The following is a 72089-nucleotide window of genomic DNA, read 5'->3' as shown; positions in this document are numbered from 1 at the left end:
AACTATATTGAATAAGTAGGGAGAGAGTGGGCAGCCTTGTCTAGTCCCTGATTTTAGTGGGATTGCTTCAAGTTTCTCTCCATTTAGTTTAATGTTAGCAACTGGTTTGCTGTATATGGCTTTTACTATGTTCAGGTATGGGCCTTGAATTCCTATTCTTTCCAGGACTTTTATCATGAAGGGGTGTTGAATTTTGTCAAATGCTTTCTCAGCGTCTAGTGAAATGATCATGTGGTTTTGTTCTTTCAGTTTGTTTATATAATGGATCACGTTGATGGTTTTCTGTATATTAAACCATCCCTGCATGCCTGGGATGAAGCCTACCTGGTCATGGTGGATGATTGTTTTGATGTGCTCTTGGATTCGGTTTGCCAGAATTTTGTTGAGTATTTTTGCGTTGATATTCATAAGGGAAATTGGTCTGAAGTTCTCTTTCTTTGTTGTGTCTTTGTGTGGTTTAGGTATAAGAGTAATTGTGGCTTCGTAGAAGGTATTCGGTAGTGATCCATCTGTTTCAATTTTGTGGAATAGTTTGGATAATATTGGTATGAGGTCTTCTATGAAGGTTTGATAGAATTCTGCACTAAACCCGTCTGGACCTGGGCTCTTTTTGGTCGGGAGACCTTTAATGACTGCTTCTATTTCCTTAGGAGTTATGGGGTTGTTTAACTGGTTTATCTGTTCCTGATTTAACTTCGGTACCTGGTATCTGTCTAGGAAATTGTCCATTTCCTTAAGGTTTTCAAGTTTTGTTGAATATAGGTTTTTATAGTAAGATCTGATGATTTTTTGAATTTCCTCTGAATCTGTTGTTATGTCTCCCTTTTCATTTCTGATTTTGTTAATTTGGACGCACTTTCTGTGTCCTCTCGTTAGTCTGGCTAAGGGTTTATCTATCTTGTTGATTTTCTCAAAGAACCAACTTTTGGTTCTGTTGATTCTTTCTATGGTCCTTTTTGTTTCTACTTGGTTGATTTCAGCTCTGAGTTTGATTATTTCCTGCCTTCTACTCCTCCTGGGTGTATTTGCTTCTTTTTGTTCTAGAGCTTTTAGGTGTGCTGACATATGCTCTTTCCTGTTTCTTTCTGCAGGCACTCAGCGCTATGAGTTTTCCTCTTAGCACAGCTTTCATTGTGTCCCATAAGTTTGGGTATGTTGTACCTTCATTTTCATTAAATTCTAAAAAGTTTTTAATTTCTTTCTTTATTTCTTCCTTGACCAGGTTATCATTGAGTAGAGCATTGTTCAATTTCCAAGTATATGTGGGCATTCTTCCTTGATTGTTATTGAAGACCAGTTTTAGGCCGTGGTGGTCTGATAGCACGCATGGGATTATTTCTATCTTTCTGTACCTGTTGAGGCCCGATTTTTGACCAATTATATGGTCAATTTTGGAGAAAGTACCATGAGGAGCTGAGAAGAAGGTATATCCTTTTGCTTTAGGATAGAATGTTCTATAAATATCCGTTAAGTCCATTTGGCTCATAACTTCTCTTAGTCTGTCGACATCACTGTTTAATTTCTGTTTCCATGATCTGTCCATTGATGAGAGTGGGGTGTTGAAATCTCCCACTATTATTGTGTGAGGTGCAATGTGTGTTTTGAGCTTTAGTAAGGTTTCTTTTACATATGTAGGTGCCCTTGTATTTGGGGCATAGATTATTTAGGATTGAGAGTTTATCTTGGTGGATTTCTCCTTTGATGAATATGAAGTGTCCTTCCTTATCTTTTTTGATGACTTTTAGTTGAAAATTGATTTTATTTGATATTAGAATGGCTACTCCAGCTTGCTTCTTCTGACCATTTGCTTGGAAAATTGTTTTCCAGCCTTTCACTCTGAGGTAATGTCTGTCTTTGTCTCTGAGGTGTGTTTCCTGTAGGCAGCAGAATGCAGGGTCCTCATTGCGTATCCAGTTTGTTAATCTATGTCTTTTTATTGGGGAGTTGAGGCCATTGATGGTGAGAGATATTAAGGAATAGTGTTTATTGCTTCCCGTTATATTCATATTTGGATGTGAGGTTATGTTTGTGTGCTTTCATTCTCTTTGTTTTCTTGCCAAGACGATTAGTTTCTTGCTTCTTCTAGGGTATAGCTTGCCTCCTTATGTTGGGCTTTACCATTTATTATCCTTTGTAGTGCTGGATTTGTAGAAAGATATTGTGTAAATTTGGTTTTGTCATGGAATATCTTGGTTTCTCCATCTATGTTAATTGAGAGTTTTGCAGGATACAGTAACCTGGGCTGGCATTTGTGTTCTCTTAGGGTCTGTATGACATCAGTCCAGGATCTTCTGGCCTTCATAGTTTCTGGCGAGAAGTCTGGTGTGATTCTGATAGGTCTCCCTTTATATGTTACTTGACCTTTTTCCCTTACTGCTTTTAATATTCTTTCTTTATTTTGTGCGTTTGGTGTTTTGACTATTATGTGACGGGAGGTGTTTCTTTTCTGGTCCAATCTATTTGGAGTTCTGTAGGCTTCTTGTATGCCTATGGGTATCTCTTTTTTTAGGTTAGGGAAGTTTTCTTCTATGATTTTGTTGAAGATATTTACTGGTCCTTTGAGCTGGGAGTCTTCACTCTCTTCTATACCTATTATCCTTAGGTTTGATCTTCTCATTGAGTCCTGGATTTCCTGTATGTTTTGGACCAGTAGCTTTTTCCGCTTTACATTATCTTTGACAGTTGAGTCAATGATTTCTATGGAATCTTCTGCTCCTGAGATTCTCTCTTCCATCTCTTGTATTCTGTTGGTGAAGCTTGTATCTACAGCTCCTTGTCTCTTCTTTTGGTTTTCTATATCCAGGGTTGTTTCCATGTGTTCTTTCTTGATTGCTTCTATTTCCATTTTTAGTTCCTTCAACTGTTTGATTGTGTTTTCCTGGAATTCTTTCAGGGATTTTTGCGATTCTTTCAGGGATTTTTGCGATTCCTCTCTGTAGGCTTCTACTTGTTTATTAATGTTTTCCTGTGTTTCCCTAAGGGAGTTCTTCATGTCTTTCTTGAAGTCCTCCAGCATCATGATCAAATATGATTTTGAAACTAGATCTTGCTTTTCTGGTGTGTTTGGATATTCCGTGTTTGTTTTTGTGGGAGAATTGGGCTCTGATGGTGCCATGTAGTCTTGGTTTCTGTTGCTTGGGTTCCTGCGCTTGCCTCTCGCCATCAGATTATCTCTAGTGTTACTTTCTTCTGCTATTTCTGACAGTGGCTAGACTGTCCTATAAGCCTGTGTGTCAGGAGTGCTGTAGACCTGTTTTCCTGTTTTCTTTCAGCCAGTTATGGGGACAGAGTGTTCTGCTTTCGGGCGTGTAGTTTTTCCTCTCTACAGGTCTTCAGCTGTTCCTGTGGGCCTGTGTCTTGAGTTCACCAGGCAGCTTTCTTGCCGCAGAAAGGTTGGTCTTACCTGTGGTCCCGAGGCTCAAGTTTGCTCGCGGGGTGCTGCCCACGGGCTCTCTGCGGCGGCAGCAACCAGGAAGACCTGTGCCGCCCCTTCCGGGAGCTTCAGTGCACCAGGGTTCCAGATGGCCTTTGGTGTTTTCCTCTGGCGTCCGAGATGTGTATGCAGAGTGCAGTCTCTTCTGGTTTCCCAGGCGTGTCTGCCTCTCTGAGGGTTTAGCTCTCCCTCCCACGGGATTTGGGTGCAGAGAACTGTTTATCCGGTCTGTTTCCTTCAGGTTCCGGCGGTGTCTCAGGCAGGTGTCCTGGCGCTCCTGGGCCCTCCCCGACGGGAGCCCAGAGGCATTATACAGTTTCCTCTTGGGCCAGGGATGTGGGCAGGGGTGGGCAGTGTTGGTGGTCTCTTCCGCTCTGCAGCCTCAGGAGTGCCCACCTGACCAGGCGGTGAGGTCTCTTTCCCACAGGGTCTGGGAGCAGAGAGCTGCTGCGGGCCGGGATCTGCGGGTGTGGGACTTCCGGTAAACACTGGACGTGCCCGGTCCTAGAGGAATTCTGCCTCTGTGTCCCGATTTCACCAGGCAGCTTTCTTGCCGCAGACAAGTTGGTCTTACCTGTGGTCCCGAGGCTCAAGTTTGCTCGCGGGGTGCTGCCCACGGGCTCTCTGCGGCGGCAGCAACCAGGAAGCCATAAACACATTCTTAATGAAGTCAGCATTTCAACGTTCCCAAACCTAACCCTCCAATCCCCGTACTTGGGAGGTATTATTATATTTTCTGTTTCTGTGTATAGAGCACAATCGAGGACACTTGAAACTTGCTGAGAATTGCAGACCCATGACAGATCCAAGTGCCATTTGAACTCAGCTCTGTGTGACTTATGTGGCCTTTTGGCCCTGTGCCCTGTCATCTACCCTCTATGAGGAGGCCACCAGACCCCAAGTGGCTAATTTGGATAAAGGGAAATGCACACGAGACTGATTGGAATATTAGAAATCAAGCCCACTGATTTGCAGTGAGAGAGAGCTTTGCAGAACAGACCTCTGTTCCTTGCCGGATCGGAAAGTTCGTCAAAGTCAATGAGGTCTTTAGTCAATCTCAGGGAAAAAGCTCTAAGCAGTTTTTCTCCAGAGCCTCCTGTCTCAAGAGGCAGCCATGAGGCTCTGTATGTTAGCTATGGCTACCCAGTCAAGGCCAGTTCTGCCCCTTCTTTACTTTTGGGGGATAGTTCTGGTGTAGGTAGTCCACAAGCTTAACATAATATTCTCCATATAAACTTTGTTTGGGTATGTGACTAGTTGTTTCCTATGTGGAGGCTCCTGACTGTTTAGGAAAGGTGGCTTTGCCCAGTAAAAGTGGGTTTCAAAGCTCAGGTCTCAGGGGGATCCTATTTATTTTATTTAAATTCTTGGGAGAAACTGTTTCTGTAGTCTTCCAGTACTAATGAGCTGAGTGAGTAAAGTGTGTAATATATATACATATACATATACATATACATATACATATACATATACATATACATATGTGTGTGTGTATATATATATGTGTGTGTATATATATGTGTGTGTGTGTATATATATATATATATATATATATATATATGTGTGTGTGTGTGTGTGTGTGTGTGTGTGTGTGAGTGTGTATAAAAAGTTCATGTAGGTTGGCACAGTGGGTAAAGATACAGGCTGCAAACCCTGATGAGGCGAGTTGGATCTCTGGAATCCGCAGTGTGGAAGGAGAGAACTGACTTCCCCTTGTTGTCCTCTGACCTCCACACACATGCCATGGAACTGTGGGTGCACACACACACACACACACACACACACACACACACACACACAGGGAAAATTGCTTATGTACTACATAATAACGCTACCTAAGTGTTTATTCAGCTTCGAAAGACTAGTCAATAACTACAGTTTGAGCAAATTCTATGCCAACCACTGTCTTTCATTAAAAGAGAAGGAGGGGGAGGGGAGCTGGAGAGGGAGAGGGAGAGGGAGCTGGAGAGGGAGAGAGAGAGAGAGAGAGAGAGAGAGAGAGAGAGAGAGAGAGAGAGAATATCATGTAGCCCAGGCTAGCCTCAAACTCATAATGTAGCCAAGGCTGACCTTGAATTTCTGATCCTCCTTCCTCTGCCTCCTGAATGCTGGAATTACAGGCCCAAGTCACCATGCTGGTTTATGTGGTGCCAGAGATCACAGGGCTTCTATGTACATGCCAGGCGAGCACTATGCCAACTAACCTAGTCCCCAGCTCCCATATCTGTTTTTTAAAAAAAAACTTTCAGGCATCTATTGAGCTTTTATTAGCAAGAATAATCTGGCCATTATGCTCTGGAATGATCCTGTTAAATATTTATAGCTGGTGGTTTTGTTTTGTTTTTTCCCTCTGACTGGTTAGTGACCGTGCAACACTGGTAAAATTTTAATACTATCCCTGATTTCTGCCTGGTCGTGGGTGCCGGACTGAATGATTCCAGGTAAGCTGTCAGCTGCTTCTTAAGACATTAGATTACATTTTATACTGCAGTCCCGGTGGGTAAAAGCCTGGCACACTTGAAAGTTTATTTTCTACTCAAACTCTATTGTATTTTAAATATTAGAAGTCCTGCAAGATGGCTGTTCTTGCAAGCTAACTTGGTTGTGTTCAGTGCCCAATCAGCTCGTAAGGCTTTGTGTCTATTTCTGTGTCCCTATAAGTGGCAGCATCAGATCCACGCACCGGGTAATGCAGAGCCCAATACCTAGTGTGGTTAGACTTCAAGGAGCTTGTTACAAATTCTAATAGAGCAAGGAGTCAGAGGTAGAGTCCATAGTGATTAGCTTTGTGTGTGAGCCGAGATATCTGTATTCTTTTGTGCTTAGACAATATCATTCCTGGGTCATGGGCTCTGGGTTCAGATGAGGATGTGTGTGACCAGCTTCCAGTTTATAGACTTTCAAACTTGGTCCAGGTTGTGTTGTGAAGCTTGCTGGCTTACATAACTGTGAGTGGATTTAAATTAAATCTCCTCTTGTAGATACCCCTGTTTCTGTGTAGAGCATTGGGGTGGCACAGCGATAGGCATGAATACATGTATGTATCTCATGAACATGTGTAATGTATTTATGGGCATACAGAATTCATGATAGATTTAAACGAACCCTGAAACTTAAGGGGATCTCCAGAGAGATTCATGCCACACCTCTGAGCAGAGCAAGAAAAAAAAAAACTTGGCATATTTTATTTTATATGATGGCCTACCTTGGTTCAAAATATTTGAGAGGCTGACACTCCCCCCTAGGAGACCCATTAAGAATCATTTCTTGGCATCTAAATATATTTTATTCAAAGCAAATTCAAAATACATTGTAGAATTTACATCTTGAACTCTCAGCGCTGGAAACGAGATTGACATCTGGTTGCACGAGAATTTCCCCCCATCAATTTACAATGCAAAACCTGCCATCTAACTTAAATACAGTATTCAAAACAAGAAATCAGCCTCTCCCCGTGGTGGGTATGGGCTGTGCTGTGTGCGGGAATTGTTTGACAGCCTTCCAATTTCCTCTGGAGACAAAACAACCTTCCTACCAGCAGGGAAAGTTCCGGTGGGGATGGTAATAGCATATCTATATTTCAAATCAGAGTGGGTAGGGCTATTTTCCCTCAAACCAAAAGCAAGGGTATACATTTGCTGATTTAGGTGGACCTCCTCCCCGTATTATTTGAATTACTTGATTAGGTTTTCAGAACAGGAAAGACCAGTGCAGTCTGGGAAACTGAAGTGAGAAACCACACTATGGAGAAAACAATGCGAGACAGGCACTGTCTCCTCTGCATAATTTTTTGGGTTGAAGAGGGGGCTAGAGGAAACCATTCTGGATGTTTTCTTTATCATCTTTTAATTATTTTTTATAATAATTTATAAAAATACATAAACAGTGATATTTGCTTCAGGGAAACCAGTAATGGTTCAAGGTACGCCACTCAAGTTCGTTTCTACAGACTTCGGTACAGGTTTTTATTTATTAGCATGTGATTTACACATGCTTTCTTATTTGTCTACAGTAGAGTCATCCTATAAAACATGTTTGTGATGGCCTCACTTAAATTCAGCGTTCCAAAGTCACTGAATCTCAAACAACAAAGGACAGAGATCCTAGAGAACAGGCCCGCATCAAAGGAGTGCTGGTTGCTACAAACTTCCTGCCTTTGGTTCCAGCTCAGATCTCTGACTCACTTGGGATGTCCGGGGATGTGCATTCAAGATAAGGCCATTCCCTAGCAGAGAGTGTAGGAGAAGTATTCCTCCGCCAAGTGGAAAAGGACTTTCTTAGCTGTTCGGGAAAGCAGAAACATTAAAGGTGTGCCCAAAGTCTTCATAGAATACATGTTTTCATGAAAAAACTTAAAGGAAAAAAAAAAAGACAGTGAGGAAGACTCGGGAAAATCTGTGAGAAATGTTGGAACACTTTTATACATCTGCCTCAGAACAAGTAAAGAGAAGGGAGATACAAAGGATTGGTATGATCAGTAATCAATTTCCATACAACAGGTGATATTTGTACCTAACGCGCACATTAAGGGTAAACATTCTTCTCAAGCACTCCTGAGGTTTTGCTGGGACCATGACTAGGGATGGCAGTGCCAGGCATTGTAAACGGGGAGCATTTGTTGAGCGCTGTCCGTGGCTCAGACATTGGATTCAGGCGGAGCTGTCTGTTTAGTAAGTATTTACCTTAGGAAACAGACCGACTAACTTCCAGAGGCCACACAGCATCACATTTAAAGCATTCAGAGGACATGCTCTGTTTTCATTCTCTTCCACAGAAGTTTGATTCCCATCTGGTGTCGAATGTCTCCCACGTTCTTCAGCAAGGGATCATTTCCTCATCGTCTGCTTTATAGTAAGCTCTTCTGTGTTCAGCTTCCTCATGACTCTTCGGACGGAAGTGATTTTTACCTCCTCTGTGTTGGCGCTCATACTTTTTAGCTAATTCAGCAAACAATCACTGGGGGACAGCAGACCTACTCTGTGCAGCTTCTTTTACCTTGTCTCTGGTGAAATGCCTATGGTTCAGCTCTAAACGCTTTACGGGCCATCTGCTTTTCTTAGTCCCGTGGCTTTAACATCTTACACATGCTGATCATGCCACAGCGCATGTCCCGTACACACATAGGCACAGTGTCTGCGCAGAACTCACTGTAGACAGCAGGACATCCATCAGACGTATCAGTCCTAACATCCCAATGAGATGCTCAGTACCTACTCTCACTGCCTCTAAATCTTTCCTTCTCTGTCCTGATCCATCTAGGGTAAACCAACCACACCCATGCAGATTCTCTGCCGGACACCTAGTGGTCATCTTATTCTCTTTACACATCCCACGGGCAGTGACTGAGTCAGCAAAGCCCACTGCTCAGAGAGCAAATGCGGGACCCGGCTGCTCAGAGTGGATGGCTGCAATTCTCTCTGACATTTGCAGCTGGGTTTAGAGAGAAAGAAAATGAAGAAAGCAAAGAGCTTCGTGTGTCAAGTCAGAAAGTCCATTCCGTATATCTTGAAGATTGCTTGTGAGCAATATTTATGACATTGTCATCCAAACACCGAATCATCCAAACACTTCAGCAAAGGAGCCAGTTGGCTCCACCAGGCACTCCTGCCGTGCTGGCTGCCTCACCGCAGGCCCTAAGCCAATGGCACCAAGCAAACAGAAATGGGGACCTCAGAATCTGAGAGACAAAATATAATTTTCCTCCTTTAGTTGACATTCTCAGGTGTTTTGTCTTGCCATAGAAAGCTGACTGCAGGATATATTGTGACTGTAGAAGCAGAAGATTTATTTGGTCCATCCTGCAGGCTTCTCACCCACCCCCACCCCGATCTGATTGTGCTGCTGGTCAGCTGTGGTCCTAGAACTGACTTTCTTATTGTTCTGGAAAAATAATCTTTTCCATGCCAGGATTCTTATTTCTCAAACTCTGTCACCATTTTGTTCTTCGTTTTGGTGATGCACATAGTTTCTTATCCTCTTAAATTTAGTGTAGGAAAGGCTATCTATTTCTCATCTATCTATCTATCTATCTATCTATCTATCTATCTATCTATCTATCTATCTATCTATCTCATCTGCTTATCTGTCCATTTATCTGTCTATATTATCTATTGATCTATCATTTATCTACTAAATCTGTATTAGTCAGGGCTCACTTGAGAAACTGAACTGTCTGTCTGTCTATCTATCTATCTATCTATCTATCTATCTATCTATCTCATTAGAGTGGCTTACAGGCTATGACATGGAAGCTAACACACCACCATGCTGTTTATGTGTTTATGTCAGCACTGGGGCTCCACACTCAGGCCCTCATGCTTGTACAGCGAGCATGATGCCCACTGAGTCCTCTATCCAGTCTTGTGTCACTATTAACCCACAGATACATTACCAGTTCATAATACATGCTGTCATTGAGACCTGGAAGACTAAAGAAGATGGTTCCCTTAGGGATGGCATTTGGTGGCAGCTGGTTTTGTGTGCGCGTGCACGCATGTACACGTGTATGAATGTGTGATTGAACATTTGTATGAGTATGAGGGAGTGGAGGCCAGAGGTCAACTCAGATATTATCTTCAGATGCTTCCTACCTTACTGTTTGAGACAGGGTCTCTCCCTGGGACTTGGGTTTACTGATTGAGTTAGGTGAACTGGCCCCGGGGATCCCCATTGCTGGGATTAAAATCACACATTGCCACACCTGGGTTTTTATATGGGTGCTAGGGATGGAATTCAAGTGCTTATGTTTGTGTGGCACACATTTCATCAACTGAGCCATCTCCCAGCTCCTTCTGTAGCTGACAGAGTCTATCTAGAAGAGGCTAAGACAAGGCAGTGAGTTTTCTGGAGATGGCTGTGGTGGGTAAGCTCTGAGGTGCAAAGTGGCCAGAGAGTTCATCATGGGATTGCTTCTTGCTTCTGATATGCCTCTTTCTGTCACTATGACATATTCTTATGATTCCTAGGCATCAGCCCACTCTATTGGGCAGATTTCCTGCAGACAACACGAAGATGGACTTTTCATGTAGTAATATTGTATAGATGAATTGATGGCTTCACAATTTCTGATAATGATTTTTTTTATTAACTTGAGTATTTCTTATTTACATTTCGAGTGTTATTCCCTTTCCCGGTTTATGGGCCAACATCCCCCTAGCCCCTCCCCCTCCCCTTCTCTATGGGCGTTCCCCTCCCCCATCCACCCCCCATTGCCGCCCTCCCCCCAACAATCACGTTCACACGGGGGGTTCAGTCTTAGCAGGACCCAGGGCTTCCCCTTACACTGCTGATCTTACTAGGATATTCATTGCTACCTATAAGGTCAGAGTCCAGGGTCAGTCCATGTTTAGTCTTTAGGTAGTGGCTTAGTCCCTGGAAGCTCTGGTTGCTTGGCATTGTTGTTCATATGGGGTCTCGAGCCCATTCAAGCTTTCCAGTTCTTTCTCTGATTCCTTCAACGGGGGTCCTGTTCTCAGTTCAGTGGTTTGCTGCTGGCATTCGCCTCTGTATTTGCTGTATTCTGGCTGTGTCTCTCAGGAGAGATCTACATCCGGCTCCTGTCTGCCTGCACTTCTTTGCTTCATCCATCTTGTCTAATTGGGTGGCTGTATATGTTTGGGCCACATGTAGGGCAGGCTCTGAATGGGTGTTCCTTCTGTGTCTGTTTTAATCTTTGCCTCTCTATTCCCTGCCAAGGGTATTCTTGTTCCCCTTTTAAAGAAGGAGTGAAGCATTCACATTTTGATCATCCGTCTTGAGTTTCATGTGTTCTAGGCATCTAGGGTAATTCAAGCATTTGGGCTAATAGCCACTTATCAATGAGTGCATACCATGTGTGTTTTTCTGTGATTGGGTTACCTCACTCAGGATGATATTTTCCAGTTCCAACCATTTGCCTACGAATTTCATAAAGTCATTGTTTTTGATAGCTGAGTAATATTCCATTGTGTAGATGTACCACATTTTCTGTATCCATTCCTCTGTTGAAGGGCATCTGGGTTCTTTCCAGCTTCTGGCTATTATAAATAAGGCTGCTATGAACATAGTGGAGCACGTGTCTTTTTTATATGTTGGGGCATCTTTTGGGTATATGCCCAAGAGAGGTATAGCTGGATCCTCGGGCAGTTCAATGTCCAATTTTCTGAGGAACCTCCAGACTGATTTCCAGAATGGTTGTACCAGTTTGCAATCCCACCAACAATGGAGGAGTGTTCCTCTTTCTCCCCATCCTTGCCAGCATCTGCTGTCCCCTGAGTTTTTGATCTTAGCCATTCTCACTGGTGTGAGGTGAAATCTCAGGGTTGTTTTGATTTGCATTTCCCTTATGACTAAAGATGTTGAACATTTCTTTAGGTGTTTCTCAGCCATTCGGCATTCCTCAGCTGTGAATTCTTTGTTTAGCTCTGAGACCCATTTTTTAATAGGGTTATTTGTTTCCCTGCGGTCTAACTTCTTGAGTTCTTTGTATATTTTGGATATAAGGCCTCTATCTGTTGTAGGATTGGTAAAGATCTTTTCCCAATCTGTTGGTTGCCGTTTTGTCCTAACCACAGTGTCCTTTGCCTTACAGAAGCTTTGCAGTTTTATGAGATCCCATTTGTCGATTCTTGATCTTAGAGCGTAAGCCATTGGTGTTTTGTTCAGGAAATTTTTTCCAGTGCCCATGTGTTCCAGATGCTTCCCTAGTTTTTCTTCTATTAGTTTGAGTGTGTCTGGTTTGATGTGGAGGTCCTTGATCCACTTGGACTTAAGCTTTGTACAGGGTGATAAGCATGGATCGATCTGCATTCTTCTACATGTTGACCTCCAGTTGAACCAGCACCATTTGCTGAAAATGCTATCTTTTTTCCATTGGATGGTTTTGGCTCCTTTGTCAAAAATCAAGTGACCATAGGTATGTGGGTTCATTTCTGGGTCTTCAATTCTATTCCATTGGCCTATCTGTCTGTCTCTGTACCAATACCATGCAGTTTTTATCACTATTGCTCTGTAATACTGCTTGAGTTCAGGGATAGTGATTCCCCCTGAAGTCCTTTTATTGTTGAGGATAGCTTTAGCTATCCTGGGTTTTTTGTTATTCCAGATGAATTTGCAAATTGTTCTGTCTAACTCTTTGAAGAATTGGATTGGTATTTTGATGGGGATTTCATTGAATCTGTAGATCGCTTTTGGTAAAATGGCCATTTTTACTATATTAATCCTGCCAATCCATGAGCATGGGAGATCTTTCCATCTTCTGAGGTCTTCTTCAATTTCCTTCTTCAGTGTCTTGAAGTTCTTATTGTACAGATCTTTTACTTGCTTGGTTAAAGTCACACCAAGGTACTTTATATTATTTGGGTCTATTATGAAGGGTGTCGTTTCCCTAATTTCTTTCTCGGCTTGTTTCTCTTTTGTGTAGAGGAAGGCTACTGATTTATTTGAGTTAATTTTATACCCAGCCACTTTGCTGAAGTTGTTTATCAGCTTTAGTAGTTCTCTGGTGGAACTTTTGGGGTCACTTAAATATACTATCATATCATCTGCAAATAGTGATATTTTGACTTCTTCTTTTCCGATCTGTATCCCCTTGACCTCCTTTTGTTGTCTGATTGCTCTGGCTAGAACTTCAAGAACTATATTGAATAAGTAGGGAGAGAGTGGGCAGCCTTGTCTAGTCCCTGATTTTAGTGGGATTGCTTCAAGTTTCTCTCCATTTAGTTTAATGTTAGCAACTGGTTTGCTGTATATGGCTTTTACTATGTTCAGGTATGGGCCTTGAATTCCTATTCTTTCCAGGACTTTTATCATGAAGGGGTGTTGAATTTTGTCAAATGCTTTCTCAGCGTCTAGTGAAATGATCATGTGGTTTTGTTCTTTCAGTTTGTTTATATAATGGATCACGTTGATGGTTTTCTGTATATTAAACCATCCCTGCATGCCTGGGATGAAGCCTACCTGGTCATGGTGGATGATTGTTTTGATGTGCTCTTGGATTCGGTTTGCCAGAATTTTGTTGAGTATTTTTGCGTTGATATTCATAAGGGAAATTGGTCTGAAGTTCTCTTTCTTTGTTGTGTCTTTGTGTGGTTTAGGTATAAGAGTAATTGTGGCTTCGTAGAAGGTATTCGGTAGTGATCCATCTGTTTCAATTTTGTGGAATAGTTTGGATAATATTGGTATGAGGTCTTCTATGAAGGTTTGATAGAATTCTGCACTAAACCCGTCTGGACCTGGGCTCTTTTTGGTCGGGAGACCTTTAATGACTGCTTCTATTTCCTTAGGAGTTATGGGGTTGTTTAACTGGTTTATCTGTTCCTGATTTAACTTCGGTACCTGGTATCTGTCTAGGAAATTGTCCATTTCCTGAAGATTTTCAAGTTTTGTTGAATATAGGTTTTTATAGTAAGATCTGATGATTTTTTGAATTTCCTCTGAATCTGTTGTTATGTCTCCCTTTTCATTTCTGATTTTGTTAATTTGGACGCACTCTCTGTGTCCTCTCGTTAGTCTGGCTAAGGGTTTATCTATCTTGTTGATTTTCTCAAAGAACCAACTTTTGGTTCTGTTGATTCTTTCTATGGTCCTTTTTGTTTCTACTTGGTTGATTTCAGCTCTGAGTTTGATTATTTCCTGCCTTCTACTCCTCCTGGGTGTATTTGCTTCTTTTTGTTCTAGAGCTTTTAGGTGTGCTGTCAAGCTGCTGACATATGCTCTTTCCTGTTTCTTTCTGCAGGCACTCAGCGCTATGAGTTTTCCTCTTAGCACAGCTTTCATTGTGTCCCATAAGTTTGGGTATGTTGTACCTTCATTTTCATTAAATTCTAAAAAGTCTTTATTTTCTTTATTTCTTCCTTGACCAGGTTATCGTTGAGTACAGCATTGTTCAATTTCCACGTATATGTGGGCATTCTTCCCTTATTGCTATTGAAGACCAGCTTTAGGCCGTGGTGGTCTGATAGCATGCATGGGATTATTTCTATCTTTCTGTACCTGTTGAGGCCCGTTTTTTGACCAATTATATGGTCAATTTTGGAGAAAGTACCATGAGGAGCTGAGAAGAAGGTATATCCTTTTGCTTTAGGGTAGAATGTTCTATAAATACCTGTTAAGTCCATTTGGTTCATGACTTCTCTTTGTCTACGTCTCTGTTTAATTTCTGTTTCCATGATCTGTCCATTCATGAGAGTGGGGTGTTGAAATCTCCTACTATTATTGTGTGAGGTGCAATGTGTGTTTTGAGCTTTAGTAAGGTTTCTTTTAAGTATGTAGGTGCCCTTTTATTTGGGGCATAAATATTTAGGATTGAGAGTTCATCTTGGTGGATTTTTCCTTTGATGAATATGAAGTGTCCTTCCTTATCTTTTTTGATGACTTTTAGTTGAAAATGGATTTTATTTGATATTAGAATGGCTACTCCAGCTTGCTTCTTTTGACCATTTGCTTGGAAAGTTGTTTTCCCGCCTTTCACTCTGAGGTAGTGTCTGTCTTTGTCTCTGAGGTGTGTTTCCTGTAGGCGGCAGAATGCAGGGTCCTCGTTGGGTATCCAGTTTGTTAATCTATGTCTTTTTATTGGGGAGTTGAGGCCATTGATGGTGAGAGATATTAAGGAATAGTGTTTATTGCTTCCTGTTACATTCATATTTGGATGTGAGGTTATGTTTGTGTGCTTTTCTTCTCTTTGTTTTCTTGCCAAGACGATTAGTTTCTTGCTTCTTCTAGGGTATAGCTTGCCTCCTTATGTTGGGCTTTACCCTTTATTATCCTTTGTAGTGCTGGATTTGTAGAAAGATATTGTGTAAATTTGGTTTTGTCATGGAATATCTTTGTTTCTCCATCTATGTTAATTGAGAGTTTTGCAGGATACAGTAACCTGGGCTGGCATTTGTGTTCTCTTAGGGTCTGTATGACATCTGTCCAGGATCTTCTGGCCTTCATAGTTTCTGGTGAAAGGTCTGGTGTGATTCTGATAGGTCTGCCTTTATATTTTACTTGACTTTTTCCCTTACTGCTTTTAATATTCTTTCTTTATTTTGTGCATTTGGTGTTTTGACTATTATGTGATGGGAGGAGTTTCTTTTCTGGTCCAATCTATTTGGAGTTCTGTAGGCTTCTTGTATGCTTATGGGTATCTCTTTCTTTAGGTTAGGGAAGTTTTCTTCTATGATTTTGTTGAAGATATTTACTGGTCCTTTGAGCTGGGAGTCTTCACTCTCTTCTATACCTATTATCCTTAGGTTTGATCTTCTCATTGAGTCCTGGATTTCCTGTATGTTTTGGACCAGTAGCTTTCTCTGCTTTACATTATCTTTGACAGTTGAGTCGATGATTTCTATGGAATCTTCTGCTCCTGAGATTCCCTCTTCTATCTCTTGTATTCTGTTGTTGAAGCTTGTATCTACGTCTCCTTGTCTCTTCTTTTGTTTTTTCGATATCCAGGGTTGTTTCCATGTGTTCTTTCTTGATTGCTTCTATTTCCATTTTTAGTTCCTTCAACTGTTTGATTGTGTTTTTCTGGAATTCTTTCAGGCTTCTACTTGTTTATTTATGTTTTCCTATGTTTCTCTAAGGGAGTTCTTCACGTCTTTCTTGAAGTCCTCCAGCATCATGATCAAATATGATTTTGAAACTAGATCTTGCTTTCTGGTGTGTTTGGATATTCTGTGTTTGCTTTGGTGGGAGAATTGGGCTCCGATGATGCCTTGTAGTCTTGGTTTCTGTTGCTTGGATTTCTGCGTTTGCCTCTCGCCATCAGATTATCTCTAGTGTTACTTTGTTCTTCTATTTCTGACAGTGGCTAGACTGTCCTATAAGCCTGTGTGTCAGGAGTGCTGTAGACCTGTTTTCCTGTTTTCTTTCAGCCAGTTATGGGAACAGAGTGTTCTGCTTTCGGGCGTGTAGTTTTTCCTATCTACAGGTCTTCAGCTGTTCCTGTGGACCTGTGTCCTGAGTTCACTAGGCAGGTCGCTTGGAGTAGGAAGGTTTGTCTTACCTGTGGTCCCGAGGCTCAAGTTTGCTCGTGGGGTGTTGCTTATGAGTTCTCCGTGGCGGCAGTAACCAGGAAGATCTTAGCCGCCCTTTCCGGGAGCTTCCGGGCACCAGGGTTCCAGATGGCGTTTGGTGTTTTCCTCTGGAATTGGTAATGTGTGCAGAGTGTAGTGTCTTCTGGTTTCCAGGCGTGTCTGCCTCTCTGAAGGTTTAGCTCTCCCTCCCATGGGATTTGGGTGCAGAGAACTGTTTATCTGGTCGGTCCCTTCAGGTTCTGGTGGTGTCTCAGACGCAGGTGACCTGCTGCTGCTGTGCCCTTATCCAAGGGAACCCAGAGGCCGTATACAGTTTCCTCTTGGGCCAGGGATGTGGGCAGGGGTTGGCAGTGTTGGGGGTCTCTTCTGCTCTGCAGTGTCAGGAGTGCTCACCTGTCCAGGCGGTGCGGTCTCTCTCCCACGGGGTTTGGGAGCAGCAAGCTGCTGCGGGCAGGGATCCGCGGGTTTCCTGATAATGATTTTTATAGAACCCTTAGACACAAGTAATCTCAAGCCCCGTATGGAATAAGGCTACAAATAGAGCTGTATAAACCTTCATGTGAACTTGGCTAATTGCACTAGAATAAGAAACAGGCTTGGGACAAATTTTTGATCAAGGAAAAACATTCCTTCTAGGTCAGGTCCAAGGATGAGGCCACAGGTGTGCACTATGATAAAGCAAGGTCATGTGAAACTATTGTTTGAACTTATAATGATCTTACAGAATGAAACACTGCTTTGAACTTACTATTGACATCTTTCTGTAACTATCCTTTCGTGTAACGTTTTACCTGTGATGTAATTCTTTCTTACTTTTTGTCTAAAAGCTATAAAAAGCTGAAAGCAATAATAAAGTTTTGGTGTAGCCATTTCTGCTTCACCCGGTATGCATGCTTGTGTAAATGTCTCTCTCTCTCTCTCTCTCTCTCTCTCTCTCACACACACACACACACACACACACACACACACACACACACACACACACAATCAAAGTGTTAATGAACCCTAAGCTTCTTGCCTGGCCAGTGAGGGGGTTCCTGACTCAGAGAGAAAAGAGCCAAGTAACTAAGTCTTTTCTTTTTAACCCCCGGCTTCTAACAACAGGAGATAATTACCAGAATCCAGAGGCTTTTGGTTTTAGAATAGCAAAGGGTTAAAGGAAGAGAAAATTTACAAATAGTCAGCAACTTTTGCCCCTGCAACCCTGGATACCTGGCTGGTCCCTGGCGTTCAGCTTCTTGTTGGTAGGCTTTCAACATGGTAGCACCCAGCTTGTTTTGACAGAGTGAATACTGACTAAACTTACTTTTTCAGTAAGAAATCAACATTCTCTATAACTTATTTCCCACTTTTCTCTGAATTTTTAATCATGAAAATTGTAAAGCCTTTTTTTTTTTTTTTTTTTTTTTTTTTTTTTAAACCACATCTCCTGTGGTTCCTAAGGTATAGTCTTCTCATCATGGTTCAGCTCTGTCTCTGGGAGGCCACTTGGCTCCAACCTGACAACTCTTAACTTCTATGTGGAAAATACACTTCAAATTCCAACTTACTGGTTTAAAAGATATTGAACACCATTTAGTTGTAAACCCAGAGCCTCTTTTACTTAAATAAAGAGCGTTTCTGTATGGCATGAGGAAGAAGCCAGTCTGTCTGGCCTGCGTTCTATAGACAGGTAGGGCACTGTGTGAATGATATTTTACTCAGCAAACTTCAGGACAAGTCTTTGAGGTGCAGCAAAAAAGAGCATTTGTAAGGAGGAAGTGGCAGCTCGATCTTTCTGGAAAGTGGGAGCTGCGTGAGAGGAACTCAAAGGACCCTTCCAGCTTCAACAGGCACTACCATATAAGAGCCGAGGTCTCCATGTTAAGTTTTGATTTTTTTCATTCCAAGTTAAGATCTTTTCTTTTAATAATTGACTTTTTTTTTAATTCCTCAAACAGACTCATAAAAACAGCATAAAAAGTGAATTCTGACTCAGGCTGAGTTCCCCGAGCAGCCGGTAAAGCAAGTGCGACCGTTGTAGGCGTGTCTGACCATTTCCTACACTTGCCTCACCCGGCTTTATCCTTGAAGCCATTGGTTGCTGACCCATGGGGCGGAGCCCATGTGAATCGTTTGCCCTGGTTTCTCCTCTATAATATAATAAAACCAACAGTTCGTTCTTGTGGATGGACATTGGTATGTTTCCCTCATCTGGGAATGGAAGGTAGGGTTGAGAATAAAGTGAGCCACTTATTTGTTGTTGAAATTCAAAAGCCTGAAGTCCTGGAGTACAGCTGAGCTGCCTTCAGGAGCAGTCCCTCTTCCTGACAGAGCAGTGTTTCTGGGTTCATTAGAAACTTTCCCTTGGGGCGCACAGCAGATGTTCTGCTCAGTCTCCATGTGGGTCCCCCAACAACTGGAGTGGGGGATCTCCCTAAAGCTATTGCTTGACTGTGGAATTCATTCCCCAACAGGGCTACTTAGGTCTCAGTGGGAGAGGCTGTGACTAGCCCCACAGGAACCAGGGGATACCAAGGAGGGGGGCACCCTCTCAGAGGAAAAGGGGAAAGGATCAGGGGAAGAGCTCTGTGAGGGGGGCAGTGTTTGAGATGTGAATAAATACATACATAAATAAAATTTCCCTTAACATTGTGACCTTAATCTCTGGGGTTCTTGGAATGTTTTTAGCCACCTGCCTGGACTGCCTTGTCTGCAGAGAGAGAGAGAGAGAGAGAGAGAGTGTGTTCTAGGACAGCCAGGGAAACACAGAGAAACAGTGTCTCAAAAAAAAACAAACAAACAGATAGAAGTGGGAGGAGAGGCGACCTTTCCTCTTAGTCCGGCTAAGAGGATTAGCATTAAGGTGATTTTCTGTTTTGCAGCTGTGTTTTTTGGAGCTACTGATTGTACTTTCTTCCTCCCTGAGGGAGTGCCTGGTCTCTGGTTTGGCAAAGGACAGTGAATTTGTCAAAATATCTGGATGCTCGTGTAAACAAGACTAAAGCTCTGTCTACACAGATAAAGTCCCTGAAGTGGGTGGCCTTCAGCAGAACCGGAGGCTCTTGGGGGAATTGCTGGTGACCATTTGCATGTTGGTGCCTTAGTCAAGGGTGTGGGGGACAGAAGCAGTGTTGTTGAATTTCGATGACAATTCTTTAGTCATTCTTTCAAAAGAAGCCAAGACACAATAGAGTTCTTAATAAAGGGACCGAGCTCCTCATGTCATCATCTGGGATCTGGAAGACTTGAAGCTTGCAAAGGTCAACCAAACTGTAAACAACCAAATGGTTCAACCAAGGTATAACCCATGGTACAACTCACGGTACGACCGTGGCACAGCCGGATACCATGGCTATGTGGAATGAGTCAAGGCGATAGACACATTTCAAGGAAACCATGAGCAAGTAGCTTATATACATAAATAATGATGTAACCTACAGTTATGTAACCAGGAATCATCCCTGGCAAAATGTCCCAGGGATTGTGTGAACCCATGTAACTGTCCTTCTAAAACCGGAAGAGGCGTTTGCGTGTGTGCCTGAGTGCCGGTGTGAACAAATGACATCACATCTGTGTTCCCACACAGATGTCATCATACAGGTGAGGCAGGTACAAGATAGAACGAGGCCTGTCATTGAATGAGAAGGAAGGATGGGTGGGAGAAAAGTTTGAGGGAAGAGGAGGGGACAGGAACAGAGAGGATGGCAGACAGGGAAGACTGCAGAAAGCCACGGAGAGAGAACATGGAGGCTGACGTTAAGATTCCATGCTGCACCTTTACAGGTTGTTATGAATGTTCTTAAGGGATGCATGTGTACAGGGCTTTGTATGTTTAGGTGGGCAATTATATCTTATCAATGGGATCAGAGGTTATTGGGTTGTGTGTTCTTTCGTGTGGCAGTTTGACTTTGGGAGAGTGTGTGGTGACAGAGACACTGGGCCGCCATGGAGTTGGGATGTGTTTCTGCCAAGATATCTAGCAGATATCTTGGGGCACTGTGGTGTCAGACCTAGTGGGGTAAAAGACAGCCTCTAATTTAATTTTAAAACAACACATCTACCTACAGGTCCTTGCCTTTTCCCCAACTTCTCCGCTTCCTATGACTCTCCTTTGGTTTCGGTGTTCAGACTTCCCTTGGATTTATATCAGTGTGGCCCATCCAAAGCTGGGGCTTCTAGTCTCATTTACAACTTCCGGTTCCACAGTCTTGGTTCTAACCAGAATCACAAGCCCATCAAGGTGAACTTTCTCCTCCGTGAAGCCTCTGTCCCGCATCAGTTACCCCATGGCTGGTTGTCTGTTTTCTTCCGTGGACCAGCGTGTTGGTTCTTAAGAGTGTTCTTTGCCTCTTTGTTCTTCCATGACTTTCTGTCCCTCAGAATCTTCTGATTTTTCCACATAATACAGTGGGGTAAATGCGAGCCGAGTGTGTCTGTGTGCCGCATTTGTGTATACAGGCGTGCAACCACAGTGCATACCTGCTTTTCCTATCTTCAGGATCTCCAATTTTAATCACCATGCTTTCTTCTAATCCTATACTTTGAATGCCAAATCTCCACAAATATAAATCTTATTTCCCTCCCAAGAAAATCAACCTCTCTCTCTCTCTTCCCACTCCCTCCTCTCTCTCCTCTTACCTTCATCCCTGTCCTTCCCTTTCTCTCTCCCTCCCTTTCTCTCTCCCTTCCTCTATATGTGTGTTTATTCCCTACTTTCTTCCTTGTCTTCTCCTCCCTTCCCCCTCCTTTCCTTTCTCCCTCTATCCTTGCTTTTTCTCTCCCCTTCTCGGTTACTATCATTCTTTTCTTCCTTTTCATTCTTCTTTAAGTTTCCTTTAGAACCCAGTAGATGAATAATGCAGAGCAAAGCCTTCAGTCTGATATAGGATTGTACTGGCCTTATTGCACATGATAAGGATACCAGAGAATGGTACCCAAACATAGCCATCTCCTTTTGAACAAAGGCACCCACCCGTGAGGTAACTGCAAACACAGTAAGAGTAAAACATGAGCCAGAGAAGAGGTAGGGTTCTGTAGTGAGGCACGGAAGTGCAGGCACCTAGAGAGCTGTAGGCAGAAAGGGGCACAGAATTCCTGGTTTCCACCCTGGAGAGGAAGGCTTATTTGCCACCAACTGTAACCAAGAACATCAAACATGTTGCGGGAAATACTAAAAAGGAATCACCATTTCATATCAGCGCCAGCCCTGGTGGGCCACGTGGCACCAGTGCGGTGTTTCCATCTCGGCAGACTCTGGCTCAGAGCTCTCGAAAAGTCTCCCCCACCTGACTTGCTAAGTTTCCATGGCGGGTCACTGCCACGCCAGCCCCATGTAACAACCACCCATCTCAAGGTTAGCTGTCACAAATCCCTGTACCCCAGCAAAATCAAAACTCTAGAGGCTTGTAATTTATTAATCGGATTTATATCCGTAAATCCTCCCCCCACAAAATGTCCATACAATAAACTCTGTGCCAATTGATATTGATATAACTGCCCACCTAGGTAAGACAAATTGTCCTGCAATTATCCGTCCCTTATAAGATATTCATAGCTACCTGTGGCTATTTAAAGCCACATGGATCTGGGTCGTCCTTCTCTTCCTCCATTTTTCTTCTCCTCCCTCTCTGTACTCTCTTTTTCTCCTCCTCTCTTTCCCCCTCCAACCTGGAAGTCCCACCTACTCCTTGCCCAGTGATTGGTCCCGTGAAATCTTTATTCATTAGGGGAAGGTTCTTGCCACACAAACATACCTGGTTCTCTACCTGCTCTCCCTTCCTTTCTGGGTCCCTGTTTTACAAGCCCCTGAGGAGCCATGAGCGAAGCAGGAGGACTTGAGGAGTGCTCCCTGTGTGCATCTGTACTGCTGTATTGGGAGCACATGAAGGAATTGTGAAGGAAAAAGCATTCCGTAGTATTACCTTGTCTTGTGGTCCTTTGTGAGGCTGTCATCGACAGAGCACAGAGCATCTGTGCCACTCTTCATGTTGGCTCAGTAGTCAGTCAAGCACCTCAGGAGCCAAGTTGTTCAAAAGAGCTAACTCTGACTTCTACTCCCAGGAATGATCAATGTTGCTCTCTCACGACTATGGCTAGTTCTAGAGAGATTGAATTATTATTATTGTTATTATTATTATTATATTTTAAAATAATATTGTAGCTATAATATTATAACCCTTTCCTTAGAATTTCTCTGGCTTCTGATTTGCACATGATTATTCTTGGATAGACATCTGCCATTGTGAAACTTTGTAATATATAATTATATATTTCATATAGGATCTAATATATAACTTTATGAGATTGTAATATAATTACATCATTTCTCTCATCCTTTGCCTCCCAAGTCTTATTTTTTAGAGAGGTTTGCTTTGTTATGTGTGTGTGTCTGTGTGTGTGTTTATGTGCATGTGAGCTTTGGTACTGTAGAGGCCAGAACTGGAGCTACAGGTGGTTGGGTGCTGGGAACTACACTGGGATCCTCTGGAAAAGCAGTGCATACTCTTAACTGCTGAGCATCTCTCCCGCCCCAGCCCACACTGCCTCTTAGTCAACTCCAGATCTTTTCTGGAGAGCTTAAGGGATCAGGAATGGTTACATTGTAACAAATGTGCAATTGTGCAGACGATGGTGCTCTTTATTCTAGGATGGTGTCCTCCATTTTCTTTATCTTCCCTTCTGTATTAGTCAGGGTTTTCTAGAGTCACAGAACTTACGGAATGTCTCTGTATATTAAGGGAATTTATTGTAATTGAAAGACCCCAGCTTAGCAGCAGTAACGCCATTTTGCAAGGCTGTACTTAAGATGACTGGTTCAGGGAAAGGTTAGAACACTGAGTACACAGCGGCTGCCAAGCAGGATGTGTTTGGTTGAAGGCCTGGCAACAGGACGACTTCGGTTGAACACCTGACAATGAAAAAAGCCCCGGGAGAGGTCCCACACCCTGGTGGGGGGCCGAGTCAGCCGTTATGTTTCAGGAAGGTAGCTAGGAAACTTGCCCCCGGGCTAAACCCTTGCCATATTAGAATCCACCAATTATATCCCTGTAACCATGCATCTGCTTCTGTATGCTTGCTTCTGCTCCCCAAAATCCTATAAAAGCCCATCCTTGGTTCCGTGGGGCGCGCCAGTCCCCCGAGTGACTGAAGCGCCCGCAGGTGCCTGTGCCTGTGTATCCCGACAATAAACCAAATCCTCTTGCTGATTGCATCCTGTGGTGTCTCGGTCTGGTCTTTGGAGTTGGAGGGTCTCCATCCCGAGGGAAAGTTCTCCCTGAGAGCTTTTCATTTGGTGCGTTGGCCGGGAATGGAGATCCTCCACCCAGGGACCACCGACCACCCACTGGGAGGTAAGCCGGCCGGCGTCTGTCTGTCTGTCTGATTTTGTCTCGTTCTGCCTTATTCTGTCTGTTCTGTGAGCGCTCAGCCAGGTCTGTTCTGTGAGCGCTCAGCCAGGTCTGTTCTGTGAGCGCTCAGCCAGGTCTGTTCTGTGAGCGCTCAGCCAGGTTGTTTGGAATTTGGGCGGGACGAAGAAGGAGCTGACGAGCTCGGACTTCTCGACCCGCAGCCCTGGAAGACGTTCCAAGGGTGTTAGGGGCCCGACTTTTCGGGGCCCAATCTGGGAGAGGAGAAAGATCCGGACTAACGGCACCTCTGTCTGTATTTTTGGCTTTCAGAGGGCCCCGGACCTTTGCCACCTCCATCTGACTTTTTGCTTTCAGTTTGGTACCAAAGCCGTGCAGCACGCCTGTCTGTTGTTTGTTTGACTGTTGGTGTTGTTTGTTTTCTCTGTGTTCTAATCTTCCTTAGAACTAACATGGGACAGTCCCTAACAACGCCCCTAAGTCTCACTCTTGATCATTAGAAAGACGTCCACGACCGGGCACACAACCAGTCCGTCGAGGTTAAAAAAAAAAAGGAAAATGGCAGACTCTCTGCACATCCGAGTGGCCCACTTTCGGAGCGGGATGGCCAGTGAATGGCACATTTAATAAGATCATTATTTTACAGGTTAAAGATCGGGCCGTCCACGGACATCCTGACCAGGTTTCTTATATTATCACTTGAGAGAGTCTCGCCTTAAACCCCCCCCCCCCCGGGCGGAACCCTTCGTGGACCCGAATTGGCCTCCCCTCAACCCCCAGCCTGCCCCCTCGGCCCCGCCCGGTCTGCCGGCCACGTCTTCCTCTCTCTACCTTTGTGAAATCAGAGCCTTCTAAAAAAACCTGTCCTCCCGGCAGACCCAAACTCCCCTCTCATAGATCTTCTCTCTGACAGGCCCGGCTGAAACGGAGGAGGCAGAGCCGCCGGCCAGATCAGTTGCCGGGCCACAGTCTGATAAGGGTTTCTCCCCTGTCGAAGGGAGATTGCGCAATAAGCACGAGGTGATGCCAGATACAACCTCCCAGGCTTTCCCACTTAGACAGGGAACCGGTGGCCAGACCCAATACTGGCCGTTTTCAGCAGCTGACATTTACAATTGGAAACAACACAACCCTTCTTTCTCCAAAGATCCGGTGGCACTCACCGACCTAATAGAATCTGTTTTACTTACCCACCAGCCTACTTGGGATGACTGCCAACAGCTCTTACAGGCCCTCTTAACCTCAGAAAAAAAAAAAAAAACAAGGAGTGTTCCTAGAGGCCAGAAAACATGTTCTGGGAGATGATGGGCGTCCCACCCAGCTGCCTGAGGACCAAACTGGGATTTTAATACAGCTGAAGGTAAGGGACACCTACGCCTTTATCGCCAGTTGCTTCTAGCGGGTCTCCAAGGGGCTATACGATGCCCTACTAATTTGGCTCAGGTAAAACAGGTATTACAGGAAGCAGGGGAAACTCCCTCCGCCTTTCTAGAGAGACTTAAGGAGGCCTACCGTATGTACACTCCCTATGACCCAGATGACCCAGGACAAATGACGAGTGTCTCTATGTCCTTCATCTGGCAGGCTGCTCCAGATATCAGGACTAAGTTACAGAGGTTAGAAAATTTGCAGGGCTATACATTACAGGATTTACTTAAAGAAGCTGAAAAGATTTTTAATAAGAGAGAGAATTGAGTCGAATCTTGGCCGCCGTAGTTCAGGGCCAAGAAAGGAAGGGAGATAGGGGGGAGCTCGAAAGGGGCTGAAGCTGGATAAAGATCAATGTGCCTATTACAAAGAGAAAGGGCACTGGGCCAGAGAGTGCCCCAAGAAGCCTGGCGGACCCCGAAAGCCTGGACCACGAACCTCCCTCTTGGCTCTAGATAAAGATTAGGGAGGTCAGGGCCAGGAGCCCCCCCTGAGCCCAGGGTAACGCTTAAAGTTGGGGGGCAGCCGGTTACTTTCCTGGTAGACATAGGAGCCCAGCATTCAGTCCTCACCCAAGCTTCAGGACAACTCAGCGACCGGACGGCCTGGGTACAAAGAGCTACTGGTGAGAAACAATACCGATGGACTACAGACCGCCGGGTTCAGCTGGCTACCGGTAAGGTGACCCATTCCTTCTTACATGTTCCGGACTGCCCGTACCCTCTGCTGGGCCGTGATCTGCTCACCAAACTAAAAGCACAAATTCATTTTGAGGAAGGAGGGGCCCAAATAACTGGCCCCCACGGAACTCCCCTTCAAGTTCTAACCCTATAAACCGGGACAGGACACTGGCTTGGGCACAGACTGGTGGGATGGGGTTGGCGCTCCAACAGCCCCCCTTAATTACAACTCCAGTCTCCATAAAACAATACCCCCTGTCATATGAAGCTTATCAAGGTATAAGGCCTCACATTACGAGGCTTCTAGATCAAGACATCCTAATCCCCTGCCGGTCGCCTTGAAATATGCCTCTTCTGCCTGTTAAGAAACCCGGCACTGGAGATTATAGGCCAGTACAAGACTTGAGAAAGGTCAACAAGAGGATAGAAGATATTCATCCGACTGTTCCAAACCCTTACAATTTGCTCAGTAACTGTTCATCGATGAGAAACAGGGGTATGCTAAAGGGTCCTAACACAAAGGTTGGGACCCTAGAAACGCCCTGTGGCCTACCTGTCTAAGAAATTGGACCCTGTGGCCTCCGGCTGGCCACCGTGCCTAAGGATGGTGGCTGCTATTGCTGTCCTGATCAAGGATGCTGAAAAATTGACTTTGGGACAGCCACTCACCATCCTAACACCCCACGCAGTGGAGGCCTTGGTAAAGCAGCCCCCAGACCGCTGGCTCTCTAATTCCCACATGACCCACTACCAAGCCTTGTTACTGGATGCAGAACAGGTTCAGTTTGGGCCCGTAGTCGCCCTCAATCCTGCCACCTTGCTTCCTCTACCAGAGGAGACAAAACAGCATGACTGCCTACAAATCCTCGCAGAAGTACATGGAACCAGGCCGGACCTATCGGACCAGCCTCTTCAGAATGCTGACCACACATGGTACACGGATGACAACAGCTTCTTGGCAGAGGGAGAGCGAAAGGCTGGAGCTGCGGTCACTACGGAGGACAAAGTGATTTGGGCGAAAGCCCTGCCTGCTGGTACCTCCGCACAACGGGCTGAACTCATCGCCTTGACTCAGGCGTTCAAGATGACAAAAGGTAAGAGGCTAAATATATATACAGACAGCCGTTATGCCTTTGCCACGGCACACATCCACGGGGAGATCTACCGGAGGCGGGGGCTGCTCACATCTGAGGGTAAAGATATGGCTAAAATTCTGGCCCTCTTAGAAGCCCTATTCTTGCCCAAAAGACTGAGTACATTGTCCAGGACACCAGAAAGGGCACAACCCAGAGGCACGAAGAAACCGGCTGGCCGATGCCACGGCGCGAAAAGCGGCCATGAGCAAACAAATCTTGCCCTTAAATAGCCCAGACCAACCCACGCCCCCACCAGTGGGACAAACCAGTTGGGTTTATGCCCATGAGGACATAGAGCTCCTAAAAAAATGGGGGCCATCTACCACCCTCAACTAAAACAGTGGGTCTACAAAGAAAAGACAGTTATGCCAATAAAAATGATTTTTGAATTGATCTCCTTTTTACATAAATTAACCCATTTGGGGTTTAAGAAGATAAAAACCTTACTAGATCGGGAAGAGATAAATCTGTGTTTTTTTTTTGAATCGGGACAAAGCGATACAAAAGGTGACTGAGAGTTACAAAGCGTGCGCTCAGGTTAACCCGGAAAGGACCATGATTGGACAAGGAGTTCGTCCTAGGGGACACCGTCCCGACATCCATTGGGAAATTGATTTTACTGAAATTAAACCAGGTATATATGGATACAAGTATCTCCTAGTGTTTGTAGACACCTTCTCAGGATGGGTCAAAGCCTTCCCCACAAAGCACAAGACTACAAAAATGGTCACCAAGAAGCTCCTCGAGGAAATCTTTCCCAGGTATGACATGCCTCAAGCGTTGGGGTCGGACAACGGGCCCGCTTTCGTCTCCCAAGTAAGTCAGTTGGTGGCCAAATTGCTGGGGATTGATTGGAAATTACATTGTGCCTATAGACCCCAGAGTTCAGGTCAGGTAGAACACATGAATAGAATAATTAAGGAGACTTTATCCAAACTTACGCTTGCAACTGGCTCAAAGGATTGGGTGGCCCTCCTTCCCCTAGTTCTATATCGGGCCCGGAATACCCCGGGCCCCCATGGTCTAACTCCTTTTGAAATAATATATGGAACACCACCCCCATTTGTCCATTTCTTTGATTCAAACATTGCTGATTTTGCTGACAGCCCTTCTCTGAGGGCCCATTTACAGGCCCTACAGATTGTGCAGAGAGACGTCTGGAGACCTTTGGCCGCTGCTTACCAGGACAAGCTTGAGCATCTGGTGGTGCCACACCCGTTCCAGATTGGAGACACCGTGTGGGTGCACAGACACCAGACCAAGAATCTCGAGCCACGGTGAAAAGGACCCTACACCGTCCTCCTGACTACCCCGACCGCCCTAAAGGTAGACGGAGTCTCGGCTTAGATCCACACACCACACGTCAAGGCAGTCCGGTCTGAGGAATTGACTAATCACAACACTACACCCCAGACATGGAGAGTTCAGCACACTCCAAACCCCTTAAAGTTAAAACTCCTACGTGGCTCCTCCTAGCCCTTTTGTGGCCTAGAGTCAGTGAGGGAATAAGCCCCCACCAGACAGAAATTTCTTGACCAAGTCGAGTGAAAGATTTCACTCAAAGTTAGCAAAAAAAATGGGGGAATGAAAGACCCCAGCTTAGCAGCAGTAACGCCATTTTGCAAGGCTGTACTTAAGATGACTGGTTCAGGGAAAGGTTAGAACACTGAGTACACAGCGGCTGCCAAGCAGGATGTGTTTGGTTGAAGGCCTGGCAACAGGACGACTTCGGTTGAACACCTGACAATGAAAAAAGCCCCGGGAGAGGTCCCACACCCTGGTGGGGGGCCGAGTCAGCCGTTATGTTCCAAGAAGGTAGCTAAGAAACTTGCCCCCGGGCTGAACCCTTGGGGGGCCGAGTCAGTCGTTATGTTTCAGGAAGGTAGCTAGGAAACTTGCCCCCGGGCTAAACCCTTGCCATATTAGAATCCACCAATTATATCCCTGTAACCATGCATCTGCTTCTGTATGCTTGCTTCTGCTCCCCAAAATCCTATAAAAGCCCATCCTTGGTTCCGTGGGGCGTGCCAGTCCCCCGAGTGACTGAAGCGCCCGCAGGTGCCTGTGCCTGTGTATCCCGACAATAAACCAAATCCTCTTGCTGATTGCATCCTGTGGTGTCTCGGTCTGGTCTTTGGAGTTGGAGGGTCTCCATCCCGAGGGAAAGTTCTCCCTGAGAGCTTTTCAGTAATGACTTACAGTCTATAGTCCAATTAACTCAACGATGGGCAGCTGTAAATGAGAAGTCTAAGAATCTAATCAGTCAGTCCTGTGAGAGTAGTTGTTTCACCTGCTCTGTATAAACTGGAATCCAGAAGAAGTAGGTTCAAACAGATGTGCTGGCAAATAAGTGCAAGCAGGCAAAGAGCGAATCTTCCTTCTTCCAATGCCCTGAGGTAGGACTCCAGCAGAAGGTTGGCCCAGACTAAAGGCGTGTACCACCATGCCTGAGTCTGGGACTTGCTTTGTCCCAGGCTGACTTTTAACTCAGATCTCCTTGCCTCAGTCTCCTGGGATTAAAGGCGTGTACTACCTTGCCTGGGTCCAAGCTTTTCATGTTTTCATGGTCACTATGTCTCAAGATCTCCATGTCAAGAACTAGGTCAGAAGCCTGTGTCTTCCAGCCTCAAGATCTAGATCACAGGTGAGCCCTACAATTCTGGATTGTAGTTCATTCCAGATGTAGTCAAGTCGACAACCAGGAATAGCTGCCATGCCTTCCAATTGTTTCTTTTTAAAGGAAAGGTAGGCACGGTAGATCCATGAGCTGTTCACTGTACCACATACTTTAGGGTTTGGTTTGCTGCCACAAGGAAGGTGGTCCTATATCACCCATAACATTGGCTAATTGTAAATTCTATTTTTTTAGATTTTTGTTCCTCTACACTGAGGATCAAGCTTAGGGCCTTGTGCATGCCAGGCGGGCATTCCACGACTGAGCTGCATCTTTTCTTTTGACGCTTTTTTTTTCCTTTTTTTTTTTTTACAGTTTTTTTTTTTTTTTTGTTCCTTTTTTTTCGGAGCTGGGGACTGAACCCAGGGCCTTGCGCTTCCTAGGTTTTTTTTACAGTTTTGAGTAGACTCTTATTTTAGAAACTAACTAGAAGTCACCATAGAAAATCTAATTGGATAAAAACATACACATGTCATTTTACTGCCCTGTTTATGCCAAACTAAGTACTTGGTAAGTTTTGCCAATGGCTTTGTGATTGCCTGGCCTCTTGGGTTTGGTGGACAAAACCTTAATGATTCCTCCTATCGTTTCTTGGCTCTTCCTGGATGTCCCCTCTCCTGCTCCCTTTTCTGTTTTAATATCCTTGTGCAGAAGATTTCAACTTAGCAAGGCCCCAGGGAGTAGTGAATTGATCACTGTCTTTAGTGTCAGACTAAATGCCAGCTCTAATTCAGCCCTGTCAGAATGCCACTCTGGGCTTCCATGAGGTGGTGAAGCCATTGCGTGTGTCCATGTGGCTGCATAGTATCTTCAAAGTGACCAGCAAACCCCAGCCAGTACTGTTCCGTGGAAACTTTCTTTCTCCCAGTTGGAGCTACTGTCTAAAATGCGAGACATTGGACCTGGAGAGATGGTTCTGTGGTTATGAGCACCGGCTGCTTTTCCTGAGTACCTGGGTCTGATTCCCAGCAACCACATCATGGCTCACAGCTGCCTGTAACTCCAGTTCCAGGGGACCTGATACCTTCTTCTGGTCTCTGTGGACCAGGCACATAGGTGGTGCACAGACTCAGGTGCGGGCAAAACACCTATACATGTAAAACAAAATGTGAGAAAGTTACCTGCTATAACCTAAGTCAGAACCATTAAAAATGATCTTGCATAGATGTAGATGATATAGATAGATAGATAGATAGATAGATAGATAGATAGATATTAGATAGAGATATAGAGGACATTTTTCATTTATAGTGAAAACTAGCACCAAATGACTAAAAAAAGAATGATCTTGCTGTGTCAAATGGTATTTAAATTTTCTTATTGACAAGGTACCCAAGCTTTAATGTGAAGCATTTTTAAAGGTAAAGACATAGAAAATCGTATCTTAACCTGTGCATTCTAAATGTCTGCATGATGCTAAGGGAAAGCAGTGGGCATGGCTGGCCGAGCTAAACTGGTTAGGGAGGATACAAATGCTCTGTCAGGGGGAGGCAACCTCGTTTGATTTAGGGAAGACTAATTTCCTATCACTTACCCCAGGCTTAAGTTACTTTTGCTTAGAAATGTGCACTATTCTATGATTATGGAAAACCATTCACCCGGGAGCTGGCCAGGCATAAGACCTGCACGAGCACGCACTGAGAGCTCCCCTTTTGAGTTGCCTGTGGGACTGAGATGGGCCATGCCTTCTGCTTCCTGAGTCATAGGAAGTCTGTGTCTAGGACTTAGATAAAGCGAGAGCTGCGTGCAGTTTCCATGTGCTAATGCCAGTGTGGATACATGTCTCCTAACACATACTGGGACTGATAAACACTCATCTCATCTTCCTTGGGGGGAGGGGATTTAAAGTCACTTCTTAACGAGGACCTTCACAGAGGAGTTGGGATAAGAGAACACTGCTCCTTAGTTAAGTTATTGTGATTGGAGGGCTTTTCTTACAGAGCAAATGGAATCAACAAAACTGGGAAAAATGAGAACTTGGGGCAGGAGATGTGGCTCAGCAGTTAAGAGCACTGGCTGCTCTTGCAGAAGACCTGGGCTCAGTTCCCAGCATCGCATGACATCTCATATCATCTGTACTCCATTTCCAGGGGATACGATGCCCTCTTCTGATCTCTATGGGCCCCGGGATCATACATACTACCCATACTTACATGCAGGCAAAGCACTCACACATAAAATGACTAATCTTAAAAAAAAAAGACTAAAATAAATCCCACATGAGCATTGGGAACTAGATTTAGAAAACACTATGCCTTGGTTTTGTAAAATAAAATATGTTTAACATAGATTTAGAGGCAGAAGTTTCCAGGTTTACTAACTGCACATGCCCAGGCTCCTGGTGTAACACTCTTCATGCCAAGGCTTCTGACGCAGATCCTGAGAGGAAAGTTGTCAAAAGTCAACCCCATGTCTGCCCTGTTTGCTTTATTCCCTCGATAGATCCCGAGTGTTCTGCACTGGCTGTGGGGCCAGCAGCTGGCTCGTTGCTCTGAAGTTGTCCATATTAGAGATGCAGTGTCTTGGGTGTTTGGTTATGGAAACTCTGTCTCAAAGAGCTACTCATGTATGGCAGACCCCTCAGGGAGGCGGCCTTCTGTCCCTCAGTCTGCATTATCTTGGGGCCGTTCCAGGGAAATGCTTGGCTTCCTCCTGGGAGGAAGTCATGTTCACAGTGGGTGACACATTTTTCTTCCAGTTACAGCTGAGTGCCTGTTTATTCTTGAGGTGAGGCCGATCATCTGCGTGGGTCTTGCTGTCTTTCTGTGGCTTTAGCATGCAGCACGCAGTCCTCAGAGCCTGCCGGTGGGAAGAAAGTAAACAGCTTGCCACAGAGCCTGTCACCTTAAATATCCCGTAGTAATTGATAGCCAGAGTGCGTTCTGAGTTGGAGACCTACTTGGTATTTGAGAGATTTGGGGATATGAATGTTTCCTAGCTCTCTGTCTTGGCAGGCTGAAGTGATTAGTGAGATGTGATATCCAAGGTGATAAAATGAACGCAGCCGAGTGACTGGGGTTTCCTGACAGAGGACCTTTGAAAAGATTTGAAAAGCAACGTTTGAAAAACTACATTTCTCTGGCTGACACCTTGGCTCTTTGTCTTTCATTCTGCCTGACAAGCAGGAGGCCCCCAGTTCCCCACCAAAGCACTCTCTAGGGAATGAGCCTGCTGTGCACCGGGACAGGATGGCCATGGCTTCTGCTTAAGATTCTGCTTTCTTTTAAATGAAGTGTCTTTGGTTTCAGCTATTTCCCTGTGAGAAATGAGAAACTGTGGTTGGAAGAGAGTTCCTTCCTTTTAAAATGCCTTTTCCCTTCCCAAAGGTAAATTTTGTTATTTTTTGAAAAGAAATGATTTTCTAGCTCTACACAAGGGATCGTGGATGTTTGTAGTCCTCTGGCATCAATCCTGGGGTTCAGGATCTCTGATTTGCCGGGAAACTTCGTTGATGAAGTTAACAATCTTGACAGCAAGTTTTGGAGGCACCAACTGGGCTAACGATTAGTGCATGCACATGCATGCATGCTGAAGTGTGTATGTGTGCACGTCTTATACTTGCTTGTGTGTATGCAAGTGTGCCTATGCATACACATCGAGGCCAGAAGAAGATGCCATGTATCCTGCTCTAGCTCCCTCTACCCCATCTGGTTGAGACAGGGCCTTTCATTGAACCTGGAGCTAAGCTGGCAGTCAACAATCCCCCTGTCTCCACTCCCATCAGAACTGGTGTTGCAGGTGTGGGTGTCACCATATCTGACTTTCTACATGTGTGTGTGTGCTGAGAGTTAACCATTGATCATTCATTCCAACTGTAGAACCTGTCATTGTGAGAGCTTTCCCCACTTACAAACTGTCTATTGTCATTCTGCCAGAGAGAATACTGCAAGATCATAGTTTAGTTTGAGATCCCAGGGGCTCAGTGTTCATTGTTTTTCCTAATTATATTATTTATTCCACTCTGTGCATACCCTGCAAAAGAAGAAAAAAAAAACATTTTTTTGGTGTTGTTTTCCCAAGAAAGCTATAACATTCCTCTTGGAAATTTTATGTATTCATTAATTCGCAAAAATTTATTGAGTGTTTCTACTTTGCTAGGGATTGTATTAGTGCTGGGCCAGGGGAGGAGTTGGGCACAAAAGAATACACAAAGTCATGTATAAGCTATAAAACAAAAAGAAAAGCAAACGTTACAAACAAGCATCTCTTATAAGCTGGTAGTGGAAGTGCGACCCTCACACCCTCAGCATATCGTGGTCACACAGCCCTCTGTTGTTCTGCGTGAAAAGGAGTCCCAGTATTTACTCATTCAATAACATTTTGATTGAGAGTTATCCAGAAGAGGCGATCATCTGTGATAGTGACTGTTGCCCGTCAACTTGACAGGGTCTAAAATCACCTAGGAAACGGCTGTCTGTGGAAGAGTTTCTAGATTAGGCTAATTGATGTGGGAAGACTCTAAATATGGGGACACCCTTCCACGGGCTGGGGACCAAGCCTGAGCAGGAGGAGAAAAGCAAATGGAGAGGCAGTGTTCACCTCTCTCGGCCTCCTGACTGCAGGGCTCTGTGACTGGCTATCTTGCTCCGGTGACTGTGCTTTCTGCGGTCCGCAGACCCACGTTCACATAAGAACTAAACCAGAGACTTCTGATGCTGATGGAGTCAGAGACATCTCTGCCTTCTCAGAACCAGCATTTCCTAATGGCACTCCACACATGTACATATTCAGGATTTATAACACGCCTCACTCACCAGCATCTTTCAGAGGCCTTTGTACCCTCAAAATTAAGAGTTGGGGTCTCTGAGTGAGTTAACACAGCAACCGCAGGTTGCTTTTATTGCGTTGCAGAGTCTCATTTCAAATATCTCGTGTCTCCCCATTTCCTTCCTTTTTTCAGCCTTATCCACGTCTTGGTAAGAAGATTGGAGATGCCAGCTTCTGGGCAGACCAGCCTTGCTGCTGAAGCCAATTATTTCACAGTGTACGGATAATGTGAACAGGAAGGGGTGTGGGAAGGCGAGAGGAAAGGGGCTTCTGTAGGATCTGATACTGTGACTGGGGGGAAAGGGGTGTGGTGAGGAGAGGAAAGGGCATTTATTTCTGTAATTACTGATGCTCTTGATCAGGTTCGAGTCTGTACTTTTAATTAAAAACCAGGCAAAATTATTTCTGGTCTGAAAGCAGTCTTTTTCATTGAGTGGTTACTGCCAGTTCACCTTCTTTAACTTCTTCCCTTTACATCTCTTGCAGTTGGTTAAATGCTGGACTATAATGTGTGTGAAATAGATTTCTGGGGACCAGAACACTTCAATATCTGGGGAAATGTAGTTTCTTGATATGTATGTTTCCCCAAATGCAACCCAAGACCCGAGTATTTAAAATACATATAAGGCAGCTTTAAAAACAGACCGCAGAAGTAGAAAGGGGGAGATCAATACATTTATTAATAGGTTGTATTATATGGAATTTCTATTTATAGATAAAGATAATTGCCCCTTTGATGACATCTTTCGCCTAAAGAAGGAACTAGTTTTGTTTAAAAATCAGGTCTCTCCTTTAGTATGAGTGCGCTCAAGCTTTTAAAACTACAAAAGAGAACATATGAACTAAAATAATTAACACCATCAATACATTTCAATTATTGTGCACTGAAGTGGTTCCTCCCTTGTCTTTAAAGAGAGAACTTAACTTTCTACTACGTTTGCTGGTGGTACAAAAAGCAGATCTCACAGGAACACATGAAATTAACGCAAGCTAGCTGTTGGAGAGCTTCACTTTTCTTCCGTGGTCACAGAACGTGGCTAATCTAATTAAAGCAAAAGGCTGTTCAGATAATAGTGTCAGAGTATTGGTTAAGGAGGCCGTGATGGGTAGTTTTAATCATCAACTTGTCACAACCAAGAGGCACCTGGGAAGAGGGATTATCTACATCTAGTTGGCTTGTCTGGTGGCCTTACGTTGATGTGAGAAGACCCATCCCAAATGGGAGCAGCAGCTTCTGGTAGTGCCCAGAGAGAATGGCGTGGAAGAAAAATGTTTTCGATTTTTTTCCTTCCTGTACTGCTTGCCTCACTGTTGCTGGAAAGTTCATCTTTTCTGTTGTTGCTGCCACCGCCGATCCCTTCACTGATATTAGAACCACCGTCTTCAGGCTTCCAGTGTATACTGAAGCCCAACAACACCCCACAGGCCTTCACTGTGGTTAAAACGCAGTGCTTAAAATTATGTAAAAACTTCATGTCTGGAGAGGCAAACAGTAACAGGAACATTCGTAAAGTATTAATGTCTCATCTTCTTGGAGTCGAGTTTGGGGGGATTATTATATCTGTCAGTTATTCCAGAAGACACACCAGTGAGCAGGGTTTTTCGAGAGTCCGATAAAGTTTTCAAGACTTAACTCCCTCTGTTGTCCTTCAGATAAAACTAAAGAAACCCACCCTGAAGATTGAGATTACTTAGTATGGAAGTTAAATGTCTTTAGAATATAACATTGTAGCAACTACTCTAGCGGAGCTCAATCCACAAAGTTGCGAGTAATTTTGCTGGTGTTTTAAAGATGATTGGTGCCTTATGGAGAGGACGCCTGCAGAGCCAGAGGATTTAAATCACTTACAGGTTTTAAAGTTGTGTGTGTGTGTGTGTGTGTGTGTGTGTGTGTGTGTACATGTGTACATGCGCATAGGGGGTTGGAGGTATGGTATGGGGACAGGGAGCAGAGAAGATTTTGTATGCATGTAAACTTCTTTGAGCATGACTCCATGGCTCATGTTAAAAGCCACAGTGTTCAATGTGATCATTACTGGGATGCTCACAAGTGGTTTTAAAGAAGCTATTGTATCCCTCTGCACAAGCCTACAACTAAACTCAGAAACGATAAACAGAATCAAGTAGAAGCTGTGACAGACAGCGCAGACAAATTTCAGGATTGACAGTCATCATTCTCTGAAGAATGAGTTAGAAAATCTATCATTAATAACCCTAACGAGCACACTTGCTGACACGCTTTCCCAGGGACAAAACGGAGCCCGTGGAAATGGAAGTCCACAGGCAAATAAGGACTTGGTTTTAAGTGAGGTTTCTTTCTTGTCTTTGCTATATAGACCAGGCTGGCCTCACTCCTGGGCTCTTTGGTCCTTTTGCCTCAACCTTCAGAGTACCGGAATCACAAGCAGGTACCACTTGCCCAGCTGCAAATTAAATCTTTAGGAGTGCACGTTCAATAGATGACTATTGGTTTGTGGGGTTACTAGAGGGCTGCAGAGCTGAAGGTGACTATGTCTAAAACTTGACCCATCGACTTCCAAGTGAAACTCATTGTCTTCCATCCCCAAATCTTCCATTTGTCCCACCTTCAGCCCATCTCAGCCCAGGGCACTTTGGTCCAATCAATTGCCTAGGCTAGAAGTCTGTCTATCAACTCACCTTGTACAATTCTATTTCCTGTGCCACCTCCTCTTGTCTCCTGCCATTGAATGAGATTACTTTGCTGTTTTGCCTGTGGGAGGAGTTTTGCAGCGACCGAGACATGCCAAGTCTCACACAGCAGCTTGTCTTCCTAGAATTCATCTTTGCAGCGTTCTTGTCATGGGTGTCGTTCAGACTGGGAATCCGAAGGTGGAGATGTCAGCGAGAGCAAGGGTAGGGTTTGGAATGAGGCAGCGGGCTAGCATTTACTGAGGCCCGGCTGCAAATTTGGCTCTTCACTAGGCGAAGAAAACATGGCTTATTTTAATATTTAACATCTGCTTTTGAGATGGAAGGAATATCCATTTTACCAGTGAGAAGGAAACAGAGGGCCTCCATGCAACCACTCGAGTACAAACCTAACCCGGACCGATACACTAAGCTGAGGAAAAGCTTCCACAAGTAAGACATAAAGGAAAAAGTTCAAACAGAATAATTCCAGCCAAAGGTTTGAGGCAGGAAGCAGGAAAAGGGGGGATAGAAATAGAGTTCAAATGCTAGAGATGAGAAGACAGGATCTGGGGGATGGCAGAGACAGACGTCTAACTTGGACAACCACCTGCACACAGGGACTCAGACATGGGCTGCTGTTTGGTCAAGACCCGAATGATGAAGTTGGACCTGGAAAAAAGGCTGAGTTACTCTCCATATACCAACTCCTCTTCACTTTATCTCGTGGCAAAGAAATTGATGTTTAAGATTGAAGTATTTTTTATTCCAATTGTGGCCTCCAACTGCTTTACACTAGCATATCACTTTAGCCAGATAATGCATATGACAAGGAGGACTAGAACATATACCCTAACTCATAACCATTCCACTAATAAATGCTATTTCAGCACGGGGTGTTTTAGAGTGACCACCTGCTTTCACTTTTCAGTATTTCCTGTCTCCTTTTTAAGGGATCTTGTATCTCTAAGAAGAACCTTGGTAAGCCCTAAAGAGGCTGTAATTCCTTATACTCAGTGGGCTGTCAGTGGCTAGTCCATAGACATTTTAACATAGGTGTTAACTCTGCGAGGATCCATCTGAAGCTGGTAGACCGGGTGTGTCTTCACAAGGCTGTGACAGTGAACTACTTTAGAAAACCACTTAGGCTTGTGACCACCGAGTGGTGGCACCCTCCGTCAGACCCAAGAGCTTACTGTCAGTGGGATTCACCTGGTGCAATCCTAGGCAAAAGTGAGTGATGTGAAAAAAAGGCTAGCTTACAATAAATGTGCAAAAACTGTACAAAGCACAAGGATTTGATATCTACACTTGGTTTGGGAGCTCAGGTTAAGTGTGACTGCATAGAAGATACTTGACTATTTACAGAAAGTCGAATTAGGGGAAAATTCACCGAGGCTCCTGCTGGTCAGTGATCTGGTGAGCTGGGAGGTCATATCATCTCTGCCATTGTGTCAACAGATAAGTGACTGGGGTCCAGAGGACATAGAATTCTGGTTTCCTTTCTGTCGGCAGAAGGGTTAAAGCCAGCTCTCCTGGGCTCCCCAGTGCTCACATCACAATGCACACCAAGGCCTAAATTTGTTCTGACAATTCCCCCTAGCTTATAAAGAGGAGGATAATCATTCATTCCTTTCCGTATTCGTGAAGATGAATGTCATAACAGAGCTGCACCTTCACATTCCCTCCCTTTCTGAACTGCAAGCCCAGGACTCAGGCTGCACTGTCTTCACAGAAAAACAAACGACTTTCATGTATAATGAGGCTGGCATCTCGCTAATCTGTCTTGTATAAACGAAGCCCCTAAGGTATAACAATCACTCTTAACTACACATTTGTTTGGATTTCCTGACGTGCAACTACGGTTGTTTAAAAGGGGCTCATACTTTCATAATTCTGGAGGGAGACGTTGACGTGTCATTGTTAGGTTCTTGGAAAGGATTCCTCCCATTAGCAAAACCACTGTGGAACAGGATCACCTTAAATGATATAAACGGTTGTTGCGGATGAGGTAGAAATTCAACTGGCCATCTACATGCACCTTATTTTCTAGTTAATTTAGTTTTTGTGCTAATTAAGATGTGAGGTCAAAGTTCATTCTATAACCTCAGGAAAGAGCTAAGAACTACCACAGTCAGGAGGGCAAGTTGCAAGTCTAATCACTGACCACTGATACTCCCTCCTCTCCCCACCTTTATTCGTCCCATCTGGTCTGCTTGCTTGATCATCACAGCTTTTCACTGGAGGGAAAAATGGTAAACCTCATCCCCAGGTAGCCTCACTGAGGCTGAGGAGATTTTGCTCATAAGTCACAAAACATGATCCATAAGAAGGCAGATCAGTGAATCAGAGACAGAAGCCAGAGGTTTAGAGAACAAACCAATGTGCCTAGGGCACTGGGCCTCTTTTGCTTTTTCTCTTCCACACCACCGTCTACAAACATTGGGAACAGTTTATCAGAGGCCTCTTGGTGTCACTTTGCTTTAAGGTCCTACTCACCTGTGCTACTTCTCAGGAGGATCTACTAACCCCACTTGTTTTCCATGATGATACACGTGGTCCAGAGAAAAGACTCAGTTTCTTGAAATTGACCTCAAGAAGCCATCTCTGGATTTTTTTTTTTTTCTGACCAGGGCAGTTAAGAGTTATGAGAACATGTGTTGGGGACCTTGCAAAGAGTCATCGTGACCTGGCTGCAGTGAGTTATTGTGTTAGTCAGAACACACACACACACACACACACACACACACACACACACACACACACACAGGAAATGGCTGTGATAAACTGCCTGAGGGAAATATTTAATACTTAGGGAGGAAGGATTTATTTTGGCTCATGGTTGGAGAGATCCCAGTCCATTGTCTGCAGCTCCATTGTTTCTGGGTTTGTAGGTAGACAGGTCATTTTGGAGGTGGAAACGTGGAGAGCACTGTTCACTTCATGCTGGATCAGAAGCAGAACAAAGCAGTATCGGTACACAGTCCGTGTTGGCATCTGAGCCTACAGCCCTTGAATCCAGTGATGACGTCACACACAGGCGTTAAGGACCTGTGCAGCTGTTGCCATGGCAACCATCATACATTCCCAGCATTCACCTGCTTGCCTTTACCTGTGTGCAGTAGGGTGTGTGATTCTATCACGGCCCAAATAAAAGGCAGAGTCCTCTGGCCTTCGCTCTCCTTTTTTCCTCCTTCATCGCCTATCTTTGTCCCGTCCTTCCCCAATAAACCTCTCCCGTGAAACTGTGCTGGCTTGGTGTGATCTGTCCAGATACAAGCTGCCATTCTAACACAACGGTCAGGCCAGGTAGGAGATATCATAGGAGACAGCCCCTGAGGACATGTCCTCATCTCTGTAATTCCTCCAATCGGGCTCCACTGCTTACTGGTTTATCCAACAGTCCGTTCAGAGTTTGAACATGCCAGTGGATTAAACACTGGCTATATTAGAGCCCTCAGGATCAAATCATCTCTCCAAATGGCCTCATGGAAGTCACCGAGTCTTTATAATTGGCTCAGGAGAGAAACACTGTTGTTTTTATGTCTCAGCTGGACAGCTTAGGTCACCATGTGAGACCTAAGTGCTGGAAACGGGTTACATTCATTTTAAAGATGGAGAGACTAGAATACAGAAAGACAAAGAGATAGGATCAAATCCACACAGCCTGGTCGAGTCAAGGCAGGTGACTTAAGGCTGAGGATCGGATCTTTCTGTCTTTACCAACTCTGTGTCGCGAGGACAGGTGCCACTTCAGTTTTACTTCTGCGTCGCTTGGCAGAATTGGACCGCTCCGTATAGTTGCAAAGAACGAACAAGCTAGCTTCTGTATAGATCTGGAGGAGCTAGAATTTGGCCCCAAATCTCCATTCCATCCTTACTGCTAGCCTGTGGCTATTTGAATATCATCCAGGGATCTAGACTTACTTCATACTCGTATCCTCAGCTACCTATAGTACAGTGCCTGACATTGAGGTGACTGAAGGGAGTTTGTCGACTGAGTAAACAGAACATATATGGGGCAGATGATAGGGTGCATATTGGTTGGCTCCACAGGGAACGCGCCCAGTATTGTGTATCTGGAATACAAATCTTTTCCACGCCAGTATCTATCAGCCTCTTCTAATCTTACTTGTCAAGACTTTCATTTTATTACTACGAACATACTGTGTCGAATAAGGCAGGAGCTTAAGGTCTTGCGAACATTTTTGACAAATTCGACTACAAACTTTTCAGTGAGTAGTGAAGATTTTCGAATCTGACCTCAAGAAGTAAAATTTCTATATAAAGACAGGAGTGAATAATTGCAGTAGATTATCTTGAGGACCTCTCTAAAATACATACAAAAATATTTTTATCCTCTTCACTTCCAGCATTGAAATTGTGACGCTAAATGTTAGTCTATCACCAGACATGTCCCAATTACCTCATCTTGCATAATGAATTTTAATTTTTCTCTCTGCACTCACAGGAAGCTTTCCAAGTACTGTCTGGTAAGTAGAATGGACTGGCTCAAATGCTGCTCTCCCCAGTTCCTGTTAACTTTCCCAGAGGAGTCTAGAACTTGAGCTCGTTGGCCAAGAGCCCAGCAGTGAGGAAGAGCCTCAGGGACAGCAGAGGTTAATTTACACATTGCCCAGTCAGGTTCTAGAGTCTCTGTCTCGGGCACAAAGGGAACTGTACACCACCTCTGTATTTGTTCTTTCTCTTGAAACCATAAGATTAATTTTTCTTTTGCCGTAAAAATAATTCAGTAAAGAATAAACTTTTATTATATTTTTGGTCTCCAACATGCTGCCCTTTATCCAGAGAAATAAAATGAATAACTAGATCACTTTTTTTTTTTACTTCAGTATGACACTTGGGGTGAATATATTTATCATTCTCTGATCTGAAAAATGAGAAAACCAGTTCTGATTCATTGCTTACACATGCATTGGAGAGTAAGTGCTACACCAGGAAAAAGTGGTGTTATTTTATTTATAATAGGTGTTTTGCATACATTACATACATTCCTACATACACACTTATTCACCATTTGTGTGCTTGGTACTTGAGGAGTCCAGAAGAGAGCATTGGATCCCTAGGGACTGTAGTTACAGATAGTTGTGAGCATTGAGCTCGGGTCCTCTGAAAGAGCAGTCAGTGCTCTTAACCATGGACCTATCTCTCTAGCTCTATCTTCTCAGAAACTCTTAAATATAATTTCTCCTGTAATATATTTATACATTTGTAAATTTTTATGTGTTGACAAGGTTCCATTGGGAAAACCAGCTAAGCCAGCTCTGGACTGAGTGCTATTATACAAGGTTAACATAATCTTAACACACACCAGTGGGGATTCATTTTTCTTCTCCCTCTTTGGAAACAGAGACTTTATATCTATTGCTTAGCTCCTCAAAAAATAAAGAATTCTGTCCTTACGTCAGTTTTAATCATCTTCTTAGCACTAGTTATGGTTTTTGTCTTAGGTCTCTCTTGCTATAATAAAGATCATAGCCTAAACAACTTGGAGAGGAAGGGGGGTTCATATATGTCACATCTCCATGTAACAGTCCATCACTGAGGGGAATCAGGGCAGGAACCTGGAGGCAGGAACTAAAGTAGAAACCACAGAGAATCCACAGAGAAACTTTGATTATAAGCTTGTGCAACCTGCTTTCTTTTTTTTTTTTTAAGATGTATTTATTGTATAGACACTATAGCTGTCTTCAGACACACCAGAAGAGGGCACCAGATCCCATTACAGATAGTTGTGAGACACCATGTGGTTGCTGGGATTTGAACTCAGGACCTCTGGAAGAGCAGTCAATGATCTTAACTTGCTTTCTTATAGAAACTAGGAAGCCCAGCCCAGGGTTGGCTCCAGCCACAGTAAACTTAGCCCTCCCACAGCAATCACCAATTAAGAAAATACATCATGGACTTGTTTATAGGTCAATCCTGTAATACGTATCATTTAAATTTAATAATTTTATCAATAAAGATAAGGAGGTGGGGTGATGGGGATTGTAAACTGACCTAAAAACCTGTTAGCTCAGAGAACAATCACGAAATGTCCCTGGCAGTAGCAAACTAGATATAGCTGGCTGATAACAACAGAGTGGGCTAAGAAAGCATAAGTCTTTCCCAGGTCAAGATGCTCCTTTTTTGATGTAAGCTCCCTCCTTGTGGTTTAACCAGGAGTTGCAAACAAACCAATTAGCTTAAAGATCAACATTCCTTTACCCTCTCAGGTAATGCCAAGGCTCTGAAACCCCCACTTGTAGTTTTTTCTTTATAAACCCATTTCACCTAAATCTTGGAGTCACCTTCTTGCTGCATCAGGATTTGTGGCCCAGGCTCGTGAGCTTGAATAGAGATGCTCATGCGCTTACATTGGAGTTGTGGTTCCTGGTGGTCTCTTTGGGGTTTTTGCAATCTGGGCACAACAGTTTGAATGTGAAATGTCCCCTATAGGGGTGCAATAGGTTAGGGTATGGGGCTGCTGGGTGGGCACATGAGGAAATAGATAGCTTGATTTTGCTCTGATAGGAGGTTAGGCTAAAATTATCCAGTTTTCTTTATTTCTACTATTTATCTTTGGGAAGCAGATTTTCTTTAACTTCTTATTGGTATTTTATTTATTTACATTTCCATGTTATCTCCCTTCCCAGTTTCCCTTCTGAAAACCTCCTATGTCCTCCTCCAGCCTCTATGAGGATGCTCCCCGGCTACCCACCTGTATCTATGCTGGGGCATTGAGCCTCCATAGGATCAAAGGGCCTCTTCTCCCATTGCTTCCAGATAAGGTCATCCTCTGCTACACATACAACTGGAGCCATGTGTCCCTCCATGTGTATTCTTTGGTTGGTGGTTTAGTCCCTGGGAGCTTTGGGGGGGGTCTGGTTGGTTCTTCAAATGGGGTTGCAAACCCCTTTAGCTCCTCAGTCCTTGCCTTAACTTCTCCCTTGGGATCCCTGCGCTCAGTCTTATGGTTGGCTGCAGGCATTCAAATCTGTATTGGTCAGGGTTTGGCACAGCTTCTCAGGGAATAGCTATACCAGGTTCAAGTGCTTCTTGGCATCACCAATAGTGTCTAGGCTTGGTGTCTGCAGATGGGATGGATCCCTAGATGGGGCAGTATCTGGGTGGCTTTTCCTTCAGTCTCTGCTCCACTCTTTGCCCCTGCATTTCCTTTTGACAGGAGGAATTCTGGGTTAATATTTTTGAGGTGGGTGGGTGGCCCCATCCCTCAACTGGGGGCCATGCCTATCCACTGGAAATGGTCTCTACAGGTTCTATCTCCCCTTTGTTGGGTATTTCTGCTAATGTCCTCCCTGTTGGGTCCTGGGAACCTTTTGGGTCTTTGGCATCTGGGACTTTCTAGTGGTTCCCCCAAATTCCCCCTCTCCTACTACTACACCTCCTTTCAAATTCCTGACCCTCTGTACTTCTCCCCCATCTCCTCCTGTATCTGAACTGGCCCCCCTCCCCCCTCTTTCCTTCCCAGACTTCTCTCTCCCTCTATTTTCCGAGATTGTCTTCCTCCCCCTTCTGAGTAGGACTGTAGCATCCACACTTCGGTGTGGTCTTCCTTATCCTTGGGCTTCACATTGTCTGTGAGTTGTATAATGGATATTCAGGGCTTCTTTTTGTCTAATATCCACTTATCGGGGAGTACATACCTGTACCTCACTCAGGAGGGTAGTTTCACGTTCTACCCATTTGCCTGTGAATTTTGTGAAGTCAGCAAATGGTGCTGGTTCAACTGGAGGTCAGCATGTAGAAGAATGCAGATCGGTCCATGCTTATCACCCTGTACAAAGCTCAAGTCCATGTAGATTAAGGACCTCCACATCAAACCAGACATGATGAATCTAATAGAAGACAAAGTGGGAAAGATCCTCAAACACATGGGCACAGGGGGAATTTTCCTGACTAGAACACCAATGGCTCATGCTCTAAGATCAACAATTAACAAATTGAACCTCATAAAATTAAAAAGCTTCTGTCAGGCAAAGAACACTGTCAATAAGACGAAACAGCAACCTACAGATTGGGAAAAAACTTTACATCTGGTAGAGGGACAATATCCAATATACACAAAGAACTCAAGAAGTTAGACTCCAGAGAGCCAAATAACCCTACTGAAAATGGGACACAGAGCTAAACAGAGAATTCTCAACTGAGGAATCTTGAATGGCTGAGAAGCACTTAAAGAAATGCTCAACATCCTTAATCATCAGGGGAATGCAAATCAAAATGAGATTCCACCTCACATAGGTCAAAATGGCTAAGAAAAAACTCAGGTGAGAGCAGATGCTGGAGTGAATGTAGGGAAAGAGGAACACTCCTCCATTGTTGGTGGGATTGCAGACTGGTACAACCACTCTGGAAATCAGTCTGGCGGTTCCTCAGAAAGTTGGAAATAGTTCTACCTAAGGACCCAACTATACCACTCCTTGGCATATACCCAAAAGATGCTCTAACACATAACAAGGACACGTGCTCCACTATGCTCATAGCAGTCTTATTTATAATAGCCAGAAGCTGGGAACAAACCAGATGCCCTTCAACAGAGGAATGGATACAGAAAATGTGGAAGTTGATATTTTAAAAACTATTTTTTGTAGGTGACTTTCAAATCATGCATCCCTGATCCCACTCATCTCCTCCTCCCCTAGTACCTGCCCTCCATCCTTGCAACTTTTCCTTCCACAAGAAAGAAAACAAAATCTCATCATGGAGGCTGTAGTATGTCACAGGGTGTCCCACAACATATTCTTTTGTCCTCCCATCTTTGCTTGCAAATGTACATTGCAACAAGTTATGGGTCTGGTTCAAGGCCTCTGGCTTCTGCTATTCTATCAATACTGTAACTTCACTGGGATTCTCTCTGAAATCCCCTTGTTATCCTGTGTCATGGAGATAACATAATTTTGGAGCTGTAGAAATGACCCCTTCATGCACTCCAGCAGTTTATCAGTAGGGTAGATATTGGGGGTGGACCAATTCAAAGCCCTAGATCTGGGCCTGAGAGGTGTTGGGGATGGTCAGCCTGCTGGTCTCCTGCTCTCAGGGCTGGTTCACTGGCAACTCTCTCAACCAGGGTCAGCTCTATCCTGCTGCCCAGGTGAGGTACAGAACCTGTTCTCTTGAGTGTTGCGGTTGGTGAGAGATGTGGCCAGTTCTCCTACTCTAATGACCCCAAGACCAGTTCTCTTGCCTGCCATAGATGGCAAGGAATGAGGGAGGAGAGGAGGCTCCCTCCTTTATCCATGCCACTGCACAGCAGATAAGAAACAGGCCTGGCTCTCCCCCACTTGTGCCCTCAGGCTGACTCACCTGAAACTCCCATGTTCAAGGCCAACTCTACTTAGACCCTGCCCAGGCAAGGTGTAGCGCCTACTATGGGAAGATCTTACTATTTACCCTGGTGCCACTGTGACCACATCCGTACAGAAACACATTATGAGAAGTAAGTCTTTCTCTTCACCACTTCAGAGGGCTCCAGTCCATCGTGGTGGGGATGACATGGGAGAGTGCGTGGTGGTGGAACTTGTTGAGGAGGATTCTTGTATTATGGAGGAGTAGGTAATAAGGAAGAAAAAAAATGACCAGAGCCAGGTTCAAACTATAACATTCCAAGACCTGCACCGAATGATTCTTTTCGTTAGGTCTCACCCATCTCCTGAGTTTTCCAGTTTTCCAGGTCGTGTTACTAACTGGGGCACAAGCATTCAGAACACAAGCCACTGAGGGACCAGAGTGGAACTCAGATTTAAAGTGGGTGGTGTTGGCTGGCACACAAACCTATGCCAAAGGGCAAGAAAAAAATCGAGGCACAAAGTTGGCTTGACCCAATTTACCATAGTGGGAGGCAGTGGGATTCGGGACTTACTTTTTGCAGACCTAGTAAGGAAGTCCCAGAAAAGTCGGGGACCTGTCCATGGTGCTGAAGCAAGAGGCTCTTAGTGGTTTTCAACCTTCTAGAGCTGCTACCCTTAAATACAGTTCTTCATGTTGTGGTGATGCTAGCCATAAAATTATTTTTTGTTATCTCATAACTGAAATTTTGCTACTGTTATGAATCATAATGTAAAATATCTAATATACGACCCCTGTGAAAGGGTCATTTGACCTTCGAAGGTGATCGTGACCCACAGGTTAAAAACCACTTCTCTTTGTGATCAGATCAGTACATGGGCTTATATTTGGGGCTCCGGATCCTGCCTCTCTGTCATGACTAACAGAAGGGTTTGTTAGTTTTAGCTCATAGGCTGTTTCAACAGGAGAGCACGCGAAAGGTGTCTTATTTTACTTAACCCCAATCTTAGAGCATTTGCTTTGTTGAAGCATAGTCATTAGAGGACAAGAGGTGTAGAAATGACTAGACCTCTTGTGCAGGCCTATTTGGTTTGGCTTGTAGTAAAGAATGGTTCTGGGTAACATTATGCTAGAGAGATTAAAGAGATTATTAAAATATTCTCCCCGGGATGTAACAGGGGTTTGTAACACTTTTAAATTACAGTCAAGAATGCAAACAGCCTAGTTGCCAGGTGGCACCATATAAATTACATAGAGCAAAATGTTGTAGGATTAGTCTGTGTTTTACCTCTGAGGTTGCCAAGTGATGGATCAATTTCACCATGCACCCCAAAATTATGGCTAATCATGAAAAGGTCACACGCTCCATTGCCTTACGAGGGAAACTTATTTTGACTATAAGACGTTTCTAAGCTTTGTGAGTGATCGGTGGGAGGTGTAGATTTTTGTACCACAAAGGGTTGCTGGCTAGAGTTATGGTTCCCATTAACAAGAATGCAAGTAGAATAATTTCATTTCAACAGTTGTGTCCTGAGGGCAAATGGATCAGTGACTAAACTGAAAACACAAAGCCCATAATAAGCCATATATAAGTACGTGTGTGTGTGTGTGTGTGTGTGTGTGTGTGTGTGTGTGTGTGTATGTATGACATCACTTGCTTTCCTCAGGACTTTTGTTTCTCAGAGGTTAACCACTGAGTTAAGATATACTGATCATAGCAATGAGGTAATTGACTACGCCATTGCGGTTTCCACCATAAAAGCACCCTCAGCACAGGAGGCTGTTTGTTGATATTTCTTTCTAAATTGAGATATTATACAGAGGGAAGAGGATCAGATAGATGTATCAAGTCATTTGATGGCAAGAGAAATAACATAGATCAGCAGTGAGGAGCAGCGATGAGTAGCAATGAGCAGTGATGAGTAGCAAAGACACAAGGAAGGCAATGGTGATGAGATCAATGCTCTGCCATCCTGCTGGGCAAATATTTGAGCAGCTCTTTAAGCTGAAGATAACAGACTGTTATGAATGTCTACTCCAAGTAGCTGCTTTGGCCTGATAATCCCAAATAATTGGCTGAAATGACAATTAATGCTATGGCTCATAAAATGGAGATTCTCATCTAGGAAGTGATAGGTATCCTCAGTGTGGCTCTCTGAAGCCTGTTCACATCTAAGGCCCCTGGGAGTTCTCTTAGCTCTGACCGCCCTTTCATGCCAGATTTATGCCGATGCTAACTGCTGTATGCTGTACTTTGTAGTTGGTTGGGAAGCAATGCCACACCTGGCAGATGTGGCCAACAGGTGTGGGTAGGCTTCCTAGGTGTCAATGTGAACTGTACCCCATGTGTGCCGTAGAACATTGTCCTCAGGAAGTGACATAGTCGTGGCTGTATTGAAATCAGAGCAGATGTGATCATCTGCGTGCAGTCATGTGGTGGTAACAGTTACCTTGTGTTTTCCACCTGAGGCTTTGGTTTGAGCCTGCCTGGCTTTGTCAGGGTTCCTCTGAAAGACCGATTCTGCCATCTGTACAATAGATGCAGAGCAAGTAGGCAGCCTGCTGCTGTAGATATGCTGGTGTCATGTGAGTGAAGGCAGATCAAGGCTGACTGTCTTTTCCTTTCCTTTGGCCTGTAGTTTTCTTGGGACTTCCAATGAGTCTTACAAGGCCCATTTACATAGAGGGAATTTGGTTCAGTGTGGCGGTTTTAATGTTGACTCTGTCTAAAGATAAGATGAAAGCAGCATCTACATGTGTTTGAGTGAATATCAGGTTGTGTTGGCGTAGATAACTCAGCACACAGCATCAATCATGCTACCATTGGAAGGTGAAGTCAGAGAAGAGAGATGAGAGTGAGGAGGAGGGGCAGAGTCTGGGTGGTGAGACCTCAGTGGTGAGGGGTGCAAGGTTGTTTATTATCCCACACCTGCTTTCCCTTTGCACTGCACTGTTTCCAGCCAATCAGCCAGAGACCTCTGACAGCCATCTTTCCACTGTTATGCTCATGTCTTTCAGATGATGGCGAATGCCTTTCTTTTTTACCCATTACCATTTTTCACAGAAGGCAAAGCCTCTCTACAAATAGAAGGGAGAGACGGCTGACCACATGTTGCATGATGAACGAATCACTCTATCTGTTCAGTTATTGCATTTAGATGCCTGCGGGCCTCCAACCAAGCACGTGTCCCTGACTTTTCCCTTGGGATCACTTTTGCTTTTCTGTTGAACTCCACCATTTTGTCAGACTTTGACTTCCATTTCTGTGATGACACAATAAGCAGCAGAAACTTGGAGCTGAAAGGGTTTATTTCAGCGTACAGCTTAGTCATCAGGAAGGGAAGTCTACTCAGGAACACAAGGCAGGGAGCTGGAGGCAGGAGCAGAATCAGAGGTCAAGGAAGAATGCTGCTGACTGGCTTGCTTGGTCTGCTTTCTTACATAAGCCAGGACTGCCTGGTAAGGAATGGTGCCACCCATAGTAGACAGGGCCTGCCTACACCAGTCATTAATCAACAAAATGCATGTAAGACTCTCTTAAAGATCAGGCTGCTGGAGCAATTCCTCAACTGCTAGTCTTCTTCCCAGGTGACTCTAGTTTGTGTCAAGCTGACAGAAAAGCTACCCAGTACAGTTCTGTATGTGTGACTCCTAAGGCCTTGTCCTCAGAACTTGCTTCTCTTTCAAGACCTAACGTGAGTCACATTTTCTATTGTTTACTGCATGTCCTAAATAGTTATTTCAAATTCAACATGTCTGGCATGAAATTAATTTCCTTCCTTAAGTTTAAAGATCCTTTGACCTACACTTTTATTAATTCAACCTAGATCTTTTTTTTTTTTTAAATCACCATCCCTGCTCCCCATACCTGTGAGCCAAGAAATCACATTCATTGGCTTAAGATCTCTTGATTTACTCCTTCTTTGTGGTCCCTTGCAAACTGCCCTACTTCAGAATTTGATCTCTAAGTTGCTATTTGAAGTACATCTTAAAACACCCATGGCCATGTCATTCTTCACCCGAAGTGCTCCTCAGAGAGTCGTGCCTGCCTCCTGAGTCTCTGCATGCCCCCATGGAGCCCAGCCTCCCGGGGTGAGGTGCACCTCCCATTTGAGGGCTGCCAAAAGCACTCTGACATTTCCGTGTGTCCTGTAAATGGGGATGCTTTGCACTCAATTCAGTTATGACCTAATTGGGCTTGGTGAGAGCTATTTAATATTCTGGAAGGAACTCCTTCAGGCCCCTTCTTTTCCATAATGAATTTTTTAAGGGCAACATTCAAAATCAAGGTCAGTTCCCAAAGGCGTTTTTTGCCTTCTGGTATCGGATAGAGTTTCTATGCCAATCTTACTCAGAGTTAGGAAGTTTTTGTTTCACATAAAAAACTAGCTGTTAATAGATATCGCCCAAAGTGACACTACACACAATACAGATGATTCTAGTGACATGTTCCCCCACAGCAGAATCCTATAGACACCATGGATGTCTGCATTTGGTACAACAGAAGACATCTCTAGCCCATCAGAGAGCTGTCCTTAGCCCAGTGTTGTATAATCCTTGGCCTCCTTTTTTCAAAGTCTTTTTAGGATATTATACACATGTATGCAATATACTTTAGCCTCAGCCAAACGTCTAAACCTCAAAGTGACTGGCAGGCAAAATGTGTGTTTCTACCTAGTTCAATATAGACCCCCCGCGCTCCCATTCTACTCTGTCCAATGAGAAGATCTACTTTTCTTTTTTAATATTTGAAAGTAGAAACACAAAGGTAGGTAAGAGGGCTTTGTTCTTGTTTTTACAAAGCAAGGAAGGATTCTGAGCAGCAGAGTGATTCCTGCTGTAGGTTTGGGTCTGAGTACAGGGCACAGAGGGTCAGAATGCCCGTGTCACCTCTAGTAAAGGCTTGGTCTTTGGGTGAAGCAGGAGAACTTCAGGCGACTGTGTCTGCCCTCACTGGGAGACATCCTCCAGCATATTTCAAATGTAGATTTGCATAATCGCTGTCACCTGTCCTTTCTAGACCATCTTGAGTATAATACGGAGGATCTCTGGTGCTTATATAAGCTCAGTATGAACTTTCTTCTGTGTGATAGTGATTAGGGAAAAAAAACTATCTGCAGACGGCTTTGCCTTCCCCATTTGATTGACAGTTTCAGAACCTGCAGTTTCTTGATTTAAGATTTCTTTTAAAAGTTATTATTATTAGTTTATGTATGTGTGTCTGGTGTGCATGTATGTGATATGTGATGTGTGTGTGTGTGATGTGTATGTGTGTATGTGTGGTGTGGGTATGGTGTGTGTGATGTGATGTGTGATGTGATTTGTGTGTGTGGTGTATTGTGTGTGTGTGTGTGTGTGTGTGTGTGTGTGGTGTATGTGTGATGTGTGTGCACCATGACCAGTGTGGAGGTCGGAGGATGATTTTATGGAATCAATTCTCCCCTTATACCTTTACATGGGTTGAACTCAGATTATCAGGTTTTGGGTGGTAAGTGCCTTTACCTACTAAATCATCTCACTAGCTAAGACTTCTGTTCTCATGATGCACCAAAAGCTATGATAGTGGGTCCCCCCCCCACCTCTCTTTCTCTCTCTCTCTCTCTCTCTCTCTCTCTCTCTCTCTCTCTCTCTGATACATGAAAAAGCTTCCCTTTGGAAGTCTCTAACGAAGATGCTTGGGAAAGGGATGAGGTGGAAAGGGATGAACATTGAGCGTCTCTAACAGCCACACAAATTAATCTCTATGCTGAATCTCTACCACTAACAAAATCAGACTGTGTTCGGTTTGCCGAATGTTTGAATCCTGGCAATGGAGCTTTTACGTCTCGTTCTGCTGCTAATCTGCTGAGAATACTAATCTCTCCGAGGACAGGAATTAGAATAATTAACATGGATAACAAAGCTCTCCCACTCCCTGGGCATGTATCTCTTTTGTGCAGCCCCTCTCCTCAGATGTCTGTGTAGCTTTGATCTTTATGCTTGGAGGGGCCCTGGGCTGCTCCTTTAGGTAATAGACTGCTTGCCCCTCCTGTGTGGTGGCTTGGATTGCTCTGGTTTTCATTGCTTCTCAGTGAGAAGCTTTTAGGTTTGTATATAAACCTTGCCGTCTGTTAGTTTTCTAATTAGTCAGCTTAGGCTTTTATCATCTTCTAATCCTTTCCTCTGCTTTCTTTGGGTCGACTTCATGCTTCCAACCTGGCTTTGGCATTCCCTGCTTACTCTGACTCCCAGGGATGAATGATGATCTTGAACTTTTTCTGGTAAATTCGTTTTTTTTTCTCAAAGCCCGGATTGGAAATATTAATACCCCTGGAAATGGCAATAGACCCCGGAATGCAGGCTTTTCACCTGTATTAATAATAGGAGAGTGCCTCGGAGTGTGGCAGAGAGAGTGAGAGGGGCTGCGTCCTGCTCCTGAAGTGCTTGGTTGGGTTCCTGACTCTGCCTCTGTGGATTATTTCGGCCCCAGATCTGCTTGTCTTTTGAGGTTGATGCACCCATCATGGCCACAGGTCATTTGTACACAGCATGGAGTGGGATGGCGGCCTCTCGAATCCTTTGAGACACCAGAAGTTCCCAGTATCCAGCAGTAGGGAATTTAGAGTCTCCCTTTGTCAAACTTGTTCATGTTTTCTATGACAAAAACCCCCTACTCTCCATCCCTTTCCATGGTCCTTCTCCACAACACTGCTCTGGCTTAGTAAAACTTCATTCCAGTGCAAGAGAATTACGGCACTGTTTTCCTCTGTCAATACTGACTTTGTTTCAGAGCCTATTTTATTAGTTTGAGCTTCAGATTCTGAGGAGAAAGCCTTAGAAATAGGGAATGTGAAGAGAAACGTCTATCTGATAGGACGTGCTCAAAATAGGGGTTCATCTGTCAAACTTGTTAAACTTTCTCCCCCAAATGACTCTCATTCCCCAAGTACAACAATGGCTACACTACATGCTACCCTTTGATGTGGAACACAATGCAGCCACCACGGTGTCCTTGGGCATTTCAGTCTCTTTAACCCTTCAGTGTTTGCAAACGTTTTCCTTTTTCAAGATTTATTTATTGTGTATTCAGCTTTCTGCCTGCACATGCGCCTTCAGGCCAGAAGAGGGCACCAGATCCCATTACAGATGGTTGTGAGCCACCATGTGGTTGCTGGGAATTGAACCCAGGACCTCTGGAAGAGCAGTCAGTGCTCTTAACCTCTCAGCCATTTTTTTTTCCAGCCCCATGCAAGCAACTTCTAATAAGGGCTCAGCAGATCATTCCTTGTCTCCCTTCAGTCACACTGAGAAGGAAGGAACACCACACGTTCTTTAGGTAAACACGTTAATTTTCATTTGGTCTTTAGAACCAATAAAAGTCACAGTGGATTAGCTGGATGAGCTTAAAGAGATGGGGTGGGTGTGGTAGGAGGAGATGATGCTGAACACTTCCTGGATGCCTGGTGCTGTTGTTGACATCCCAGTCACTGCAATAGGCAGCAAGCAGACAGGCTGGCGGCGTCCACCTATGATTCTTCCCTCCTATACCATGTGACTGTACATCACGCTTCCATAGGACTCTGTTGGGCTGTGTGAATTGAATGCAAAGACATATGATATAAGCAAGGGCTTGGAAAGAGAAGGTTCTCCTTAAAACGATTAAGCATTTTATTTGTGTGTGTGTGTGTGTGTGTGTGTGTGTGTGTGTGTGTGTGTCTGCATGCGTGCACGTGCATACACATAGGTGCATGTCAGTTCCTAAAAAGTTGGATCTCCTGGTGCTGGGGTTTATGGGAAGTTGTGAGCTATCCAATGCGGGTTCTGGGAACTGAACTCTGGTCCCATGGGAGACTAATTTGCCATTTCTCTAGCTAAAGAATATTCTCTTTTAACATCTTTGCTCTATGAAGAGAATGATCTCAGGCTACCTAGCTGTGGTCTGAGATAGAGATTCATGAATCATCGTTCCATGTGTTCAACCTGAGGCCACCCTAACTCAAGCAATCAAAGTGAAGCCTCTACAGAGACAATTCAAGAGACAGTGAATGAGCCATGCTCTAGGGAGCGTGTCCATAGTGAAGCCGGATGGCGCTCGACCCCATGTGTTCAGCTGGCCCAGTCAACGCTAGTTGTCTGCCACTGAAGGTGCATCGCCATTTATTATGCTACAGTGGCAGTTAAACACTGCAAGGTTTGTGTTATCAATCATCTTTTGCAGATGGGGAAATCAAGGCTTTAAAAGATTCATTGACACACCTAAGGCCAGGTAAGCGGCCCAGCTTGAGACTTGACCGAGGTCTTCTGATGTCCTTGAATTACATCATTTGTCAATTACAACCTGTAAAATCCACAAGTATTTTATTAATTTATTTATATCACAGAGTCTGGTGTGTAATCTTGGCTGGCCTGGAACTCAAGGTTTTCTCATCTGAACCTCCCAAGTGCTACGATTAAAGCTGTTCACCACCATGCCTGGATTTTTTTTTCCTCTGTGTATATGTGCATGTGCACACACATGTATGCATGCATGTGTATATATGCTGCTTAAGTGCCGTGTAAATACTATTACTGAACTACATGCTCAGCTCAAGGGAATCTGTAAAACAATAGGACTGGCTTCCTCTGCCACCAATGCTGATCCTTTAAAAACACAGCCAGGTAGGAAAAGAAAAATAAAAGTAGCTGTTCTTAGACGACCGTTTAAAAGCAAGGCTATTTAAAAACTTGGTGTGTTGTTTACTAAAGTTTCCTTTTATTTATTTTAAGCTGAAATTGCTCCTCACTCAAGAATTCACTCCCTTCTATTTCCACGGTATAAGCCACAAAGACTTCATGGGAACATAAAAAAGAACCCTTACCTTACTTATGCACAGAAAATAAGATATTGCGCGTTTCCTCTGCTGGTAAACGAGCAGATTAAGCATCAGCAGGATCTGAGCGGATCTCCATTTCCCCGACACAAAAACAGTGCGTTTGACCACTTTTTTTTTTTATGTTTTAGTACATTTTTTTTGTCAACAATCTTTTATTATATATAAAAGCCCTATCTCTATTGCTTATAGGAGTTTTAAAATCATTTCACAGCTGAGTGAAACCCTAAACAGAGCCATCTTAGTGTAATGAAGCAGAAAGTGATTGCTTCTTAACAAGACTGGTATATGGTGACAAACAGCTTATAAAAAATCCCATCTGCTACAAAACGCCTGTCTCACTCGCCTAAGCATCTAAATGGTATATTTCCTATCGCCTTTCAGAAACAACAGAGGGGAATAAAAAGCCTCCCCACCACCCGATTGCCCTCTGAGAGGAAAAGTGCTCCGTTGCTAACGCACTGATGAAATCCCTCTCAGCACCACCCGGGCTGAGCCTGCCCAGTAGACAAGGATTTCCGACCACCACCCGCTTTGCCCTTCCAAGAGGGTCACACAATAATGCAACAGCAGCAAGCCTTGGCCCGTGTCCTGCTATGTTTAGCTTTAGGATTTGCTTAATAGAAACAAAATACAAGTCCTGAGTTAAGAGTCCACGGCTTTACGACCGGTCGGTGGGCGTGTTGTGTTTTAGAAGGGCACCTACTGACGTCATCCGTTCTTGAGTCTGTATGATGCTGCGCACGCGTATCTATGTTCCTGGCATGCCTTCTTCAAGCGTCTCCTATTCCCCATCAACTTAATACATTTATCTTGGCCATGTGACCTTTTGTTTTGAAACAAAACCAATACATTTGACAAAATAAAACAAGATTATGAACTTAAATTTTCAATATTTTTTGTCTAAAACCAAACAATTCACTTTTTTTGGTGGATTTTTGTGTGTGGTGTATGTGTGTGTGTGTGTGTGTGTGTGTGTGTGTGTGTATGGAATGTGTGTGTATGGTGTGTGTGTGTATGGTATGTGTGTGTATGGTATGTGTGTGTGTGTATGGTATGTGTGTGTGTGCGTGTATTTGTGTGTGTGTGCGTGTATTGTGTGTGTGTGTGTGTATTGTGTGTGTGTGTGTGTGTGTGTGTGTACAAGCCAGAGGTCAACACTGAAGTGGCTTCCTCAACATCTCCCCAGCTTATTCTGTGAGATGGAATTTCACATTGAACCTGGAGCTGTTGAGCACCAGGGACTCTCTTCACTCTGTCTCCCTCGTCCTGGGATCCCAGACACACACTCCCAGGCCTGGCTGTTTACATGGATACTCAAAATCCAAATTCAGGTCCTCAGGCTCTTACGACAAACACAACCTTCTGAGCCATTTCCCCAACTCCTGGTCAATTGCCTTTAGCAGAAAATAAGCCTGAACATTCAACAACTTTTCAGAATGCCCCACGTCTAGAGGTAATTGACTACCACTTTTAAAGCACACATAGAATCTTTCGTGAAAAAAATAATTTAACTTCTTCTGTTAGGTTATAGAAATCCATTTTACTTCCTGGCTTATTTTGTTTTTGGGATATGGGAAATTTTCTTGCAAAGAGACAATAAAAGCTGCTATTTAAAAACGTTTAACCTTCAAGTAAACTGTTACACAACTCTCTGGTCCTTTGAAGAGGCCCTTTAAGAATGTGCTGTGACTCAGTCTCCATCCCAGGCAGGACTTTGTTATAAAGGATGTTTCATGTGTGCCATCCACCATGATTACAACATTCTCTGAGTAGTTACCATGTCCCTGACTCCTGTATGATGTCATTCCATGTCCCTGACTCTTGTATGATGTCATTATCCTTAAAGGAACTCTGTGAGGCAATATGAGGACACCTTCATAAACACAGAATGTAGGCTAAAGAGAGGCGTATGTCAAATGGCAATTGGCCAGGTCTTGTTCTAGAGGTTCTTATTACGTTATACAGCCTCAGAGCGTATGCGGGGAGATGAACAATGCGGAGGGCACTGAGCTAGGATTCACTGCTTGGCTTGTTACGCTGATAGAATGGTTGGATCAAACTAAGACTTTGTCGGACTCATGGATCTGTGGTCTGAATGCGTAGATACAGGAGGGTAGGGAATCAATAATGTGTCTAAAGAACTCCAGTTCTTTGCTTGCCTGGAATATTTAAATGTTACCCCAATGTTTGAACATTCAAATTGTTCACTGTTTTTCTTTTAATGACATTTAGATTGTTCCTGTTATTTTGGCTATTCTGAAAAAGATGCTAGGAGCATTGTTGTAGAAATGTTTGTGGCCATATACATACATATTTCTCTTAAGATTATAAACAGGCATGATATTTATTTGTTCAACAAAAACCGAGTAACTACTATGCATCGTGCACTGCTTTAAGTCTTGGCAGTGAGGTTGTAAATGAACTTGAAACATTCTCCTGAAGCTGCCCAGTGTTAGGAGAGAGCTGGGGAACAAGCAGAGTGAGGGAAATGCCCATGAGGCTGTGACCAAGATGAGTGGAGATGGTGATGACATAGAGAGGAGGGAACTACGGCTGCTTTTTAACACAAAAGGGCCTTTTGAGGTGACATGGAACTGAGACCATGCCCCAGTAGGATGGGGGAGCTAGTCCCGTGAATGAAGTCAGGCAAAGGGTACGGGGCACTTTATATATAGTGGTGTATGAACAATAGTTACTAATGCTCTGTAAGGTCCATCCAGAGAGGGTCATTAGACATCCCAGAGCTGTGCAAAATGACTGGGCACAAATTTGATCTCAGAGTGTCCCAGAGTGTGGGACTTTATAGAGCAGCATGAGCTTGTGACTGTTTTTATGTATTTTCTAGTCTTTAGAAGTTGTTGTATACATTTTTTTGTATATGAATAAGCAAAATTGTATCTAGAAGTAGTTTTTAGTATAATAGAATCTTAAGTTGAGTGATCAGAATTTTGAATTAAGTAACAACTGATGGGAGAAGAGAATGCAAAATGAAGACTCATTACAAACAGTTTTTAAAGGACAGCTCTAGCCGCTGAATGGGCAAAACTAGCTGAGCTGTGGAATATGAGTGTATCGATTCTTAGTGTGTTGTACTTTATTGATGCTGAGTACTGTATTAGCCCTGTTACAATACTTAGCTGGTAACTTGTAAAGTAAGTGTCCTGCACACTGGAAAAGAGACAAAGTAATAAGGTGACCACAGTCTGAATGTAGATTAGAGGTGGGGTAGAGGTGACAGTGCTCATTAAAAATAACGAGGAAGGACAAGAGACAATCCCCAAGGGCCAGTACCTGTTTAGCAATTCTACATGGCTACCCTGTACCAGTCTGTGTTCAGTGATTCCATAGGCAACTGTTTCCTGTTTTTGTTAGAAAAGTAAGAAAGGGGCTGGATCTTAGCCAACAGAGCCCAGACACCTGTTAAACATTGTTTCTTCTTCAGGAAGAACTTTCTGTTGCTCTTATGGTTGCCAGCTACTTAGGTGTTATCTCAGAGGAAAGAATCAGTAGGTAGGACGCTACTTAGACTACACTTCAGTTCTTTGAAATAAAATATCTTAGGCCAGAGATGTTAAAAACAAAGCCCGTGTAAATACCCATAATCCCGCTGAACATGCACAGGCTGCCTAAGGGCCACCGAGACTCAGAAGCCGACTTTCACCCTGCGTTTTCCCTGTTTTTGGGAATGTTCACGATGCATTCCGGCACGTTCTCATTTAAGGTCCTTTTCACCCTCAATTGTTCCCATTCTTTCCTTCTTCCTATTTACAATGCAGAAGCATATCATTTTAATTTCCTTCATAATGAACACCAGCCACTTCCATATTAAAACCATTCTTTTAAAGGAGCAGGAGAAATGCGAATTCTCTTCAAATTCCATTCTCCTGTCTGCCACCCATTCCGCTCCGACTCCTCTCCGTTCGCCATTTGGGATGACTGCTTTGGAGACATTGCTTTCTGATGCCGCTAATTCTTCATGTTTATGGGCTTCTCTGGTAGCATAAAGATAAAGACAGCCTCAGTTCCTGCTCTACAGTTCAGACTTAATGTGTGAGCGGTGGAAGGAGCTAAGCAGCCAGTGGCACTGCTTGCTGGTCCCCAGGGCTACGCTCTCATTATACTGCAAAGCCTTCAGGCTATGCTGCTGCCAAATTCACACAAGCAAGGCAGAACAGTATTAGAGTAAGTAAGATGGGTGGGATTTATGGGACCATGGATGTGGCTTCCTTGAATTTACGAAGGAAACATGTTTCCCATGTTAGCAGTGGCCATGCAAAGGAACAGCAGCTGTTTTTTAGCTGTGAGGGAGTAGATGAACTCAGGACCACTCTGTGAAAATAGAATCAATGTCTGCCTTTGATGTTTCTCTTCCAGAGAGGAAGCGGTGCTGAGTGCATAGACACGTTCTCACACGCATGAATAAGGCGTGTAGTGTGGGCGAAACTCTTATTCTCCCAAGTATTAGGGGTTTGGGAGCTTCAGGATGGGGCATCCATCTAGCACAAATCCATGATTATCTAGACAGAAGTAGATACAAATGGCTCATGGTAAGACCACCAGAAAGATGCTTACAGTCTTGCGTTGCGCTCTATAACAGGCAATGGCTTTTATATTAAAAAAACAAACAAGCAAACAAACACTAAACACAAAAGCAAACCAGCCATCCTAGGCACATTGAATAGCTTTACAGTGGAGTGAATTAAACCAGCAGGTGGTAAGAAAGTCTTTTTACTTCCCTTCCTTAGCGCTGGATGTTCCAGGTGCAGCCTTTTGTTAACCTTCCCTGTTACTTTCAAAGAAATACATTATAGCTTTGCCTTCTTTTCCTTTCCCTACTCTAATTCTTTTAGGAGTAAGGGGGTGCAATAATAGCTCAGGCAGAATTAAAGCATGGGCGGGCTCTGACAAGAATGTAAATCAAAGATGGAGGCCCTGCTCCCCAGGAGGAGCTGTAAGTGGTGGGCAAACCTGATAAACACACAGAGAATGCAACACAGTATCAGGAACAGCTGGCAAATGTCACATGACATTTAGCCTGAATGGTAAAGCTGATGGATACATTCTGCTCAGTTTCTATTTCCTTCCCACAGGTGCTGTGGAAACCATAATAAGGTGACTGATGCAGTGTGGGGGATGCTACTGAGGACAGAGATGGTGGACGCCACAAGAGTCGGGCTGGGATTATTTGGATGCAAGCAACAGCAATTGTTCTAGGTCTAAAGAGAAATATGGAAGGTTAAGGAGGAATAGAAGGCCAAAAGCATTAGGTTCAGAGTAGAAACAGGACTAAGGTTGCTCCAGGAGTCCCTGCTGCTGTCAGTGAGCAGTGGCTCAGTGGGCAAGTTCTGGGAGGGAGCTCTTGACTGAATCACCATGGTCGGATTTTCCCTTCTCTACTGTCATGGCTACAGCATACAACACTGTGTCCATCAGAAGAGAGATGCTTCTTTAATGGGACCCCAGGGAAACCCTGTCAGCAGAGAGGAGTTACATGCTTACCGAAGTAACTGTCCACTGCACGGCATATATGCCTTTGGTTCCTATGGCTTTTAGTTCGGAGTCACTGTAGTCTGTGGGAGGAAGTAGAGGATATAGTCAGATAACAAAAACCATCAGGATCAGAGCATGCAACCTGTTGTGGCATAATACCTAGCACGGGCACTGGACGAGAACTTCTGGGCCGTTACCGGCAGAAGCAATGAACTTTTTTGCCCATTTGGAAATCTTTCTTATGTTAGTCCGGGTTCTGTAGAGGAACAGAGCTATTGAAAAAGTATCTACAGCTATCTGCCTGTAAGAAACATTGAGAATCTTGCAGATGCCAAGAGGAGGGGTGTGATGGTAGCTTCAGTCTAGTACTGACAGCTTGGTAGGGCCCTGGAGAGCTGATGTTACTGAGATTGTGTTAGAAGGCTGGGAAGCTGGACTCTGGGATCAGTGAGGCCTGACAGCAGCCAGGTAAATGGTGTCTCAGAGAGACACAGCTGACACATGCCTACACAGATTTCCCCTTGCTTTCTCTTCCATCATGGCCACTGAAGGAATGTGCCACACACACTGAGGGGCTGGTCTGTTTGGGGCTAGGTAGGGCCAAAAGGCCCTATGGAGTCCCGTAGATGGAACAAGGAGTGATGAGCCGTTCCTTTGTCAGAGACTTGCTTGACAAGGTCAAAATGGACTGGAACCAGGGCTGGGCCTGGGGCTTGATGTTTTGCCTGTAAAGCTGTAAGGTCAAATGTCCCAGACCTGCAGTGTGAAATGCTTCACTTGCTGTACCAATATGTCCCTAGGAACTAGAGTGGCTCCAAGTTCCCCTAATTCCTCTGTCTGCCTTGTCTCTGTTTCTCCATCTAAGGGTATAAGGAGCCATGATACTAATAGCTTGCTGGCATGGGCCATTAACCCTCAAAGCCCTCCAGAATCCAGCTTTTGACTACTTTATTTTCAGCTCTGGTCCTCCCTGTGGGAATCACAGCAGAATCCAGTGAAAAATGCTGACCTTTCCCTCTTACTTCCTAGGCCACATGGCAATCCTTTCTGGAAATGCTCCAGATACACAGGCCAACTTCACTGGTCCTAGGTTACTCTTAACAAATTGGTAACTGAGCTCCATTATGTTTGAACTGTAAAAATGGAGGAGTTTATATAATATCTTATTTTTAGTGAAGGGTGGGACAGAACATGGACCATTGAACAGAAGACAACCTCCTGCAGACAGGGCAGCCACACTCCAAAAACCAGACATATAGATATCCATGAACACATACACAGTTGGTTGGGGAGGAGAGTGCTGGCTGGCAGGAAAAAGCCAGAGCAGGGATACCAGTCCTTACAAGATGAATGGGAAGGAAGCCCACCATATTCTGATTACATTTATGTCAAACGTTTCTTCCTTTCAATAATGCGAGTTAATTCCTGTAAATATTACATAACAACAGTCTGTGGCCCATACACCCATGATATATACTCTGTCAGGAAAATGTGTTTTATAACTCTCTTAGGGTTTTTACTGCTGCAAGGAAGCACCGTGACCAAAGCAAGTTGGGGAGCACAGGGTTTATTCAGCTTACACTTCCACAGCACTGTTTATCACTGAAGGAAACTCAGGACAGGAACTCACACAGGACAGGAACCTGGAGGCAGGAGCTGATGCAGAGGCCATGGAGGGTTGCTGCTTACTGGCTTGCTCCCCATGGCTTACCCAGCCTGCTTTCTTATAGAACCCAAAACTACCAACACAGGGATGATTCCACCCACAATAGGCTGGGTTTTTTCCTATTGATCACTAAGTCCTACAGCTGGATCTTATGAAGGCATTTTCTCATTTGAAGTTCCCTCCTTTCAGATGACTATAGCTTGTGCAGAGTTGACATAAACGAGCCAGGACAGCAACTGAACGGAAACTTCAACAACAGCTACGGATTACGTCATGCTTTATTTTTAAGACATTCAATGGCTATCACACCACCGTTTCTTAACCTTTCCCCCCAAAAGAATAAAATAATTATCATGCCTAATTGAAAGCCTCTATGATCAAGCAATATGAGGAATTAAAGACAAAAACCTGACTGTTAATGAAATTTCACACACAGAATTACTTTGTGCAGGTCATGCATATTTATAACTAAACCGTTCTTTGATGTGCATTAATAATGTACCTTGGGATTACACAAAGAATAATTCATAAGTATTCTGGAAAAGAGGAGGAAGCCACAATTAAATCACGGTCATTAGCATGGATATTGGGTGATGATCGGAAGGAATCACAGATTCCTACTGAACAGGCTTGGCTTCTCAGTGAGTCTCAGAATGCTGATACTGAGCAAACAGAGGCTGGGATGCCGAAGAGTAGCTTTCTGGAGACACAGCCTTTCCAAGATCGGCCATGGCGACGAGCATGAACTCTACTCCGGTGAAACATCTCTATCCACTTGTTAAACTTTAAAAATATTTGTCTGCTACGGAGCGCAGCGTTAATTCCTGCCCTGAATTCAGAGCACGAGGCCAGCCGAGTTCCACCAGTGTTTTAGTCCTTAACTGAGTTTAAAATGCAAAATTGGAGAGCACATAATGTTTCATCTATTTAAGAAATAAAAATAATTTATCTTAATATTTAATCTTCACGACAGTTAGGACTCTCCTCTAATCTTCAGGCAAACCAGTTTTGTCAAGTCTAAGTTTATTAATAATTTAAATTTTCTTCCAGACTTGAAAGCCTTCGCCATGGGCTGGGCCATCGTGCTTGTATTAGTTCATGTGTTAGTTTTCTGCTGCTTTGCTGAGACATCACATTCAAAAGAGACTCACAGAGGGAAGATCTTGAAAGAGCCAGAGTTGGGGTCAATCTAGGGCCAGTGGGAAAATTCCACCACAAACCTCCAAGCTCAAAGCCCCCTCTCTTCCAGGGAATAGTTAGTTCTCGGAGCAACTGCAGACCAAGCTGTCAAACAAAACTACCTGTGACTCCCAACCGTTCCCCCCTGGAAAGTCCAGACTGGCCCACTGATCACAAGTCAGCTTGGAAGTCACTTTACCCCATCAATAATACCCTGCCTCGTTACCAATTGTTTGAATTCTGCCCCAATTGTTTGCAAGGTATATAACTCCCTGTCAGAGTCCCGAGCATGCCGGAATTAAACTCCTCTTGCTATTACATCACTCACTGCCTCTGTGAGTCTCATTCAGTTTATTGTTGGTTATGGTCCCAGGCAGGGAAGCCTGGCAGTAAGTGGCCAGCATGGAGTAAGAAGCTGAACACTCACATCTCAGCCATCAGCATGAAGCAGAGATAGCAAACTGGAAGTGGTGTGATGCTTTTAATCACAAATCCTGCTCCCAGAGACACCCTTCCCCCAGCAAGGCTGCTCCCCGAACAGTATCACCAGCTGGGACCAATGTTGAAATGTCCCAGACTACAAGGTCATTTCTCATTCAAACCACTGCAGGGCTTCCATGGAAACGTAGTATTGACATCCACACTGAAAAGGAATGCTGGATTTTTGACCCGAGGCATTGGTTTTTATCCTTTAGAATTGTATCTTCTTATTATGTTGTTGAGATGAAGTCTTGCTCTGTAACCCAGGCTGGCCTTGAACTCCCGATCCTTCTGCCTCAAGAGTCCTGGGATAAAAATGTGTGTTACTACATCTGGCTGCTCTATGAAGGGTCAGAAGGTATACCCAGTGGCTCAGGGGCTTCTGGAATTGGCTCTTCCTTCTCCTTTTCTCATTTCAGAAGGTGGGGCTGGTGTCTACCCCAGTCACGTGGTGGCTTGGCCCCTTTCTTTCCACTCCTCACTCTAACACAGAGTCCTTCTAGGACCTCCGTTGCTATGGACAACATCCATTCCCTTACCATCGCTTTAGCCTGAAATGCCATTACCTCACAGGGTCCACGACACGGTTTTCTCCTTCTCCAGTGTCTTTATCTTCCAACCCTTTCTGCCCAAGACAGCAGGGGGAAATGTTCCAAGCCACAAACCAGCTCTCAGTGTTGTTCTACTTTTCAAAGTTGAGTTTCTCCTGCATTTGATCTTATTAACATTACACCTCCTAGTCCCTTGACCATGTCATGTCCAGTGAATGTCTCATTCCAGTTCAACCGCGTTCTCCACTGCTCCTACTTCAAAATCTTGTTTATTGAATGTTTGCCCTATCTGCAGATTACATCCTGAATCACCATGGAAACAGTTCTCCTAGGTAATGAGTTCTGGTTAATTTATTTCTACCCTCAACTTTCCCCCATCTTTGTTTTCTCTGTATTCACTCTGAATCCATATCTATTGTAACTGTATAGAATTTTGCAGCCATATAGAATCTTATTGGCAGATATTTGTTATCCATAGAACTGAACTTTTATGAGGCCCTTTTTATAAAATGGATAATGCACTTTGACCATGAAATATATGTTCCCTCACAAACCCCAGATCTCTTCTTTCCCTCCTGTTAGTCCCCTCCATTCCCCTAGACAGTTTGCTATTGTCAAGTAGTTTTTATACAAGTGTATCATAATTATGTTCTGGAAAACCCATACTTCTTTAAATCTCATCTTCTACCTTTTCCATATGTCCACACAGCCAGTCACTTCTATAGAGAAGTCCTACATCACGTGGATTTGGATCATTGCCTGCATATTTTGAATGTTTATGTCCTTACAAAATTCAGGTGGAAAACAAATCCCCATTTTTTTTTGTAGTATTAAGAGGTAGGAGCCTTAGCATATGGCTAAGGCCCAAGGAGACATCCCTTATTAGTAGGAGTCATGGCCCTTTGACAGTGATCTGAGGAGGCTGTAGGCTGTCTGTTCTTTCCTTTCTGTGAGGAGGAAGAATGTGCCACCTCTTTGAGGAAGGGAGCCACCTGTGAGCAGACCTCATAGCTGCTACCTCAGATCTGAGAGTGATTTGACCTTGCACCTCACAGCCTTCAGAACTTCCAGGAGTGTGTTTTTGCTGCCTCTAAATTGTCCAATGTGTTTGTTGTAACAGCTTGAAGGGACCAAGACATTCCCTTGATGGAAACTTGGAGCTGGTCCAGGCTTCTCTGCCCACCATGTGGTGAGGGCTATATGCTGAAGACATAACTTCGATCCAGGCCAGCCCACAGCCCTGCCCTTGCAGAGCCCGGGGTGTCTTGTATCTTAGAATGTAAATCAGCATTGGTCTTGCAAGGAATCAGAGAGGGCTTCCCAGAAAAGGCAGCACTGAGACTTGGAGCAGTACACTTGTGCTGACACAGAGATATGGAAGTGGAGGAAACCGCCCACCCCATCAGGGAAGAACTTCCAGCTGCTCACTATGACCCATCAAAAGAGTGAATGGGGAGTCGGGGTAAGTCTGGTCGGTATCATTTGTGAGGTACCTTGAAACCCTGAACATTTAAAAGAAGTAGAAATCATTGGAGGGGTTTTAAGGAGGTGATGGCATAATTACCTTTGTTTTAAAACTCTCTAAGAAAGAGCTGGTTGGAGAGAGTTTTGTGAGCTTTCTGTTTTCCTGGGCATCCCCCAGGTGTTTTATTCTCCTTACTTTTGCTGAGTCATTATTGCTGAGTCATCAATGCTGAATCATTATCGTGTGTCTTCCTTGAACTCCTTGGACTGCTTGTTGAATTTGTGATTCTTTTAAATTCTATGACATCGAGTTCATCTCTGTAATTCTCACTGGCAAACATTTATGTGGGACTGGTGAGATTTGGAGATGCTTGGTATTCCACACATGTTCATGCACACACGCACATACACATATTTGTAGTTTTGTATTTGTAGTGTATAGTTGTAGCTTTGTGATGAGATCTGGGAATGTAGACCTCTTTTGTTTGTTCTGTGTCTGACATGGACAGAATAGGTTGGGGCAGAAGAGAGGCTGTGTGGGAGGGTTGCACCTAGCAGTAGGAAATGATTTAGGTCAGTGGTCATCAAGCTGTGGGTCATGACTCCTCTGTGGAGGGGCATTGGATGACTGAATGACCCTTTCACAGGAGTGGCCTAAGACCATCAGAAAACACAGATATTTATATTATAATTAATAACAGTAGGAAATTACAGTTAAGAAGTAGCAATAAAAATGAGTTTATGGTCACCACAACATGAGGAACTGTATTGAATGGTAGCAGTGATAGGTGTATCTTTTAATCCTTACCTCTGTCCCCAAGCCACTGTCTTTCAATAATGGCATGAAGAGACATCTGTGACAGAAAGAGGGATCTGGCTACTAGTAGAGGCTGGCAGTGATGATGGCCACACCAAACATAGTATCAAGTTCCCAAAGGGTGACAAAGGCAGGAAAGCATTCTTAGTGAGCTAAAGTGGGAAACGAAACTCTGTTATAGCTTCCCAAGTCTACAGGACTATGTACAGGGTTTCAGCTCTGTCTTGCTGTTTGTCTAGTTATCCCAGGTGGGATGAGAACATATGCTCTGTTCCACCATTACCTATTAGAAGTGTGTTGAGAAGGCTAGGCTGAATCCATGGCAGACTTCAAATTGGCAGTTAAGGAGAGTAGGCGTAAGAACTGGGCAAGTCCAGGCAAGTCAATTACTAATAGAAAAAACTCCAGGCTTGTCTTCACACCCTGATAATGCTTCCAGAACGCCTAGAGATAGAGTACGATAAAGCCATCTACCCCAGAATTCCAATGTGCTTTAAAAGGAGCCTAAGAGCTCACTTGGTGGTCTTTATCTTAGTAATGGGAGACCCCTGCATGCTGAACTTGGGTGGAATAAAACACTCTTTGTGTTTACATACTATTTGAGTCTCAGGTGTCATTCTTTGGTGAATCATGGACCTTTACAATGTGATTTCATTTTTAATTTTATCAGGACTCACAGCTAAGTGATTGCTTTCAGTCTCAGGGAAGTTCTTGGATTTCGGATAAATTCTAGCTCTGCTGAGACTCTTGGGGATGGACTAAAGGCATTTTTCATTGTGAAATAGAGCTTTTTGGTCAGGGTTGAGTATAGTGAGATGAGTCTGGAATATCCCTTGAAGGCCTATGGTTTAAAGGCTTGGGTATGAGTCCAGGGGCTTTGGGGAAATAATTGAATCATTAGGAATCTAAAGTCATCCATTGAAAGATTAACTTAAAAGCATTATTGGGAAGGTGGTGGGAACTAGGAGGAAGTAGGGGGTTGTTGAAGAAGGAGGTCAGTGGGAAATGCTCTAGAAAGTCATATCTTGTTCCTGGTCTTTTTTCTCTGACTTGCTTCCTGGCTGCCAGGAAGCAAGCAGCTCCCTCCATGCAATTCTGTCATGATGATTCCGCACTGGCACAGGCCTAAAGCAGCAGAGCCAAGCATTCATGGACAAAATTCCCAGAAACCATGACCTCAAATCATCCCATAGTCTTTTAAGTCACTCACACCAGTATTTTGTCACAGGAATTAAAACCTGACTAGCAATTGTACTTTGTTTTGCTGTGCCTCAAAGAGACCACAGTTCCTGACAATTGAAGGTCTGTGGCCACCCTGCACTGAACGGGCTTATTGGCATTGTTTTTCCAACAGCTGAGACAATTGTTAGCATTTTTTCCAAAATAAAGTATTTTTAAATTGAAAGGAAAATTATACAGATTTGAGGTTTAAAAATATGAAGTTAAAAGAATAAGTTTTAAATTCAGACTCAGGGCTAAACACTGTGAAAAGCAAGTCCAGGCAGCTCCGCCCTGCTGCTAGAACTAACAGACCATAAAAGGAAAGGAATGCAGAACAGACCAGGAGTACCGGATCTGACTCACAGGCCACCTGGCAGGAAGAGATAAGCCCCCAGCCCCCGACATCCAGGACGCCCCAAACCTGCCAATGTGTGTAGCTATACCTTATTACCTCATCATGTGAAATAGCCAATCATATGTGAACATGTCTATGTGCCTCATTTGAATCCACCAGTCCCCGTAACTATGCATCTGCTTCTGTACGCCCACTTCTGCTTCCCCAATCACTATAAAAGCCCCATGCTGGAGCTGCTGGGCGCGCAAGTCCTCCGAAGAGACTGTGTGCTGGCAGGTACCTGTGTTTTCCAATAAACCCTCTTGCTGATTGCATCCGAGTGGACTCGGCTCGGTCATTGGGCGCTTGGGACTCCTCCTGAGGGAAAGGTCCTCTCTGGGGGTCTTTCAAAATTAAGATATAGCTATTAAGTTGAAACTATACCATGGTATAAATACAATTTTTGTGCAAGCTGGAAAATTGTTTTGATTTATTTCAATATTTATTTTACCTTAAAGTCTTGGGACACAATATTTTTTGAGGGATGCCTGTGTTTGAAAGTCTGGTTTTGTTCATTGTGTATTCAATGTTTCAGTCGAACATTGATGGATAGTGCACCACACCTGTTGCAGTTACACAATTGCAAGTAGTGGTACTCGGCTAGAGATGTGCATGCTTGAGTGTGTGTTTGTGAGTGTGTGAGAGTGTGCATGAGTGTGTGTCTATGTATGAATGTGCATGTGTGAGTATGTGAGTGTGAGTGAGAGAGTGTGTGTGAATGTATGTGTGTATGTGTGAGCATGTGTGCATGTGTGTGAGTGAGTATATGTGTGTGTGTGTGTGCATGTGCATGCTTGAGTTTATGTGAGTATGTGTGTGTGTATGTGTGCCTGTGTGTGTGCATGTTTGAGTATGTATGTGTGTATGTGTATGTATGTGTGCCTGTGTGTATGTGCATGTTTGAGTGTGTGTGTATGTGTGTATGTATATGTACGTACATGTATGAGTGTGTGCCTGTGTGTATGTGCATGTTTGAATGTATATGTGAGTACATGTGTGTGCATGGATGAGTGTGTGTGTGTAAGCCTGGTGTGTCATTCCTCAGTAGTTGTCCACTATAGTTTTAGAGGCAGGATCTCTCAATGGGACCTGTGGCTCACTGATTTGGTTAGACTGTCTGGTGTTATGGATTTTCCTTTATCTGACCCCCAAGCCCTGGGATTACAAGCTCATGCTACTAAAAGGTAGAAGTTTTAAGGTTGCCCCTACTAGACAAAAGTTTAGAGCAGAAGAATTACACCAGCCGGTTGGGCAATTCTCTTCCAGGAACTAGCTGGCCATAAAGTTAAACAATCTTGAGAAACAGGAAGCTCCTCATTGTGATTTTTTTCACTGGTATTCTCGACATTTCCAATGACGCCCTCCCTACCCCCTTGGGTTGTGGTTTCTTCCTTTAAATTCCCCTTCTCTTAGCTATTGGGGGTCGAACTCCTCTGCTCCTGCGTGGAATATGAGTCTCGACCCCAGTGCACTGGTTCTTATCAATAAACCTTGTGTAAATTTCAGCAAGGACAGTCTTACATGAGTTCTTGGGAGGTTGTGTCATCCTGAGACTTGAGTGAGGGTCTCCCCGCCCCGGGGGTCTTTCATTTGGGGGCTCATCTGGGATTGGTGACCACCCTCATCTCCAAAGACCCACTTGGAGGTGAGATAGCATCTGTGTCTTCTTTGTGTTATGTCTTTATGTATCTGTGCCGGCTAAACTCTGGGTCTGTAGTTACTTGCGAGTACTGGTGTTTGCAGTTGCTCTGTTTTGGGTAGAGTGGAAGCTCACGTCTCGGGAGGAGATGGGAGAGTGTGAGTATTAGTAGATGTGACAGGGGCTCACTGACTGCGCTGCCCTGGGAGACATCCCAGGAGGTGAGGAGGGACCCTAGGGATGCCTGGGAGATTCCTGTCTGGGTGCCAGTGAGGATTCAGTGATTCTCCTGGATTGGAGAAAAGACCTGCCCTCTCGGCCATCTGTATTTCCAGAGTGGTCTTTGTCTGTGTGTCTTAGGTCTTTGTTTTGTGTTACTTGTGACTTTGACGATGGGACTCCTCTGAGTTTGACTTTAGATCACTGGACTGAAGTTAGGGCTAGAGCACAAAATTCATGCCCAGTTTTTTAAAATATACATGCTCTGGGGTCCATCTCAGGGCCTCATACTGCCAAGTAAGCACTTAACCTTAAGAGTCATCTCTCCAGCCCCTAGGACCTATCCTCTTCTTCATGTTTTTCTTAAAGGAGCTCAATCTCTATCATTTTATATTTATCAATACCAGTAATCTCTACTCAGATCAACCACAGCTCATGAGATGCTCTTGGAAGTGAAACAGGAGGGAACCAGTTTGTGAAGCATTTTTGAGGCTAGTAAGGCATCCCACTGAGATGACCATCCAAATAAGGGCATTTGAAAAATCAATTTCAATGGAAAATCTCCAAGCATGGATTTTGTCATTTTTTTCTGCTTAATTTCTTCTTTTATCTATGGAAACACAGTGCCCAGTAAAGAGAAGGCTCGTAGTGAGGACATATTGCATTGTTACCACAGACAACAGCTGTCCCACAGGAAGCACTTCCTGATGGTGTTCACCAGCTCCTGCTTCCATCTGAAAGACTGGGAGTGACCGTGGCTTTATCTGCTGTCTTGTTGCAGAGTCACCTTTCTTAGGCTGCCATGGCTAAGCCCCAGTCACTACTGCGGATGCTAAGCAGCGCTTGCTGACAGGAGCCTGATATCGGTGTCTCCTGAGAGGCTCTGACAGAGCCCTACTGATACAGATGAGGATGCTTGCAGCTAACCATCGGACTGAGCACAGGATCCTCAGTGGAGGAGTTAGAGAGAGGACTGAAGGAGCTATGGGGTTCCTATGCAACCCCACAGGAAGAACAACAATATCAACCAATCGGTCCCCCCACCCCCCAGAGCTCCTAGGGATGAAACCATCAACCAAAGAGTACACACGGAGTGACCCATTGCTCCAATCACATATGTAGCAGAGGATGGCGTTATCTGGCATCAATAGGAGGAGAAGCCCTTGGTCCTGTGAAGGCTCATTTCCCCAGTGTAGGGGAATATCAGGGTGTTGAGGTGGGAGTGGGAGCATCTCCATAGAAGCAGGGGGAGGGGGGAGGGGGAATGGGAGAGGGAGGAGAAGGGATAATATTTGAAATGTAAATACATAAAATATCCAATATAAAACAACAACAACAACAACAAACAGTAGCAAACAAAAAATAAAAATAAAAAGTATATTAAGGATATTATCCCCACTTCCCCCATCATTTGCTATTTCTATTCTGCGGTCCAGGAAGCCAAATTTTTCAGTTCTTTGAATTCAAGAAATTAATTTATATTTTTTCTGTTTCTACTGTGATTGCTTTTCTAGCAGTAAAGGGGGATTTAGATCGTGTTCAGGAATGTTAGTATGGCTAGTGCAGTAACAGACGTTCACATTGCATGCTGGCACACAGACTCTCTGTGCTTGTTTAGTATTCTGGGCCCGGTTTCTCCTCAAGGCCACCAGTTATGGGCCTGGACTGTGATATAAACCTAACCCAGTATTAGC

At 44.1% G+C, this 72089-nt stretch overlaps 1 long non-coding RNA gene and 1 other non-coding gene across 3 annotated transcripts; one reads left to right on the top strand and one right to left on the bottom strand.

Annotated features, from left to right (window-relative positions):
• The first annotated feature begins 24090 nt into the window (after positions 1-24090).
• LOC148004731 (uncharacterized) lies at positions 24091-29134 on the top strand. Its single transcript, XR_015624754.1, has 2 exons — positions 24091-25140; positions 28131-29134. It is a non-coding gene; the product is annotated as an uncharacterized LOC148004731 (transcript).
• Positions 29135-53729: 24595 nt separating this feature from the next.
• Positions 53730-57020, bottom strand: LOC134479599 (uncharacterized). 2 transcript variants are annotated; one of them, XR_015626130.1, is made up of 3 exons: positions 55261-55956; positions 54659-54740; positions 53730-53990 (listed from the first exon to the last, which is right to left on the bottom strand). It is a non-coding gene; the product is annotated as an uncharacterized LOC134479599 (long non-coding RNA). The 2 variants fall into 2 exon arrangements; XR_015626131.1 differs by lacking the exon at positions 55261-55956 and adding an exon at positions 56901-57020 and having other exon boundaries at positions 53734-53990.
• Between the last annotated feature and the right edge of the window lie 15069 nt (positions 57021-72089).

Source organism: Rattus norvegicus, chromosome 7, assembly GCF_021556685.1.
Source record: "Rattus norvegicus strain SHRSP/BbbUtx chromosome 7, alternate assembly SHRSP_T2T, whole genome shotgun sequence".
Taxonomy (NCBI): domain Eukaryota; kingdom Metazoa; phylum Chordata; class Mammalia; order Rodentia; family Muridae; genus Rattus; species Rattus norvegicus.
This window is presented reverse-complemented; position numbering and strand designations above follow the sequence as displayed.